Here is a 52,268-nt window from a genome sequence, read left to right as displayed (position 1 = left end):
AATCTCTGATTTTCTAATTTTATTTTTATAAATATAATCAAAGACGATAATTTATGTATCTCAGAATGAACACCTCCATTTATTTTCTTCTCTCTCTCTCTATATATATATATATATTTTTTTTTATATATCTATACATATATTTTTCAGAAGAGTGTTGCTATTCTGTCCGACTAGAAAACAACCGACAAAAACCGACTCATAAAATTTAGTTTATGTTCTTTTCTTTTTTTTTTTCCATCGGCTTCAATTATTTTCCACCACCAAAGCAATCGATGACGGAGATTCACCGAGAGTGGAAGAGATTGTCGGAATGTCAGCCACGGATCCGAGCTAGTTTCTGGTTGGAATCCGATTACGAATCCGACGATGTCACAGGAGTTTAGTTCGTCGTCAGCCTTGTCATAGTTTAGTAGTGTCGTTTCAGTCCACTGCCATTTTAGTCCACTGCCGTTTCAATTTGATCTAACGGCCAATTATTTCAATAATACCATTTCAACGCCTCTAAACAGACTTTCATCACTCAAGACTCTAAATCTAAGTAGAAACAGCTTGAATGGGACAATTTATATCCAAGGTGACTGTAATATTGTAACCTCTCACCATTCAAAGCTCAGTTCTAGATCCAAGACAAAACATAAATGCTCATGTTTATAATATTATCCTCATGTTAATTTAGTTAATATATAGTGAGCAATGTATTATAGCTAATTATTACTATTTTTTTTTCCTAATTTTTCATTTCCTACTAGATTTGGATGGTTTGAACAACTTAGAAGAGCTGAATATTGCTGGAAACAATATCAATAATATCATATCCAACCAAGGTATTTACCAAGAAGAAAACATAGTTTTAACGTCTTATGTCAATTAATCATATATTCAATGGTACTCTTAAAAACCTCAATATCGATTATCCACTGTAGGAGACAGATACTACTTAGCAACGTAATTAGCTAACCTTTCTTCAAAATGAAAAAAAAACACAAAAAGTGTTAGTTTCTCTTCATTGTAGCAAAAAGAGTTAGGTTGGCGCATGTATATTTTAACACAATCAATGTTGAAAAATAAGACTCCATTTGGATTAAAGGAATATTTGACATGAATTGCATTGGATAAACTTAAGAAGCATGCATGATTTAAATTTGTATCTAATCATTTTGATTGAAACATTATGCATGCATGCATGCATCAATTTTAAATAATTAATAATTACGGTGGAAGGAGTTTTTTTTGTCATTTACAACACATGACAAGAAGGATTTTAGTACGCAAACTAGTTGAATATTCCCTTGGGCTCCTAAAACCAACCTCAATAGTCAATTTTTTTTAATTCAATTTCTTTCTTTTTTTCGATAGGTAAATCCCTCTCACATCTGTACCATAACTTGAGACTTTAATCTTTCAATTTCAGAGGAGCATACCACTTTGGCTACTCTTTGTGATAATTTTTTTTTATTCAAATTCAAATCTAGTCATTTCAAAAAAAATTATTTACTAAAACGTACCATCAGTGAATTAAATATGAATATGAAAGATGAAAGAGAAAATAAATTATTATAATTAAAGATGAAAAACGAAACGTTGGAGACCACCCTTATTGTAAATATTCACCTACCATAATTGACATTTTTAAGCAGAATTTTATATTTAAGTTATAATTTATTTTTATTTTTATTTTTTTTAACCCAAGGATCATGCATGCACACACACTGTGTTTGATAGAGAAACGTGTAAGGTATTGGCATGATGATCCTAAAAGGCTTAAGATGAAGACACAATAATTTTTTTAACCCAATGATCATGCACACACATGTTATGAGTCGCTTTTTTTTTTTTTTTCTTTGTTTTTTAGATTGGGTCATATTGTGAGTTGGTAGTTTTACAGGTTTTAAAAGTACTTCAAGATTGAACAATCTGGAGATCCTTGATTTGAGTTATAATGCATTCAACAATAATATCTGGTCGTTTTTGCGGGACTGTCATCACTCAAGACTCTATTTCTAAGAGAAAACATATTAAATGCAGCAAGTCTCATTGAAGGTAGGCATTTTTTTTTTAAAAGCTCTTAATTAATACATTTAAATCCTTTTACCATCTTTATTAAACGTACAAACAGTAAATTAAAGATGGTAAACGAAAGGTTGGAGGTCACCCGTATTGTGAATATTCACCTACCATATTCACATGTTCTATTTATAATTTTTTTTTATTTTTTTTTTAACCCAGTGATCATGCAGACACATTTTATTGTGTTTGATAGAGAATCGTGTAAGCTAGAGACTAAAAGCCTCGTGGATGACTTTTGACTTTGTTGTCCTCAAACGTTCAGGTTCAAGTTGTGAGTTATTAATTTTACAGGTTTTAAGAATGTTACAGGATTGAACAATCTGGAGGTCATTGATTTAAGTGATAATGCATTTAACAATAACATCTGGTCGTTTCTATGGGAACTGTCATCACTCAAGACTCTATATGTAGGAGGGAACATATTAAATGGAACAATTCACATTGGAGGTAGGCATTTTTTTTTAAAGCTCTTAATTAATAGATTTAAATCTCTCATCAATGTCGACTTTCACTCCTATATATGCATCTTCTTATATTTTATTACATTCTGTTGCTCCATGTTTACAGACTTGCAAAACCTTAGGAGTGTGGAAAATTTGTTCTTAGATAATGCTGTTCTCAATAATGATTTCCTTTCAAGCATTCAAGTAATGACTTCCCTTAAAGTATTGTCGCTGCAAGATTGTAGACTTACCGGCACCTTACCTGTTCCAGGTAAAAACAATATAAAAGTTCAATTCCATCCTCAGACATAAAAATCAACTTCTACTGCATGGTCGATCATTTAAGTTATTATATCCATCTATATTAATTAGGATAATGCTTAGCTACTCATCAATGAGTAACTTCACCCTACTCACTTCTCATGTGTTCCAATAACAACATACCACATCAGCTTCAATAACCAAATAACTCACGTTCTCCAGTATTTTCTCGGATCAACCATTAAATAACATTTTTATTAAAGTTGATGTGGTATGCTGTTATTGGAACACATGAGGGGTGAGTAGGGTGAAGCTACTCACCGGTGAGTAGCTAAGTATTATCCTATTAAATATTAGATGAAATTTAATTACACTGATTTCGTCAATTTAATGGTGTTTAAGGCTTTGTGAATTGAGGACTCTTCAACATCTTGTTCTTTCCCATAACAAACTGGACGGTAACTTGCCCGGGTGCTTGGCAAAGTTGACATCCCTTCGTCCCATAATTTCTTCATCTTTGGACAGCCATAGTCTCTGTGCAACTGCCAGCGCTGCAGAAGGGTCTGTAACAACCGAATCCCTGGAGTGAAAGATTAATTTATCCGCCTTATAAAATGTAGGCCTCCAAGGCTCACCTTTCTCGACCAAGACAAAAGCCCTCATCTCCTCCTCAGGGTCAGCCTCTCCAGTTTTCTTACCCTTACTTTTTGAAGGAGTAACTCCTTTGGTTTTTGCTACTGGAGGAGGGTTCAACTTCGCCTTTTTGTGCAAAGGAGCTTCCTCAATCTCTTTCTCTTGCTCAATAGAGCGAACAATAGTAAGAGGCTCATTTTCTGCAGCTCTTTTTTTAAGGGCTTCAACCCTTTTCTTCTCCTCCTCAGTTAATGGAAAGTTATCAAATGAGGGGAGTGCTAAATCCATCAAGCCAGCAGCTGCAGCACTGAGGGTGATTTCCTTAAGATTGGTTAAAGAAAGTAACTCCTCAACTGAAGGAGGATCATTCCAGACTTGTTTCTCGAGAAACACAAGTCTCTTCTTCGCTGCGTAGGAGGGGAATGGTGCTGAAAAAACACCAAGAAATTCGTAAGTGGCGAAAAAGTTAAACTTGATATAAGAAGCAACCAGAGCACTTTTTATGAATGAAGGGAAGATATTTTATACCTAACTTCCCAAATTTGCGAGGGATTGGGAGTTTATTCGACTGAGGCACGGACTAGTTCCCCTTAACAATTATCATCCTCTCTTTCCATCTCTTCTTAGAGGAAGGGAGGTTCGTGCATATCCTTTGCTGAAGAGTGGAAGTGAAATAAAAATGGCCAGGCTCGGTCCCATGCCTGGAGATGGTGTAAGTGATCAATAGGTTGACGAGAGTCAAATCAAGACTCTTTAGTCTTCAACGAACAAGAAGAACCGAGACTATTCGAAGAAAGTTAGGATTTACTTGAAGAGGGGAAAGACCTAACTTGTTAAAGACCAAGTGGTGGAAATGGGTGAAGAGGAAAACAAAGGGCATTAAGGTGCCCGACCGATAGAAGCAATTCATTCCCTTCAACGCCTTCGCCTGAACTGAAATCAGCTTTCCTGGGGTATTCGATAATTTCTACCCCCTCAGGGATTTCAAATTCCTCCATTACAGAATCAATGATGAACTTGAGACGCCGAATAGATAGAATCATTTTTCTCTCCTCTTTGGTGAAAATGATATCTGACTTAAAGGTGGATACGTCAATTTGAGGTAACAAGTCACCCATTTGGTTAGCCGAATCATTCGTAGATTCAAGAGGGTTAGAAACCCTAGGAGGAGGAACCCTAATGAGATTAGGAGAAGACGAGGGTGTGGACTTAGAATCTACAATTTCTATATGGTCGTGAGTGGGTGAGGTGCTCATGATGCGAGATCAAAGAAGTAGATGAAAAGCAAATCTGGTGTCACAACGAAGCAAAGAATGTAGGGAACGTAATGAACGCAGTGAAGACAAAAGCAAGTCTTAAATAAGCTCTTGAGTAAGAATGGCAATAGACACTCCTTGAATCGCCTCTTACAAAATTGGCAACCGTGTAACTTCAATTTCCTTTTAATTAGGAGCCGTAGTCAAATTAAAGAGGGAATTGGGGGCAAAGTGTGGAGGGAAAAACCCCCCTCCAGTGAGAATCGTCCACGTCACCACAGTATAAAATTATACCTTTAATCATTTGATGGACTGAAAAAACCCAATTATAGTCAAGCCCAAAGTAAAGTCGCCATCAACCCAAGGTCGCTAATACCAAGTTTTCAGCCTATTAGCAAGCTTAGTCAATCCAAGTTATATCCGGCCCACTTCCATTAAAGATGGAACAAGTCCTATTACAAAAAGGATCCTACATGAAATGGAAGTTCTACAAAAGGAAAAATCTAACATAGAGATAATGGCAAAAGGAAATAACTTAATTGGTAAAGAGTTGTATATGGAATGAATTAGAGGACAAGAAAGTCGAGTCCTACCATAATTCCACCACCTTCTTGTATATAAATAGAGGTTTAGTTCTCCAATAAAGATCATCGAGCAATATACGCTTTTCTCTAAGTAATGCTTGTGTATTATTGAGTGAGTTGTATTATTTCTTTTAATTTCTTTTATGGAGAGAAATTTTGCACCTACAGTGTTTGATTCCTGACAATTTTTAAAAATAAAATTTTGAATATTAGATACGGCTAGGTTATGTCTCTATACCGTATACGTTTAGAGATACTTTTTGGATACATCATTGGTAATTTTGTAATTTTTGATTTTATAAAGCAGGGTCAGATTGTAAATTTGTAATACTAAAAACTTTATAGCTTAAAAAATAGGGTCAAATTGTAATAAAACAAAAATGCTTTTAAAAGCCCCAAAGAGTCAAAGACCCCAACAACATCCAGTCCTTCACATTTTAGATCCAGACCTCCAGCCCGACTTCGTTCCTGGGGCATGAACTAGTCTGAAAGCAACGATTCTCTCTCTCACTTCTTATATTAAGCCAAATCAGGAAGAGAGAAAGTTAGAAGAAGAGGAAGAAGAAGAAAAGGTGGAGATCTCTGCAACCATCAACCAGGTATTTTTCATTTCAACTTCTAGGGTTAGGGTTTTCATGTTGAATCTCTCCGCCCTAGTCAGGTTATAGTTACGGTTTTTCGTCATTCTACCCTCTGTTTCTCATTAGTCCATTTTCTTTTTTGTTTTGTTAGAAAAATTTTGGTTGTTTATTTAAATTTCGGTGATTGTTTGTGAATGGCATGCTCTGATTCGATTCTTTTAGTCAGTAATATGCTTTTTTATTCCCTTCCTTTTTTTGAGGTTGTTGAAGAGTTTACTAGCTTATAAATTGCATTTTTGTGGTTGTTTCTGTCAGGACTCAGGACTATATTAGAAAGAGATTTAGTTCTGTTAATAATTTGGATATCTTTATGTGTTTATTTTGTTGGATTTTTGAATTGATTTAGTTTATATATTCAATTTAGATTGTACTGTTAATCAGTAAGATATATATATATATATACACACACACACACACACACACACACACAATTTATTGTTGTTTATTATTTACATTGTTATGTTTGTTATTTAGGAAGACTAGTGTTCCGGAGGGCTCTAGTGATTTGAGTGAGCAAGATGACCATATAATTGCTTTATTTACATTTATTGTATGGTTTTGTAATAGTCCTTGAATGCTGCTAATAGATGGGTAATGTAGATGCCCTAGGATAAATGGATGGATGTCTATGAAGTAAAGATGTTTTTTGTAGTAAACTTGCAAATTAGCATTGCTTGATTGCCTAAATAAAAAAGAATTTTTGTATATTTGCATAATTGCTTTAAGTACAATTATTGTATGGTTGAAGAATAAAAGATAATTTTTTATGTATAATATTATATTTTTATTTATTTCTTTATTTGGCGTATCATTGCCGTGTCCGTTTCGTGTTGTACCCGTGTCTTGTATCCGTCTCCGTGCTGCCTAGAATTGCCACACTAACCCCCCAATGTTGCCGCTGCACCACCGCCGGCCCTCTACTAGCGCCCATCATAATCTCTCTCAATCATCGCAAACCCTATCTATCGTCTCAACCACACCATCCATTCCAAACCCTAAAAACTCGAAGTCTCAAATGGGTCCTGTTGGAATCCATTTTAGGGCAATTTTGATAATCAGCACAAGCATTTCTCAACCACTCAGTGTCAGCATTTCTTGAATTGAAAAGTTTTTGGATGCAAAAATCTGAAACAATTGTTTCATTGACAAGGTTGGTCTCAGAAGATTCCCTTCAACATGAGATGCTGTTGAGATCAATCCATCTCTATGGTTTAATTTGACATTGTAGAATTGATACAAGATCTGGAGGAGGGAGGACTCGGATGTCGGCATAGGAGACGACGGCGAGGCATGTGAGCTCGAGGGTGGTCTTGGTGCAGACGACGACGTCAAAGGTGGTAGAGGAGATGGAGGCGTCGCAACCCTTGATGAGGTGGAAGAAGAGGTAGAAGGCGCTGCCGGTGGTGGTGGGGGAGGTGATCTGCTTGTTGGTGACGGTGTCTTGCAAGACCTGTTCAGATATTGGGCATGTTTTTTTGGTAATAGTTGAGGGTGAGTCTATTGGATAGTCCACGGGATTGTGTGGGAGTTAGCAGTGAGAAAGTGGTAGTGACTGTGGTGGTGGTGGAGTGGTGACCACATTGGGGGCAGTAGCGGTGGTGCTAGCGTGAGACTGTGGAGGAAAGTATATATATAAATTATATATTTATTAGTGGCCTACATCAGCAAGAAGCATTATTTAAGGTCTATTTTGTAATTATACAGTGGTTATTAGTTTACTAAATGGAACTGATAGTCTGACAGTGGCTCTGTTTACTTTGCAATAATTTTGATTTGAGGGTAATAATAGTAAACCTCAGGGGAGGTCAGGGTAATTTACCCAAATTAAATACAAAAGAAAAACTTTGGGCTTTTCCGTCCATTGAGGCTCAACAAGTGTTCTACTATAAAACTCCAAATTGAGCTCCCAGACCCCTCCCTCAACAACGCCCTATGTAAATGCTTTAGCCCTCATTTCATCTCAACCCTAGCCCATCATCTCATCCCAACCCTAGCAGCAGCTGCAGTTTCTCAATCCTTCTGTGGTATACAAACTCTAACCTTAATCTACATATCTTCGGCCTCCTTCCTAATCTGACTGCCACCACAAAGCTATTTTTCTACGAGCGTCTCTCTTTGTAATAATTGCCAGGAAGTAAAGACGAATTGCACATGATTTCACACCCACCAAAATTACTCACTTGTAAGTAGTTAATTGTCATAGAAAGCTAAATTTTGGGAGATATATAGAATAATTTATTTTTTATTTTTTCTTCAACATAAACATATGCATATCATGTGTTATGTGTATCTTTTATTGTATTTTTTAACGAGCTAAGGCCTTCTGGTTCTTATGTCACTTAAATGTACTAATTTTCTCAACTTCATTGCCATGATTTTATGGATCTATTTTATTTCTTTTAATTTGTTAAATATGTGTACATATCTCTATTTGTCTATTCTTGTGCTATGTAACTTGTGTTAGTCTATAATTCTAGATCTATGTTATTTTTGACAGCTTAGATTAAAGTTTTGGCTCTAACAACTTCAAATCAAAGCGCCATCGAGCAACATGCCTCCTTGGTCTTCAGGTAGTTAATTTCATATTCTTTAATTGGCATTTTAAGTTTTATAATGACATTGTTGTTTTTTCTATTTCATGTACTATTTGAAATCATCTTAAGCAAGTTCTTTAGTTGTATCGTTCTTGCTATTTCTATGCTATGTATCCTTGTGATTGCATAGTTGTTAAAGGCTCAAGGCGCACAAAAGCGCAAAGGCCTCTTGGAGCCTGAGGCGCAAGGCGAGGTGCGCGCCCGACTGAAGCAAGGCACACGTTGGAAAAAAATAAAATAAACCACCCAATAAAGATGCAATAGTATATATAAAGATACAAAAAATCAACTAAATCAATTATCTTTACATGTTTGACTGTGAGAGTCCACCCATCATCCCAAAAACAAAGGTAAAAAGGGAGACATTGAAAAGGAACCCCATCCATGGCAAGAGGATTGAAAATGTTAGCAGCTATATTTGGAGCAAAATCCAATTACTAAAAGAATTGCACTGACCAACACAAAAAGCAAACATACCCACATGCTTTAGTGGAACATCAGTACCCTTATATCAGCAACAAAATGTGCACCACATTTCATGGCAACAAAATGTGCACCGCAGATTTCATAAAAAAAAGAAAACATAATAATCAGGAAGAAGAAGAAGAAGAAGAAGAATAAAAAAAAAAAAGATATCTGCCATAGAAGAAGAAGAAGGAGGAGAGAAAAAAAGAAAGAGAAAAGAAGAGAGAAAAGAAGGGAGGAGAAGAATTCTGCCGAAGAAGGAGGAGGAGGAGGGAGAGAGATTTTTGCCGAAGGAGGAGAGAGAAAAGAAGAGAGAAGAATCTGCCGAAGAAGAAGAAGAAGGAGAGAGAAAAAAAGAGAGAAAAGAAGAGAGAAGATCGAAGAAGAGAACTTACCTGGATCGCGATTCGTGAGAGAGCAGTCGCAGATTCACTTTGAGTCTTTGAGTCGATCGCAAGACCTAGCCCTTCTTTGAGTCTTCTGTCTTCCTTTTTTGTTACTTTCCTTTTATTTTTATTATTTTTCTTTTTTGTTTTGTTTTGTCAACTAAAACAATAATATAAGTTATAAATGGTAATAAATATAGTATAGCATAAGTTAATAAGTTATAAAAGTTAATAAAAATAATAAACAAATCATTTAAAAGAGGCAACTTAAATGAGGCGCGCCTTATTAACGCCTGGAGCCCCTCGCCTTTGCATCAGAGGCGCGTGACTGTTCTAAGGGTCACGCCTGAGTCCTTGGCAGGCGCAGCTCAAGCGCCTGTAGGCGCCTTCGGCGCTTTTAACAACTATGTGTGATTGTAATTCTAGTTTAAGTCGTGAATAAAAATACTTCAACTACTAATGTTCAACCCGATAAAACGGATTTGATAAACACTTGCCCCTAGGCGGCTAGGGGTGCAAGTTGGGTGTGTTCAACCCTGCCCAGCCCGAAGTTGGGTTAGACTCGGGCTGAAAGTTTTAATTTGGGCCTATTTCGGGTTGGGCTCCCGAGCACAACCTGAAACCCGAATTGCACATTAATATATATATATATATATATATATATATATATATATATTATTTTACAATTTTAGATTAAATCTTACCTGTTGGTTAATTTGAACCTACGGTTGTTGAAAGAGTATATTATTAATGAACACCATTACGCCGTTCCAAGAATCCTACAAAATAGGTCATTCAATAGAGAATCTCTCCCATAGTCGGCATCGCCTCTGTAGGTCCCTGTCGTCGCCTCTTTAGGTCATCGTTGTCTTGCCGCCGCCTCCGGACGTCGCCATCGTCTCATTCACTACCGTCATCACCATCTTCTTGCCACTGATCATCTCCTATTTGAGAAATAACATGACTTACATAAGTATGGTGAGCCTGGTGTCTTGTTCTGGGATGGTGGTGTTTATGAAGCCTTAAATGATGAATCTGTAATTGTTGCATAAACATCTAGACTGGATTTTGGTAGGTTTCTCTGTTGATGTTTTGGGTCTGCTTTTAAATTTTCCATGTTGCAGAGAGTGTGTAAGGGCCTAAGGGGTTGTTTGGCATTAACTGTTTTTTAGGGTGGGTGGGTGTTGAAGAAGGGGAGAAAAAAATATTGGAGGCCAATCCGATTTGTTTCCAGCAATCAGGCAAGTTTCAAACAAGAGGTGAAAAAAGAAAATAAAAAAATAAAAATAATAAAATCGGGTCAGCCCAACATCCCGCCAGAACTGAAAATTATTGGGTTCGGATCGACGGGCTGAGCCCGAGTTTTGATGGTGCTCGGGTTGGGCTTATACAACCCAAATTCGGGTTGGGACCACCCAACTTGCACCCCTAGCTGCTGCCTCGAATGTATATTACTATTACCCATATACCCTTACGCTTGTATAGGTATTGCTACAAATATATCTCAACTCTTAGTCTTAACCTAACCTAAATCAGCTGAGTGGCTGCGCCTACCAGTTTCTTGCCTCTCACTCTCTTTGCCAACCTGCCATTCTCTTAGTGCCCATCTCCTTCCGACGAATATGGCTCACCTATCCATTTCTCCTATCGCACCCTCTTCACCAACCGGCCGCTCCCTCTGTGTGTCGATCTCTTTCAGCCCGTTCTCCTTTCGACGATTCTCTCACATTCTCGTTGGTCTATACTTCTAGACCTATGTTATTTTTGACAGCATAGATTAAAGTTTTGGCTATGCTTCCTCAGTCTTCATGTAGTAATTTCACTTATTTAATTAGTATTTTAAGGACTATAATAATGACATGTTTGTTTTTTTTGATTTTATGTACTAGGTTATGCATCTTTATGATTGGGATGCAGTAATTTCACTTCTTTAATTAGCATTTTAAGGACTATAATAATGACATATTTGTTTTTCTGATTTTATGTACTAGGTTATGCATTCTTATGATTGGGATGCTCAAGAAAAAAAAAAAAAAAAAAAAATACTTCAATACTAATGTCCATATTTCAAAAATATTAATTTTTTCCCCTTCAAATTGTAGGTTTACTTGTTTGGAAGAGAAAAAATTCCTGTGGATTGAGTAGATTCGGAAAAAGGTATGTTTTTCGGACTGTTTTGTTAGTTACGGATGCTACTTTGTATTTGTCATTTTCTTATTTATTTGCAAATATTCCTTAAAAACATCATTTGCATTTATTAATCAAGCTTTCTTATTGATTTATTTATTTTGACAAATTAAACTATTACCCTTACTTGAAAAACTTTTGAATCAAAAGTATCATATGTGAGTTTGTTCTGTAAATCATGATATTTGTCTCTGCTTTGTATGAATAGAATTTGGGTTTTCTGATTTGACCTTTTGATACTTGTAAATCATGGTATTTGGCCTGTTTCGTATGATTAGAATTTGAATTTCTTGATTTGACTATTTACACACGTAAATCATTATATTTGGGTCTCTGTTTTTGTATTTTTAGAATTTAGGTTTCTTGATTTGACTGTTCGACAATTGTATAAATCATGATATTTGGGTCTCTGTTTTGTATTATTAGAATTTGGGTGTCTTGATTTGACCCTCCGACATTTGTAAATTGTAATATTTGGATTATGTCTTGAATTTTACAATATGCTATTTGACACTTGTAAATCATAATATTTGGGTCTCTGTTTCTTATGATTATAATTTTGATATGTTGGATGTATACTTTTAATTTTTTATAATTAGAAATTGGGTAAAATTTGGGTCTCTGTTTTGGGTCTAATTGGAACAATGTAACACACACACACATATAGAAATTGGGTAAAATTTGTAGCTTGTTTGAAAATTGAAGACATAAGTCCATAATGAAGGCATATTGTTCAGAGCTTGAAATGGTGTCAAAGATGTTCGAAAATTTGCATTGTGTTGTGTTCCGCTATAGCTTTTCGCCCTTCTGGGAATTTTATTATCGTTTCCATTTTTGTAACGGATACTTGAAAGATTTTGGCTTCATGTGATTAAAAGGATGCAGTAGTTTTTTCAGTTTTATATATCAGATTTATTAAACAAATATATTGTTTGATTTGCGGACATACTGTTTTTTATGAGCAGAAGTTCAACGAAAAATTACTAAAGATTAAGCGGTTGAGGAAAGATAAAAGTGTAATCGATTCTGATGGGGTTAGGGATACCAAGCCGATGAAGTATATCACAATCGAAGACTTTTATGTGGTGGCGCCTTAGGATTCCTAAGGTCCATACTGTATATTCTTCTGTTCAACGAAAAAAGTTGGAGCATGGTGGGAGATACATTCGGGGATCTTGGAATACCCTCCAATTAGATCTTACGAAGAAATCACGTTACTTCTCTATTTTTTATTTTATGAACCTTCTTTGGTCTTATCCTCATTCTCTGTCGGAGGAATGCTTCTACGACAACATCGAAGAGAACAATATTTTTGTGTTGGACCAGTCCCCAATAACACTGCTGAATTGTCCTGCTAAAGCAATATGCTATGCTGATGTCAACTCTGATTGGTTGAATGTGGCTGTGGATGGGCCACTTAAGCGCCTGAGGGTGGGCAGTTGGATGGGTCACTTAAGCGTAGACCTGAGCTTGAGGGTATGCTTGCCCATCTTCTTTAACAGTTTTAACCGACTTCAACTCATTTAGTATGTGATTTAAAAAAGACATACGGCGTTTCTTCTTAACAAGTTGATTTCGTCTTATCTTCACCTCATCTCTTTCAACATTCTTACAATCTATCCCAATAAACGCTTTTGTGACACCCTCCAAGAAAGGAAATACAGTTGTGGGAGGTGTTATGGGGTTGAAAATTCCGATGACGTGAATGGGTATTAGGGTGATAAAGAATGTGATTCCTTTCTTGGAGGGTGTCACAAAAGCGTTTTATTGGGATAGGTTGTAAGAATGTTGTTGAGTTACTTCCGGGTCTTAAAAAAGAGATGAGGTGAAGATAAGACGAAATCATCTTCTTAAGAAGAGACGTCGTATGTCTAAAAAAATCACATACTAAATGAGTTGAAGTCGGTTAAAATTGTTAAAGAAGATGGGCAAGAATTTCATTAGTCAGTTTATTTTGGACATTGCCCTCGGGAGAAGAATGGCGTAGCAAACTACCTTGCAGGGGCGGCGGCCAGCTGCGAACCCATAAGTCATTCTCACGTGGTTTCTTTGGGAGAAAAGGAAGTAAACAAAATCCTTTTTTTAATCAATCAAGATTTTGACTTGTTGAGGAAGGGATGGGCTGAAGTACACTGTCAATGGTGAATATGTTATTGTTTTGTAAAAAAGTTGTGCAAACTCATTTTTTAGTGCGAGACACTTGATGCCAAGCTTGCTCTCATTTTCCAGCTCGATTTTTCTGAATGCTCTTTACTTTCATAGTGCGATGATTTTGTTTTTCAGTTTATTTTGGACATTGCCCGCGGGAGAAGAATGTCCTAGCAAACTACCTTGCAGGGGCGGCGGCCAGCGATGAACCCATAAGTCATTCTCGTGTGGTTTCTTTGGGAGAAAAGGATGTAAACAAAATCCTTTCTGTTGTAATCAATCGAGATTTTGACTTGTTGAGGAAGGGATGGCCTGAAGTACAGTGTCAATGGTGAATATGTTATTACTTGTTTTGTAAAAAAATTGTGCACACTCATTTTTGAGTGCAAGACACTTGATGCCATGCTTGCTCTCATTTTCCAGCTTGATTTTTCTGAATGCTCTCACTTTCATAATGCCATGATTTGGTTTGTGTGTGAGCATGTTAATTACATGCTTGAACTGCCTCCTTTGTTTTGTTCAATTGTATAATCTTCTCATTCAATTGAACACAGTTTTGCTATTCTCGAAGTCATTCGTTGGCTTCATTAGATAAAAACCCTTTTGCTTGTTGTGCGAACCCAACAATATTCACACACACTTTTATTGAATATTTTTGAACTTGTTCTTTAGGGCTAGTTTGGTGTGGTGGAATAAATTGGAATGGAATGAGAATGAAGGTGGGAATAGAATAGAATGGAATGGAATGGAATGAGAATGGTCATTTCTTTTATTTGGAAGTGAAATGATTTTGATGGATTGATCATTCTCCAATAATAGTGGGAAATGATGATTCTAATTTTAAAATTGGCACCAAACATGAGAATGAAATAAAAATCATTCCATTTTACTTTCTTTTATTTCCTTCTATCACACCAAACTAGCTCATGGTATGTGCATATAATTATTTCATACACTACATTTGGGAATCCATACTTCAAGGGAGAATAGTCTAATTTATCAGAGAGCTAAAAGTATAATATTGAAAAATCTCAATAGAGGCATTATTCTTTCAGTAACAGCACATAAAATATCATTTCCATTCTTGAAAGTAAGATGATCCGAAAATGAGACTATTAGGGGTAGTTCATTTTTGAGTTCCACTTTAGAACTTGACAAGTTCATAAGGCTGTTTGGCTTAAATCATTTTGAAAAGATCAACCTCAGTTTAGCTGTACACTCAACTCGTTCAATAAAAAAAATAACTTGGATAACAAGATCATGTTTGAATTCGATTTGATCTAGTGTCCAAAATCATTTTGATTTGTACAGAAACTTATACAAACTTACACAAATCTTTACTGTATTAATGAACTTATATTTATGAGCTTGAACTTATACAAGTTTATGTTAATGATCGTCTTCAATAGTTTTCGTTCATCCACACATACGAATCCACTTGAGTTTGGTGCATACAAACTTACACCAGGCGAGATTAACAATGTTTAAAATGGACTCATCTAAAAATCAAAGTCTAGCTTAGCTACCTTATTTAGTTAATAATATAAAACAAGTAAAAAAAAAATGTAAAATCGCACTCACTTTTTGCCGTAAAATTATAGTGCTACTATTAATGAAAACGGCGTAAATTACCCCAAAAGCAGTTGCCAGTAGCGTTGATGAATTTCTAGTGAAGAACGAAATTAGTGTACTAACCTAAAAAAATGAATAGTTTTTTTAATGAATGTACAGTATTACCCCCGTGTTTTGAATTGATTTACTTGGATGCCACCATGAAAACACAGAAAAACCAGTTGGGATATCTCAGAACTGTAAGGGTAGAATGACGATAAAGGATGAATATAGTCATCTTAACTACTCTAAATTTGATCAAATAGTCAAAAGTCAAAACCGCTATCCTCACCCCCCACAAACACTATTGTTCGGATAGCCAAACCCCACAACTAGCAGCTTTGGCCCCAAAGTACTCTCTTTCCACTCTCTCTCTCTCTTTATACTATGATGCGTTTAGGTTTTAGGGTTTGTGGACTTTTGGTACCTTGAGTGCTAGTGGTCTCTTACGAGGAACATCTCGAATTTTGTGGAATAATAACAATCTTGAATTGATTCCATTCTAATGGTTTCTTTTATTTATTGTTTGAATTCATGTGAGCAGAGTTGGAATTGGCCTAAGGCTGAAAGATGTTGGGTTCTCTATATATTCTTTATGAGCCCTTCAATGATCTTATGTGAGAACTTTATCTTTTCAAATCGAAGCAATTGTCACAAGTCGTTGTTATATCCACATAATTTGTCGAATATTGTTGTTTAATTGAGTGGGGGAAGAAGGAGGTTTGGTGGGTTGATTCCATATGCAAAGAAAAGCCAGTCAAGGAAGAGAAGTTGGTGGAAGAAGTTCTTTTTCGATGAGGATGGAGATTGGCTTGGTTTGAGGGATGAGGATATGCTTGAAGTGGAAGAGGAGGTACTGGAGAGCTCCGGCGAAGACGGGTTATCTGAGGGTGGGAAGTTTGAAGTGTGGAAGAGGAGAGCAGAGGCAATCATTGAATTGAGAGAAGCACAGGAAGATATGAGCAATGAAGAGAATAGGAGGTGGGAAGATTGGCTTGCGGACAAAACAAAGGATGTCAATGGTTCATCATGTGCTCAAGATTCGAGCTAGATGAACTTGGGAAATCTAGAAAAGGTGTCCGGGCAGGTTCTAGTGAGATGATTCCGGAGAGAGGGTTGGTCGAGTCTGTGAGGGATTTGGTCCTCAGAACGGAGGATGATGGTATGCTATATGAGGATTGTGTTTTTCTATATGCTTCCTTTAACTCAGTAAGTCCATTTTCAAGTTTTACAATCCAGCAAGAATATAAACATTTTTATTGTCATAATTCAGCTTTAAAAAGCCGATTTCTAAGTATTTGGGGTTAGTTAACATTTTACTTCGAAGAGATTTATAGTTCTGTTGTAGTCAAGTTCCTTTCCTGTTATAGAGTTTGTTTGGGGCTGATTAGTGTATGTTATGTTAATATGCAATTCGAGATAGTTTTCTGAAAATGTGATACACATTTATCTTTATACCTTAGCATCGTAAATTTGTAATTGGATTACCAAACTCGATTTAAATGCCTTTTTTCACCTGTAATCTTTTTCTTTCACATAAATTGAAGCAAGAATATGTCTTTCACATGAGCGGTGGTGCTAAAACTGGAAATGATGGTGTCTGGGAGCACCTGAGGGGCCCTTTGACTTGTCATACGTGACAAACCGCCATGCTTGTATCTCAACTTCACTAACAATTTCTAGTTTTTGTTTATTTTATATAGAAAACAAATCTTCATGCATCACATATGAAAAATAATAAAAGCATTAAGCTATAGAATGGAGATGAGAAAGGAAAAAGTTTCTAGTTGCATAATGCATATATAGAGTATTGGAGCCGCACCCCCTGAGCTGGCTCTATAATTTTTAAAAATTACTTTAATTTTGAAATATTACTAAATGTCCTCCTTAAAATTCCTCTTTTCTAAACATCTCTCTTGTTCTTCTTTTATTTTCTCTTTTACTGTTTTTCTTCTTCAAATTTCTTTGGTCCCTTCAAAAAATGTTTTATTCCCCTTAATCAGACCTTAATTTTGTCTCTTCCAAAGTTCTCTCCTTTTTATTTTTCTTCTTCCTTTTTTTCTCTTAAATTTTTTTCTTCTTTCACTTATGTGTGATATATGTGCAATAACATTTTTTTCTCTCTTCTTATTCTTTTTTTTTTTTTTCTTTTTTCTCTCTCTCTTCTTCTTCTTCTCCTTTAAATTAATTTCTGCAATTTTATGAATTTAATGTCAGTATTTTATGTTTTTAATTTTTTTTTTTTTTTTACCGCAATTTTTGTGAATAATGACATACTTATTGAATCTTGATTACTGTTAGTTGTCATGTTAATTAGAAGGGAAAAAAAAAAAATTATTTAATCATGTTTAATGTGCCCCCTGGAATAAATTCCTGGCTCCTTCATTGGGTTAGACAATAGGTTACCTTCTTGTTCTTTGCTATCTCAACTTATAATTCCCTTGTAGCATTACTCTCAGTGTGAATCATCTTACTTTTCCTCACTAGTGCAATTATTCGTTTTCATTGTCTATGGCCAAACCATCTTACTTAGGTTCCTCTCATTTATAATCAATGAGGATTCTTCCACATATTTTGAATGTACTCATTTATAAATTCATCTCAATATATGCATTTTAGGTACTTCCACCTAATGAACATGTTTCTTAGTCAACCAATATTTTGTCCATAAAGCATGGTCGGTCTAATAGCTAGTAAGAAATCTTCTTTCAACCTGCATGCCGACTGTCCCGGGCTTTAGTCACATCCCCTTTCTCAATGGATACAAAACACCGATGCTTTAGCACCTGGTTCAACAGCTCCTGATGCAGCCGCCGACTCCAACTACTATCCATGTACGATCAGCCCGTGCCAGCAGATTTAGAAATGCCTTGCGGTATTCTCTCCTTAGTTTTTCACCCGAACACTTGCAAAATCAGGCCTGGACCAAACAATCGGCCTTGATGGCCTTATTTACTTATGTTGATCACAAATAATATGCTTGAAGCATTCTTCCTGCGAACCCATCTACCATTAATGGTACAAGAAACACTATTGCTAATCTGTCATTCACAATGAATAATTAACCATAAACTTTCAACGCGTTCACTCTTGTTCTCTTGACCTTCTAACTTCACTATTTTTCTATTCATATTTCCAGTTTTATTAAAAATAATATATCCTTTTTCTTTTTGGGATAAATAGTTTTGTCACAGTTATATTTCATACATTCAATTCTAGCCATACTTGTTTTAAACCCACTTGATTCTAAAGTTTCTACTTAAAAGTCTATATCATCTGAAAAGAAGATATAACTTGGAACCTCATCTTTTAATCGGTGATTTTAAAATTGCATAGGAGCATCAACAATAAGTCTGTTGGCTCACTGATCATGTGGTGCAACGAAAAAAGGAATTTAATACAAAAACTAGAGAATAAATAATTTGTGGCCAAAAAAAAAAAAAAAGGAAAAAGAAAAAGAAATTATAGTAATACAATTTATAAATTCTTGAATTAATGAAGTTTGTATGATCCTTCTTCTTTTTTCAAATACTATGTACTAAGGACTAGATTTAAACTCTTCATCCATTTGTCTTGGTGCAACATTTTTTGACGTTACTTCTAGAAAAAGAATTCAAGGTTTTATTGTCATTTGACTGCAATATGAATGGAGAAGAGTACTAAATAGTGACAGGAATTCAGAGCGATGACATTAATTTCAGTATAGGTTTTGATACGATTACATTCTTATTATGATTCGTTACATTCTTGACCCCATGCCACAGAATTATTATAAGCAGTCTAGGTTGAAAAAGAACATCATCTTGGCACCTAAGAGGTCACTTTTCACTCATAAAAAGTGCTATAATTCATGTTCTATATAGTTCAGCCCATCTTAATGCGTCATGCAAGGAGACTTTCATCCCTTTTTTATGGATCAAAGGGTATTAAAGTTCATCCTTCACTTTGTCATCTTCTGATTCTTCTTCATCCTTCTTCTCATACCTTTTCCGTTTTCATATATTTACAGTGGAACATTTGTTAATGCTCTGTCTCTCCCCTTCCCTCGCCTCCGCTTTCTCTCCCACACACGAACAAATGCACACACAGACGCACACGTGCAGAGAGAGTCCCAGAACATTCTTTATCTCTCTTTTGCTTTTGGCTTGTGGAATCAAGTCCAAAGCCACTTAAGCACCGACTTTTTGGGCCCTTATACCTAATATAAATGTTAGTATTTCTGGTTTTTTTGCATTTTTTCAAGTATCAGTACAAAATTTGCCCTTTTATAAGGCAAAAATTTTAAGCAAAGCAACCATTATTTAGTATTCTATGCTACCTTACCACTGCTTGCGCTTCTCATGTACTCTTTATGATGGATACACTACTCTGGTTTCTTATCTTTTACTTAATTTAATTCAATGCCTGAATTATTGAAATGATTTGGTTTATTTATGAGGTCAAATGACCAAAAGATTGTATGGTATAAATTTCTAATTGTATATCATTTAAATAACTGACTAGTAACAAAACTATTAATTGTGTTTTTGTTTTTTTTAGTAACTGACTACTAACTTTTCATTACGTTGGAGTTTCTTTGAAGTTCATTACATTCTGAATCATTACAAAATTTACAACACATATTTTGACTTCTAATTATTTAAATATTCTGCCAACTGGTTAAATCATCTTCATTCTTATTCTTGCAGGCTAAATTTTTGGCAGTGTTGGTAATACCATGGGCCTTGGACTTTTTGGTTCATGATTACGTTCTCATGTCTTTTTTGGACAAGTAATCATTGGAACCTAATATTTTTTTCTCAAGTAAGTTCTCTTACTTCTATGGGGCAAATATATATACATATACATATATATATATTTTTTGGGGTGGGGGGTGAACAATTTTATTGCCTGGTCCTAATGTATATGCTTTTTGGTGGGACAATACTTTCTTTCTTTTTTAATCGAATTCCTTTGTCATGTGAACAGCATAGTTAAAATAAATAAAATTACCTTGTAGTTGAGGATTTATTTTATCTGTCAATACTAATAGGTGTCCTTTTTTTTTTTCCCATACATTTGTTGATTTCCGTTCAGTACAATGGAAAAAGTGGAGGCATACCCCCACAGATTACAACTCAGAAAAGAAGACTGGAAAGGACCATTTCCAATACACTTGGAAACAAAGAAAAACAAGACAAAAAATGAGTCTTAAACTAAGACAAAACAGCATTAAGAAGTAATAAGTGTCCTTTAAACTCTATGTTCACAACAATTGTTCAACTTGCCTCTCTTTGCTGAACAGGTATGTACCACTTGCAGCAGAGATGCTTGACGTGAGAAAACAGCAAAAACTTGAGATGGTTAAGGAGTTAAAACTTGAGAAGCATGAATTAAGCTTGAGGTAGAGATTGGTAAATCTCCACCTCTTTCTGACGAGGAGTTTTGATTGGAGTTACAGCATAAAGCGTAAGATTAATGATCTCTGGTGCTTGTTGACAGTTGTATATTATATGTTTCATCAATATTTTGTTCCCATGTGGTCAATGTTCAAATGGTAATGTAGAGAGGAAATTAAAAAGGAAAAGCAAATGAGTAATTATATACAGATGATCGTCTCTTTCTTACCAACGTTGTGAAAGAGTTCCATATGACCACATGCAAGTCTCAAACTAGTAAAATTCTCTTAAAATATCTCAATTCTAAGTAGCTAGTCCCAACATATTATTCGCTATCAAAGAATAAGAAATCTTTATACCCTTTCTAACTGCCTAAGCTTATAGTATACTTGGTTGGTTAACCTGGTATCAAAGTGAATGCCTTAGGTTCGAATCTCACTGCCATTCTGATAGCACAATTGATGCACATTTTGGCCCACTCTGATTATATAAAGTACTTAAATGTTGGCTGAAATATTACTGAATTACATTTTTTTTTCAAATCGGCATGCTAAATTTAGAATGTTTCTTGTGCTCTGTTCTCACAGACCTAAATTTTGAATCTGTATTTAATTTACTGAATGATCAAATGCTAATTTATCACACTCCTTGCCATTTCAGGATAGAATTGCACGACGAATGGAGGTTAGAGAACCGCAGAGAATTTGCCAGTATATGGTTGGATATAGTATTTGGGATATCATCGTTCATTCTTTTATACTTCCATCAGAGTAAAGTGAGTTGCCATTTTCTATTTCTGCCATACTCTTCCATATGGTAGCATTTTTTCATTTGAATGTCTTGATATTGTTTCACATTGAGGTGCCATCATTGGCACCAACCACAACAATAATCAACCAATTAATTAGTTGAAAGCTAGTAGTGAAAACATTTGCAGTAGCATTAACTGTGGTTAGTTTCACTATAGATATCAACAGAATATACTGTGGACCAAAGGGAGGGGGGGGGGGGGGGGGGGGGGATTTGGTCAAGTTAAACTTTTTCCAGACAATCAATGCAAACCAATCAAACACATATCAAGCACACAACACAAGATATACAAGGAAACCCTCTCAATAGGGAAAAACTTGGTTCTTGGCCTCAACCAATATAAGCCTCCACTAGTTGTATGAACCTTGTTACACACTCAGCTGTCTCACTCTTTGCATACACCCTTGTACAAGAATAGACACTAGTTTTCACAACCAATTCACACACACTAGCTCACCAATGTGCACACATGCACTCCCCCAGTCCTAAGCAACCGTGCTTGGACTCCAAAGCTCTTAATAGCTTAATCAACAATGGGATGAGGTATCAATGCCCCACTACCATTTACAATGAAGTGTCAATACACCAAGTAAAATATACTTAAGCTGCAACACAAGATAGGATTGAACACACAGCCTTAAGTAGAAAACCACAACATGAAACCCTACCTTTTACTTCTCTGCAATCAAGGGGTACATCTGTCAAAGTACAATGCAGCTTCAATGGTAGCTCAAACTAGGTTTCCACAGCCTTTTCTTCAACAATACAAACTTGCTTGAATGGATTACACAACTAGAAAAGCAAGGTTGATCAAAAACAGCTCCCAAAGGCTAAAACCCTAAATTCAAGGGTATAAAGGTAACTTCACAATGCAGCTTCAGTACAGGCCTGTAAATGGCTCCCACAACTGTGTATCACCAAAGTACACTTGCTCAAATGATAAGAACAATTTAAAAAACAAGGTAACTCAACATAATCACCCAACAGCCTTAGGACCAATAAACCCTAGCTTTCTAGCTCTCAAGGGTAATTTTGTAATGTAGCCTCAATTACTGCTCAACCTTCACTCCCCCAGTCTTCAATAGGCCAAATACTCATGCTCAGTTGTTAAGAACACCACAGATAGCAAGATATAAGCAAATGCAAGGACACAGCAGCACCTTCAGTGTTAAAATACTGATTTTCAGATTTACCAAACACTGCCTTGAGATATTCCAGATTCTCAACAAAGACCTCTCACAGCTTGGAATAAATGAAATATACTTGGTCTAAAACTTGGACAATGTAAACACACAAGGGCACAACAAAGTAGCTCAAACAGCAGCACAAAAGGGCACAACAAAGTAGCTCAAACAGCAGCACAACAATAGCTTACAGCAGGCTTTTCTGCTGCTGCTACAATATTCTGGTTTGAGGGGTACAACAGTAAATTCGTGACTGGTCCTTGTTGTATCTAGGTCTCACAGTTGTATTTCATCATATGGCACTTGCTTCAATCACTACTTCTCAATTTATAACAAGATACTATCAAATTAAAGTCCAATATTAGTGTATAAAACTGTATTTTGCTGCAGCACTGTATTTAGGGACTTAGATGTAATTTTACAGCAGCATGGTCTTGATTATGGTTCTCTCAGTCATATAAAATCAAATTACACTTGCTCAGTTCAATACCACAGTAAATAAGCCAAGATATCTCAGTTCACAGTTCAGCTATCAAGCTTGTAAATTCGGCAAAACAAGGTCTGTGAGGTCTACTAGTTCTTAAACTGTAATAGTCATTTTCTTGACCATAAATCAACTTCTTCAGCTCGAAATTACCAAATCACACATGCTTAGATGATTGAAACTCAGTGTGCAGTATGATTATAACTTGTTAAGGTCAGTTTCATAAGCTTAAACCAGAAAAACAAGCTAAAGTGGAGGTTTGAGTTGTGAAAGATTGTACCAGCAGCAATATGTAATCTCAGCAACCTTCTGCAGTTGTAAATCAACTAAATACCCTTATTTAACACATGTTCCAGCACCAGAAGTGACTACATCAACAATGGACCTCTTGAACCTCCCCTTTGCACCAGAATTTCAGCATCAATGAACCCTTCCCTTCATCTTCAAAGTGTGTACTCAGGTTAGAGCAATTCTCAGGTCCAGTTCAGCCTCCTTGACAGATTAATATCTCAGAAAAGTATATTCATTTTGGTCTCTCGAGAGTTCTATATTTTTGCTCACTTTTCAGCCCTTTTGATATTACATAGAAGAGGCTACTTTTTCAAGAAGGCTATAATAGCCTCTTTATAGTCCTCACTCAAAACCCTAGTGTAGATAAGACCCTATACCATTAGCCAATGAATTTCAGTGTACAAATTTCTCTCTGCAGGACCACAATGCCACGTGGCAGCAAGCTGTTCACAGTGCTGAATTGTCAATGCTGCCCTTGAGGACTCCACATGTCACACACTATTTTGCTGCCACTGTTAAGTCCTTAGAAGTGTAAATCTTGGCTCTAATGCACTATCTCAGGCAAATATAGGCTGACCATATACATGTGTAGAATGACATAAATGCCCCTTGTGTCCTTGTGGTTACCAAACAGCCCCTAGAAGGTAGCACTTCAACCAACATCTTCTTTTGACATTAAAAGAGCAAAACAATAGAACAAACATATATCTAGGTCATGGGTGGTCCAACTATTTAGTAGATTAACCAACCTAGAATCCTAAGTCTATTAAGGTCTTTCTATTGATTTTTTCTATCATGTGATTGAGCTTACTGAATTTTTCACAAAGTCTTCAATATAACTCCGCTTTCATCATCTTCAGCTGACTCATAGTCATTTTGTTCTCCTGCAACCAAATTTTTGTGGAGGCATTTGCCTATACAAGACTTTTCATTGCCTCTACTCTCTAGATAGAGTTGAATGACAATGAAGGATACATGCAGCTGATATAAGTATTTGAGATTAAGGCTTTGTTGAGTTGAATTGATTTTTATCTAATCCATGGGCAATTTGTTTTTATATATTTTCCCTGAAATATATCTGTTTATTGGATTAATGACTAAATCACAACTACTTGGCTGTATATTCCTCTAATTCTTGAGCTAAGATAGCAAGATCCACATTGTCAATTTTTGCTACGTTCTTAAATTAGACAGAGTTTCAGTTCTTCTCTGATATTTCTGTAATTTAGTAATCAATTTGCATAAAAACTATTAGTACTTTGTTCTTGCCTCGTCAATCTGTAATGCTTCAAGTACACTTTTATCCTTTAGAGTCCTGTATTATTCAGCTGTCCATTAGACTAGGAGTGGGGGGAAATTGTGTTTTTAGGTGAGAATTCTTATTTTAATCTGGAGTGGTTTGGTAAAGTTAAAAATTGTAAAAGATCAAGTAGTAGACATTGAAATCTGTAAGAAACTGTCAAATTGATATTGTGTTCTTGTTGCTTACTCATCTATTTGCTCAGTTGTGCTTGAGCATTTATGTGTTTCAGTTCTTCTCTGATATTTCTGTAATTTAGTCTTACTCATCTATTTGCTCAGTTGTGCTTGAGCATTTATGTGTATGGCAAACCTATAAATTTATTTTGCATATAACAAACATGTCTTTCCATTTGACCTTTTTTTTTCTTTTTCCTCGGTCTTTTGCAGGTTGCTTTGCTAAAATTTACAGGGTATAAAATAATAAATAATATTTCAAACACTGGGAAGGCATTTCTAATTATTCTTATTACAGATATTTTTTTAGGGTAATATTTTCTGCTCTTTCATGGAAGTACTGATTAGCACATTCTTCCCATTAAATGAATTTATTTTTAAAGAGAAGTTCACACAAGTAGGCTAAAATCAAGTTTTTGTACAAGTTAAATCTGTATGGAATGTAATTGATGTTAACCAGAACTGTAGTGGTGAATGGTGATATGAGGTGGACAACCTGCCTTTTTTTCTTGACATAAAATATTAAGTTTATTGATAGCGTTTTTATTGTTGTATAGAATATTTAGAAGTAAGGTACAAACGTATTTTATCCGACCAAGTCTTTTCCATGCAACTAACACTCTAGACTCTTCTCTGATTTTCCCCCCCTCCTGATAACCCTTTTTTTCTGAACATACTGACATCATATTTGCTGGTTTTTCTGTTCCTCTTTTTCCTTGCAATTTAAGTTATACTACTTGTGACCCTATATCTGAATTTTATGTTCCTGGACTCTAGAACAGTAGATTGTGAAATTTCAAACTTGCTGGTATCATTCTGAAAATGGTTGGCAGACTTTACTAGAGATCATTGTGGAGCATTATGGGCTCGAGGTTGATCAGTCTGCCATAACTATATTTATCTGCCTAGTTCCAGTTATCATTGATGCATGCTTGAAGCTTTGAGTATGTCTATATCTGAAATATTTTGACATGACAATGTATTATTGCTTACTAGAAGTGTGAATAAAAATTTCAAGGTGGATGGCGGTTATTTGGGTCTTCTTGATAGTTTGTTATTTACCCCTTCCGTGTGTTCAAAATTGCAAAAACATCCCCCGAATCTACCAATTTCCATCAAGAACCTCAACGTTAATCCCTGTCCAATTTGGATCTGACCTGAAGGTTTTAGGAACTATATTTGTTCCCCAAATTAATATTCCCATTTTTGGCCATAATTAAAATATGCAAAATACCCTGTAGTTGATGATGATAATGGTGTATGATATAATAGAATGGAAAATGAGAATTTATGTGGCCGACCCCATTCTTTTGGAAAAAGGCAAGAAATGATGATGATGATCACGGCCCTATAATCGATGCTTCATTCTACCTAGCAATATCTAGCCTCAACACTAATAGTTTATAGAGACCTAAAATCAACCCTAATAGGATCTAAGGGAATCTAATTGACTCTAATGCTATAAAGGTTCCCAAAACAAGCCTATTGGAATCTAGGTTGCCTAATAGAAATTTAGTAGTATATAGGTCGTTCAACTCATGGCGTCTAGCGGTGTCTAATAAACCTTAACAGTAACTAGGTTCCCAAATAAAAACCTAATAGTATCTAAGTTGCCCAATTCATGGTCTTAAGGTTGTTCATTCCAGACTTAATAGTATCTAGGTTTGTAGCATCATACCTCATAGTATCTAGGGTCTTAAAATTTAAACCTAATAGTATCTAAGGTAATCTGAACCTAACAATATGTAGCGAAATCCTATTCAGACATCAATAGGACTTCGGAGCTGCTTCACTCCTACTCAGTAACAACAGGAGTAGCTCCTGCTTTAGAGCTCTCGTACTTGATGACGAGTTCGATCCTTAGAAGCATGCATAGGAATAGGTCTGGAATAAATCTTGTATGAGTCCTTTTATCAAGTCCCTCATCTTTAATAGGCACAGAATCATCCAGACCTTGCAATGGCGAAGGACCTCATTAGAAAACTATGATTAACCTCCAACAGGATGCATGGGAATCTTAGAAATTATCCCAGGATCATTTGCATGAACTTCAGCCTAACTTCATTTTGTGCCTTTATAAGGTATTTATGGGGGTAACATCTCTTTATCTGAGAATTGCAAAGTGAACCTGACCAAGAGGTTGCCTATCTAAAATGGAAGGTTTTAAAGTAAAATTCACAAACCAAGATAGCAATTACTTTATTATCATAGTGGGTTAGGAGCAATGCAAAAAACGAGAGTCAATTCTCCGTTTTGGATACACCAAAATATATATTGAAAAAAATATATATATATATATATATGAATACATCCCTTCAATCTTATTAGGGTTTGTTTTTTTCTCTTCAAGCAAACATATACGTTTATATGTATTTTTCCCTTTAATTTTATGAACCAACAGAGACTTCTCAATGCTTTGTTTTCCCTTCAATTTTGCAAAGTGGTGTAGAGAAAGAAGCGGCGCTGCCATGAGCAAAAGAGGACGGTGGAGGCGGTAGTAAGTGCGAGGAGTGGTTGCATGTATATATGTATATATAGATTAGAAAGCAATGGACTAATATGTTTATTTTTTTTATTTATTTTTTGTTCAAGGGTATTTTTGTACTTTCAATACGAAAGTTAAGGACAAGGGGGTGTCATAGCTAGTAACTTTGCCAAAAGTTTCATCTATGGGTAATGTAGCTAAACCTTAGGGAGGTCTGAGTAATTTACCCTTTTATTTTTGTTCAGAACAAACAAACACAAAATAGTCATTTTATTTTTACTTATTAAGGCTGAAATAAGGTATTTTAAGCTTTTTCTTTCTCCAATTTCAATCACCAAATTCTCTTTGGCAGTCTTATTTAATTCAGGGACCTTAAGACTCACTCACAATCTTGTGATGTACCGAAAGACAGGAATGCTTAAAATAGCAGATCTTCTGATCGTCAAATACTCCAAATGAAGAAGTTTGGTCAGGAGTAGGAGTAAGCAAGCAAGCAAACAAACTGGCACGAATATTATCCACAATGGAGCCCTCGGAAGTTGTCATCGGCTGTTCCTAATCTGGACGAAGACAAGCTAGACTTGCTATTGGTAAAGTTTGAACCACCCTTGTTGTTCGGTTATTTTGGAACAATATCTCAATTTACACTTCCAAATTTGTGTGTTTACAGCAGATGTTGCGGTATGAGCCCTCAAATAGAATTTCAGCAAAGAAAGCTATGGGAAACCCTTAATTAATTTGATGGCGTGAACAAGAAGGTCGGCCCTTTGAAAGAAATACATTAGACCCTTAAGCTGAATCAAGTAGTGGGACTAGGTTTAACTCAAATTTTCTGTGTTCCTTAACTTGAGCGCTTTCAGTGATGTTAAAAAATGTTGTTCAGCCTTTCATCTAAAACTACTGTCTTGGTCTTACATCTTCTGTAATGAAGGTTAACACAATATCTTCAATGAATTGTTACCCGTAAAAGAAGGTGAGATTAGCATTTTACTCTACCATCCTTTACATTGTTATGAAGAAAAGATCTTAATTTTGGTTCCATCATTTTTTTATTCGTCAGCTTTTGGTTGTTTCTAATATTATTCTATATTTTTAAAAAAAAATTATAAAAAATGGTAATTATTTTAAATATATATATATATATAAAAGTTGTGAACTGGAATTATAAACTCTCTTATAATTTAGAAGATGTTTAAGGATATGTGTGATATGGTAGGAGATAATAGGATTAACCCAGTTGGAAAAATTTTAATATTAAAAATCAAACTAAAAAAACATACTAGTATTACAATAGGAAGAATTTTATTGTGGAAATCTAAGTCAAGGTCTCCTCATATAATTGAAGTCAATGTCTTTCATAATACCTAACACAATCAGTCTCTTTCGTAATGAATTGAGAGAGATTTTTTCTGTGTTTAGTTCATTGTGCTTTGAAATATTAAGACATCAAGAATTTCTCTAGATTAATGATTATAAAAATAAATATGAAAATAATTTAGATCTATGTTTATAAATTTAAAATCTTTAAACTATATTTAATATTTTTTACCGTAATAAAATTCCTTTTTTTTATATATATAAAAAATATGTTTTATCTTAATGTGCGGTTCAGTGAATTATTGTATTGTATATTATCTTTAGTGTGTTATTATATATATATAGTATACATCGTTTTCTTTTCAATCTGGTATCCTATCTTATATTTTTGGCAAAAGAAAATTATGTCTTGTGTTTTTTAAACGTGTTAATCACTAGAGTAAAAGTCACATGTGGTGGGACCATTTCACCGGAGTATATACATTTGATAATTAATTTTTATTTCGTATTGAAAATATTTATTTAGTTATTTATTTATTTTTGTGATGAAAGATAATTGAGATATCAAAATATGAATATTTTTTGTTATTAAAGATCAAATTCTTGTTTATTTTGTTTTAACAATGTTACGCAGACTTACACGTCAGAAGTTTCCTTTGATTTTTGACAATGTTCTCGGGTAAAACATTCCATGTGTCTCAGACCTTGACTTCCTATTCATGCTTAGGAAAAGAAAGGCAATGATTAGGCATTCACTTTGTTTAGGTAGGCCTACTTAAACACAAATCCGTTCAATTACCAGGCATTCAGTAATGGAGTTGTCAGGAGGAGTATTGAGTTCATCAATATTGTTGATGTTGGTTTTGGTGAATGGGTGTTGGGAGCAAGAGAGAATCGCTCTTTTGGAGCTCAAAGCTTCCATCAACCACCCAAATGGCTCTTCCTTGCCATCATGGGAGGGTGAAGGAACTACTGATGATTGCTGTGAATGCGAAGGTGTTGAGTGCAATACCACCACACTTCGCGTCATCAAACTTTCCCTTAATTTTACAAGGGAATATGGGTTACGAGATTGGTATTTAAACACTTCATCTCATTTGGGTTCGCGTCATCAGTGTTTCTTTTCTTTAAATTGCTCATAAGCCTAGACTTGGCTTACAATTATATTCAAGGTTGTATTGAGAACGAATGTTTGTCTAGCTTCCCTCTTCATCTATATATATATATATATGAGATGAGATACATATTCATCCTAAGGATTGCATTTGAAGATTGATTGGTTCCTTTATTTTTTTCAATTTCTTTATTATTATTATTTATTTTATTTTATTTTTAGAACAAAGTTGTGTGTTATTGCTAAGAAACTTGCAAATTACTTTTTTATTGTGGCCTTTGCAGGTTTTGAAAAACTATCAGGTTGAGCAATTTACAGATTCTTGATCTAACGGACAATTATTTCAATAATAGCATCCTAACATCTCTAAATGGACTTTCATCGCTCAAAACTCTAAATCTAAGTAGAAACAGCTTGAACGGAATGATTTATATCCAAGGTGACTGTAATATTGTAACAACCTCCAATCATTGAAAACTCAGTTCTAGCTCCAAGACAAGACATAAATGCTCAAGTTTATAATATTATCCTCATGTTAATTTGGTTAATAGTGAGCAATGTATTATAGCTAATTATTACTATTTTTTTTTTCTGATTTCTCATTCCCTACTTAGATTTGGATGGTTTGAACAACTTAGAAGAGCTGAACATTACTGGAAACAACTTCGATAATATCATATCCAACCAAGGTGTTTACCAAGAAGAAAACACAGTTTTAACATTTTATGTCAATTAATTGTATATTCAACAGTACTTTCAAAAACCTCAATATCGATTATCCACTGACTTAGGTAGACAATAATACTTAGCAACAAAATAAAAAACTAAAAAAAGTGTTAGTTTCTCTTTATTGTAGCAAAAAGAGTTAGGGTTGGCGCATGTATATTTTAACACAATCAATGTTGAAAAGTAAAAGTCTCTATTTGGATTAAAGCAATGTTTGACATGAATTGAATTGGATAAACTTAAGAAGCACGCATGATTTAAATTTATATCTAATCATGTAGATTGAAACAGTATGCATGTATGCATCAATTTCAAATAATTAATAATTAAGATGGAAGGAGTTTTTTGTTATTTAAAACACATGACAACAAGTATTTTAGTAAGCAAACTAGTTCAATATTTCCCTTGGTGGGCTCCTAAATCCAACCTCAATAGTCAAATTTTATTTATTTAATTTCTTTCTTTTTTCGGATAGGTAAATCTCTCTCTCACACTAGTGTACCATTGATAACTTGAAACTTTTGCCTTTCAATTTCAAAGGAGCATACCACTTTGCCTACTCTTTGTGATAAATTTTTTTATTCAAATACAAATCTAGTCATTTCAAAAAAATTCATTTACTCAAACATATCATCAGTGAATTAAATATGAATATCAAAGATGGAAATCAAAATAAATTATTATAATTAAAGATGATAAACAAAATGTTGGAGGCCACCTTATTGTGAATATTCACGTTTCAGAATTGACATATTTAAGCATGAATTTATATTTAAGTTACAATTTTTTTTTATTTTTTTTAACCCAAGGATCATGCACACACACTTTATTGTGTGTTTGATAGAGAAATAAGGTAGTGACTTGATGATCCTGGAAGGCTCAAGATGAAGACACAATAATTTTTTAACCCAATGATCATGCACACACATGTCGTGAGTTTTCCAACTAACTGTTATTCGTTGATCTCACAGTGCATCTAGCAATATCAGTAGCACTACAGACTTTCCCAACTTCCTCTACTACCAAAAGGACCTTCAAATAGTTGAGCTTTCTCAAATTAACTTTGATGGGAAGTTTCCAAATTGGTTGTTGGAGAACAATACAGGATTGGTACAACTTTTTCTACCAAATAATTCATTCAGTTGATATCTTCAGTTGCCTTTCTATCCCAGAGCACAGCTTCTAGAACTAGATATCTCTTGCAATAACTTCCAGGGCCATATTCCGAGAAACATTGGTACAGCTTTTCCAGGTTTAATGTCGTTAACCATGTCCGGAAATAGATTTGCCGGTAATATTCCCTCTTCATTTGGTTATATGTCTTCTCTACAAACTCTTGACTTGTCCAATAATCAACTATCTGGTGGAATACCGGAGCAATTGGCCAGGGGTTGCGTCGCCTCGACATTTTTGAAACTGTTCCATAACAATTTGCAAGGCCCCATTTTGCCAACAAAAAATATCGTGACTGTGTTGGAAATTTTATTCCTAGACCACAATCTCTTCGCGGAGATCTCGGATAGCTTGTCCAACTCTCCTTCTTTGGAAGTTCAGGCGTGAGTTGGATTGCAATGTCCAGTAATCATCTGGAAGGTCCAATTCCAATTGAATTTTGTAAACTTGATTTTCTTAATATTTTTGACCTCTGAGAATAAAATAACAGGGACCACCATACCATCTTGCTTCAACCCCCCAGATATTAAGCATGTTCATCTGTCTAAAAATAGGTTGCAAGGAGCATTGTCACGTGCGTTATACAATAGCAGCTCATTAGTGATCTTAGATCTTTCCCTTAACAACTTAACTGGTCATATTCCAAATTGGATTGGTACCCTTTCGAGTCTCAACATTCTTGTCTTGCACAACAACCATTTCGATGGTGAGATCTCACTCAGTTTATGCCATTGGTCCAATATACGCTTGATTGATCTTTCTTACAATCACTTTTCTGGCCACATTCCTCCTTGCTTGAATAACATCACTTTTGAGGGACAAATGGAAATTTACAGCACTACAGGTTATCAATCCAAATCAGTAACATTGGGTCCAGAAGCACAAGTAACATTCACTAATAAAGGAATGTCACTCTCTTACAAGGGAATCAATCTTGATCTATTCTCAGCTATTGATCTCTCCTGTAACAGATTGACGGGCCACATTCCAAATGAAATTGGAAACATAGGCCAAATCAGAGCGTTGAACTTGTCTCACAATGGCCTAAGCGGGACGATACCAACAACGTTTTCAAACCTATACAATGTAGAGAGATTAGATCTCTCCTTCAACAACTTGAGTGGGAAAATCCCTTTACAACTTAACGAGTTGTATTCTCTGGCCATGTTCAATGTATCGTACAATAACCTGTCCGACAGCATACCACAAAGTAAAAGATATGTTCAATTTGATACATTTGATAGTAGTACCTACATTGGCAATCCACTTCTTTGTGGACCACCACTTTCAAGACCTTGCACCGCCATTGAGCCACCTCCAACAACCCCAACAGTCGTGAATAGCAATGAAGTGGATGATGGCTTCTTGGACATGGAATCATTTTATGTGACCTTTTACAGTGTCCTACATAACTATGTTATTAGGGATTGTACCTGTTTTCTACATCAACCCCTACTGGAGGCGAGTCTGGATTCACTTGGTTGAGATGTGCATTACCTCTTGCTACTACTTTGTTGCGGACTGTTTTCGAAAGATATTTTGGCTGGAAAATATTTAGACGTGTGTTAGATGGTGGTTAGATATTGTAACCCTTTTCATTTCTTTTCCCTGTGCTGCTTTGGAGTTCAAATTAAATAACATCTTGTCATTATTACCAATTATATTTGGGTTCATTATAAAATTGATGTTTGGCAATTCAAAATCCTAATGTTTCAGTAAATTATTTATTGTTATGTTTAAAAGCACTGAGATATGAATTTAGAATTAAAGAAAATTTAGTAAAAAATTTGATTTAAATTTCTTTCAATTCTAAATTCAAAATGCATTTTATTTTTGTCAAAAGTTTTAGGGATGCAAAGAACACAGAGAATAAAACTTTTAGGAATGCAAAGAACAGTGAGAATAAAACACCAGCAGTCACCGGTAGTTATTGTTTGATGCCAGCAACCTTTTTCAAGTGTCGATCATTTTACCGAAGCCTTTGGGATTAATGAGAGATGGGCAAGACGAAGCGAGAGGGTAAGGAAAGAGACACCTAGGATGATGACAAGTTTTTTTTTTTTTTTAATAGGTAAAGATATATTAGAAAAACGTTCAAAAGGGGAACGTGTCCCTAATACAAAAAAAAAGGACTATGGACCAATGGAATCCAAGAGATCAAAGAAATTATCAATCGAGGAGCATGCACTTCCTCTTACATAAGAGAACAAAGAACGAAGAATATGAATTTTTAAATTAGCTAAAGACAATTCTTTTCCTTCAAAGGATCTATTATTCCTCTCACGCCAGAGACACCACCAGACACAATGTGGAACAATCCTCCAATAATCCCGAGCTTGTTCTTTGACAGGACACATTTTCCAAGCGTTAATCAATTGAAAGGAGTGCTTAGGCATTACCCAAAGAACGCCAAACATGCTAAAAATAAAACTCCAACAATCAAATGCCACAGGACAATGCAAAAAAATGTAATCCACGGATTCAGTAATAGCTTTACATAAACAACACCAATTAACAATGATGTTGCCTCTCTTTCTCAAATTATCCAATGTCAAAATCTTCCCTCAAATTGTCCAATGTCAAAATCTTCCCTAATGTAGCAGTCCAAACGAAGAATGCGATTCGAAGAGGAGCTTTAGAGTGCCAAATAGACTTCTAATGGAACACAGAACCAACAAAATTGGACAAACAGATGAACATAGAGCGGACACCATACCGACCATGAGCCAAAGGAACCCATAAAATATCATCACACCCACTGCCAATATCCTTCTGTCTATATAACGTATCCAAAAAAAACCCAAGCTTCCTCCATTTCCCAATCCTGAAAGGGCCGCCTAAACCGCACATCCCATGTAACTCCATTGTTATCAAGATGATAACAATCAATCACGAAAACATGCTTATTGGCTGCAATACTATAGAGCCTAGGAAAATAAAGAGACAGCAACTGATAACCGCACCAAAGGTCCTTCGAAAAACGAACATGTTTGCCATCCCGAACTTTGAATCTAATATGAGTGGAAAAAACATCCTAACCCTTCCGAATGAATTTTCACACACCAACACCTCCCATAATAGTGACAGGAAGAGATGACCAGCCCCCACTCTCCTCACCAAAACAACACGAGACAACTCTTCTCCACTGTCAATGGCGTTCCCTTCCAAATCTCCATAACCACTTACCCAAGAGAGCACGATTAAAAGGAATGATTTTTCGAATGCCTAACCCGCCTAACCTCAAGGTTGGCAGACTTGATCCCAATTAATAAGATGATACTTAAACTCCTCACCCTTTCCACCCCAGAGAAAATCCCTCTGAATTTTTTCAATCCTATCAGCAACAGAACATGGAATTTGAAACAGAGATAAAAAATAGGTAGAAAGGGATAAGAGAGTACTCTTAATGAGTGTGACTTTCCCCCCCTTAGAAAGATGGTGCTTTTTCCATCCTGCTAATCTTTTCTCATATCTACTAATCACTGGATCCCAATTCCCAACTCGTGTAGAAGAAACTCCCAAAGGCAATCCTAAGTAAGGAAGTGGAAAAGAACCAACTCCACATCCTAAGACAGCAACTAAGGAGGATGTGTCTGGAATTTCCCCCACTGGGACAAGCACACTCTTTCCGACATTAATCTTTAGCCCAAAAACCGCTTAGAAGCAAGCGAAAGTACACCTCAAATATTTGAGTTGAGAAACTTCAGCATCATAAAATACTAAAGTATCATCAGCGAGTAATAAATGGGAAATCTGCATCTGATGTTTAACATCTCTGCCAACTCCGAACCCCTTGATGTATCCTAAATCCTCCGCTCGTCTCATTAACCCAGGGATGAGATTTTACAACAACAAATGAGCGTTGATGACCTGCTCTTTCTTGCTCCTAAATCTATAATGGAGATAAATTCTTCTGATTTCTCATTTTCTTTTCTTGTTGCTTATCTTTTTGATGACATTCTGCTATTCTTCTGCAGAGCTCTTTCTTGATGTTCGCTTTTATGAAGAAGCTGTCAGTTGAATCTCTTCAAGCGAATCAGTCTACCACCTTGCAGAAGAGGGTAGATCTTTTGGAGGCTTCTCTTACTGAAGAGAAGAAGGAGAAGATCCAACAGCTCAAATCAATTGAGTACTTCAATAAGAGGGCCAAAGAACTTGAGAATAAAGCTGTTGATCTCCACTTTCAGCTTGGGAAGGCAAACTCTTTGATCCAGTCCTGCAAGGAAGGGGGTTTGGATATGTTCAACCGTCTCTCTCAAATCGCCAATCTTCGTTATGCCAAGGGTTTTAGTCTTAGATTTGCTTAAAGGCAGCTTCCGTCTGAGGAGAGGAATTATGGGGATGCTAATGAGCATGATGTCGAGCAGGGGCTCTTGGTTACCGACGAGTATGCTGAGCCTTCTGTTAGCCCTAGAAAGGTTGAGTTTGCTACCTTACTGAAGGGCGAGGTGGACCCTGAGGTTTTACCCCCTCTCCAGTATCCCTCGAGTTCTCAATGGTTGCCTTCCTCGACACCTGTTGCGCCTTCTATTCCAACTAGGGTGGAACTAGTTGATGCTTTTACTCGGAGGTTCAATGTAGAACGTGGGGATGAATAGCGTTTTTTTTTTTTTTTTTTCTTTTGAGGTGTCCTACCTCCCTTGTAGAAACTCCGATCCATTTATAAAAATTTCCTTTTGCAATCTCTGAGATCGTTTTTGCTTGAGCTCTTGCTCATAACTTTATCTTGATGTACTTGTCTGTTTTAGCGATCGGTTCTTGTGGCCGTTCGATTTTTTGGCTTGATCAACTTCCTGATCAAATCTGGTCAGGCGTTCGAATCTTGAGGTCTTCGCCCATTTTACCGATCTGTTCTTGTGTCCATTCGGCTTTTTGGACTTGATCAACTTTTCGATCAAATTTGGTTGGACGTTCGGCTCTTGAGGCCTTCGCCTTTTTTTACGATCGGTTTTTGTGACCGTTTGGTTTTTTGGATTTGATCAACTTTCTGATCAAATTTGGTCGGGCGTTCGGCTCTTGAGGCTGGTTTTGCGATCAGTTCTTGTGACTTTTCAGCTTTTTTTGGACTTCATCAACTTTCTGATCAAATTTGGTCGGGCGTTCGGCTCTTGAGGCCTTCGCCTGTTTTTGCGATCGGTTCTTGTGACCGTTTGGCTTTTTGAACTTGATCAACTTTCTGATCAAATCTAGTCGGGTATTCGGCTTTTGAGACCTTCGCCTGTTTTTGCGATCGGTTCTTGTGACCGTTCGGCTTTTTGGACTTGATCAACTTTTTGATTAAATCTGGTTGGGAGTTCGGTTCTTGAGGCATTCGCCTGTTTTTGCGATCGGTTCTTGTAACTGTTCGACTTTTGGACTTGATCAACTTTCTGATCAAATCTGGTCGGGCGTTCGGTTCTTGAAGCCTTCGTCCGTTTTTGTGATCGGTTCTTGTGACCATTCGACTTTTTGAACTTGATCAACTTTCTGATCAAATCTAGTCGGGCGTTCGGCTCTTGAGGCCTTCTCCCGTTTTTTCGATCGGTTCTTGTGACCATTTGGCTTTTTGGACTTGATCAACTTTCTGCCTAAATTTTGGTCGGACGTTCTGCTCTTGAATCCTTCGCCTTTTTTTTTTTATTTTTTTATTGAGCCTTTTTGAAGTTCCAATCATAGAAGCGTCTGATGTGGGGCGATCCTTTTTTACTGGGTTTTTGTAATAAAATCGGATTTGTCACTTAATAATAGGGCCTCCATTTTCAAGGGAGTTGAGCCGCCGATACTAAAAACAAGTGATTTTGTTTTATCAATAAAGAAAACATTTTTTTTTTTTTCTAGTCAATGCGGGGCATTGATTCGAATGGAAACTTTCTCTCCCAAAAAAAAACAGGGAAGGCTCTAAATTACGGACCTTCTGATGATGGGCTGTGAATCTCCATAGGTCCCATAATTCAGGCCCCCACCCGCTGATCTTATACCCAATAGGTCATATTTTAATAATGAGGGAATCTTTCCCTTTTTAGTCGATGTGGGATCCTAAGTTCTAAGAACTGGGAAACATTTTTGTTTTGAAAAAAATATGGGGAGTGTGTAGAGACATCTGACAATGGGACATTTCAATGTCGTAAATGGGTTCCCATTGCCAATAGGTCCCACACACTGATATGTAAGTAAGTAGAGCAGCCTTATAAGAAAGGCTTAGAAATACATCTCTTAAACGATGTGGGACATCGTTTTTTATGAGTGAAAAGTTTCTCTTTATAATAAGATAAAAAAAAAAAAAAAAAATGTGAAGTGGATACCCCTGATGGTGGGTCCCATTATGGGTTGCCTACCATCAAGGGGTCCACTCTACTGTTTAGATTTTGTATTATTTTATCTTAAATAACAACTAAAAGTTTTGTTTTTATTCGATGTGGGATTTCTGAAAAAGACAAAGGGCCACTTTATTCATTCGCAAAAATAAAGTACTGGAAAACATTGTACGATTACTTTATTAAAAGTACCTTTTTAAATTCATTGCATTCCTTGGCTTGGCTATCTCAGTGCCATCCAAGTGTTGGAGTCTGTAAGCTCTTTTTCCGATCACATCTGAGATTCGGTATGGGCCTTCCCAGTTGGGTTCCAATTTGCCAACATGCTTTTCTGATTTTAGGAGCACCAGGTCTCCTGAATTGAAATTTCTTCCTCTGACTCTTTTGTTGTAGTTATTTGCTATTTTCTGTTGATAGGCTGCTAGTCGGATGGCAGCAGCTTCTCTTTTCTCTTCCAAAAGGTCCAGATTGTGCTCCAGAAGTTGATTATTTGATTTATGCTCCCAAGCTAGGCTTCATATGGTAGGTGCTACCATTTCAGTGGGGATTACGGCTTCAGTACCGTAAGCTAAAGAGAAAGGAGTTTCGCCGGTGGGGGGTTTCGGAGTAATTCTGCATGCCCATAAGACATTTGGCAATTCGTTCAACCCCCTTCCTTTCTTATCTTTGAGCTTCTTTTTTATGCAAGCAAAGATTGTCCTGTTAGTTATTTCTGTTTGTCCATTGTCTTGAGGGTGGTACACAACCGACATCTTTTTGTTGATTCTGTACTTGTCAAAGAAACGCTGAGTGTACTGATTATCCAGATTTGAACCATTATCCATGATGATGGATTTTTGGATTCTGAATCTGCATATTAGATTGTTCCAAATGAACTTTTTCACTTGGACGTTAGTCACATTTGCGTATGCTTCTGCCTCTACCCATTTGGTGAAATAATCAGTGGCCAATAGAGCGTACCTTTTTTGCAACGCAACTGGCGGTAGAGGTCCTACTACGTCCATTCCCCATTAGGCGAATGGCCATGGGCTGCTCATGGTGTGTATTTCTTCTGGGGGCAGATGGACAAGGGGGGAATACCTTTGGCACTTGTCGCATCTTCGGGAGTATTCTTCTGCTTCCCTTGCCATATAGGGCCAGAAATAGCCTTGAGTCAGAGCTTTGTGAGCTAGTGATCTGCCCCCAGAGTGATTCCTGCATTCCCCTTCGTGCAGCTGTTTTAAATCTTCTCTGGACTCCGTAAGGGTCAGACATTTGAGGTAGGGCCCGGAATGCGATCGTCTAAAGAGCTGTCCTCCTACAACTGAGTATTTGGCAGCTTTAATCCTTAACTGCCTGGGTGCTTCCTTAGAATTGGGGAGTTTTCTTCTTTCAAGGTAAGCTAGTATTGGATCTATCCAACTTGGTTCCCATGGAATAACCAGTATCTGTACTCCCCTTGTGATGCTCGGTGTTCCCAGGACATCAATGGGGATGACCCTGGTTAGTGACTCATCTGCTATGGATATTGCGCAAGCCAGGCGATCGGCTGTCGGGTTTTCTTCCCTCGGGATTTACCGAAACTCGACTGTATCAAAGTACTTTGTTAGCCTTTCAACCTCTTCTCGGTATGCACACATTCTTTCCTCTCTGGAGGTGTACTCTCCTGTCACCTGTCTGGTGATGAGTTGTGAATCACTGTGAACTCTGAGATGCTTTACTTGGAGTTATTTAGCCAGTCTGAGCCCTGCCAGCAGTGCCTCGTATTCTGTTTCATTATTCGTGACCGGGAATTCTAGTCGGATTGATTGCTGGAATTTGGTCCCCTCGAGAGTTCTTATTTCTAACCCTGCTCCGGCTTCGCTCTGGCTCGAGGATCCATCGACGTACAACTCCCAGTAAGGGCTTTCTGTGATTTGTTGCTCTTCCCCTAGACCAGCATCCAAGAGAAAATCTACAATCACTTGCCCCTTCTTCACAGTACGTGATTCGTACTGAATATCAAAAGAATTTAACTCAATTACCCATTTGGTGATCCAACCTGAAATATCCGATTTACTGAGAATCGCTCTGAATGGGTGTGTTGGGGGGACTATTATCCGATGAGACTCGCAGTAGTGCCGAAGTTTCCTTTTTGCCTGAACTAGAGTAAGGATGATTTTTTCTGCCATTGAGTACCTACTTTCAGCATCGGTCATGGCCTTGCTGGAGTAAAAGACCGGCTATTGCTTTTTTCCCACTTCTCTTACTAGAGCCGAGCTAGTTGCTGACCAAGATACTGCTAAGTAGAGGTATAATGGTTCTTCAGGCTCTGGGGCAGATAAAATTGGGGGGTTTGTCATGTACTCCTTGAGTTTTGTGAGAGTTTCTTTTTGCTCTGCTCCCTAAATATCTCATTTTCTTACTTTGATTGTATCGAAGAATTGTTTGTATTTGTCTGATAACCTGAATATAAAATGATTGAGAACTGCTATTCTCTCGGTGAGGATTTAGACTTCCTTCATTATTCGTGGCTCCTTGCTTTGTAGCAATTTTCCCAACTGAGTGCGACTTGCCTCTATACCCCTATTGTTCACCAGGTGACCGAGGAACTAGCCCGAGGATACTCCAAACGAACACTTTGCTGGATTTAACATCATTCTATGTTTTCTGAGAGTATCAAATACATCTTGTAGATGTTTCAGATGATCTTCCTTGTCCTTGTTTTTTACAACCATATCGTCTATGTAAGCTTCGACTGTTCGGCCGATCTGCTTTTCGAACATTTTGTTGATTAGCCTTTGATAAGTTGCCCTTACATTTTTTAATCCGAAGGGCATCACTTTGTAACAGTAGGTCCCACGTTCGGTGATGAAAGAAGTTTTCTCTTCATCCAAAGGGCTCATCGGGATCGGGTTGTAACCTGAATAAGCATCAAGGAAAGTTAGTTTCTCATACCCGGTTGTAGCGTCTACCATCTGATCAATTTTGGGAAGTGAAAAGCTATCTTTCGGACAAGCTTTGGACAACCACTACGTTCGACAACCATTGAGGGTACTGGACTTCTCTGATGAATCCTGCTTTTAGAAGTCGATTGACTTCCTCAGTAATGATTTTGTTCCTTTCGGGGGCAAACCTTCTCTGCTTTTGCTTTACTAGATGGTGGTTAGGGTCCACGTTTAGGCTATGACAGGCTATCCGTGGGTCAATTCCCGGAATGTCCAGTGATTTCAAGCGAAGATATCAGCATTATCTTAAGATTTCTGTCAGCTCCTCCTTTTCCTGGGCTGACAGAAATGTCCCTATGTAGGTTAGTTTATGCTCGTCCCCTGCGACTATCTGCACGGCCTCTAGGGGCTCCTCAGTTGGATGCTCCTCTTCTGGCTCTTCTTTCTCTCCAGAAGAGGAAGAGCCCGGTAATTGTTATTTCAGCAATTTCTGGCCTTTATCAGTCTGATAAACCGTTGTGTGGTACCACTCTTTTGCCGTCATTTAATCTCCCCAAATATCGATGACCTCTTGACCGTTCGGGCTAACGCACCTCATGACTTGATGTAGAAACGATGGGACTCCTTCCATGCGGTGGATCCACCCTCGGCCCATTAACAATTATAGGTTGGATGAATATCCACAATCACAAAGTTCTCTTTCAGAAATCTTTTAGCAGCAGTGACTGATATTGTGATTACGCCTATGGGCTCCACTCTTCTTCCATTGAACCCTACCAAAGGGCTTCTGGTTAGGCGAATTTGATCTGTGGCTTATTTTAGCTTATCGAAAGTCCACTTTGTTATGATGTTGGCACTACTACCAATCAATCAGTACTCGTTTGACCAAGTAATTGGCCACTAGAAGGCTGACTACTAATGGGTCTTCATATGGGTGTTGTACCCTTCTGAGATCTCTTTTATGAAAAGAAACCTGTACAGGATTGGGTTTGCAGTCAACAGCATTGATTTCGCCAATCCTTCACAACTTATGGACTTGTTTGAGCTGAATCCTATAAGAGTTTTCTGGTTGCTCGTCCTCCTCTAGACGGCCATAAATTGTATTGATTACCCGAACATGATGGTTTTCTGCCAGAGTCTTTGGAGTTGTCCAGGTTCGCTCGTGTTGCATTTGCTGTCCCGGGTTAATCAGGTAGTCAGCTAACTCGCCTTTGGCTATCAGTGCCTCCACTTGCTTTCTCAAGCTTCTGCAATTATTGGTTAAGTGACCAAAATCACTATGGAATGCATAGTGCTTACTTTAGTCCCTCTGTTCCATTGGTTGTCTAATTGGTAGTGGAATCTGAAAGATGTTCCTAGCCTTAGTCTCTTGATACAGTCTGGCTAACGTCACTTTAAGTGGAGTGACCTTCTCGGCCGTTCGAGATTTCTTCTCGGGGGTTATTCCTTCGATGCTCGAGGGTTCGCGCTGGACCCTTGATATGCTCGGTCGCTTTTTTGGTCGACTCTCTACAGTGACCAGAGTTGCCCTTTGCTGCCGGGGTTACCTTATTCTCTTCAAGTCTGATATAGTTTTGCGCTTGTGAATTCAATTCTGACATATTAGTCGGAATTTAGAGAAGAGTGAAAACGTGAGCCCTGCACCATGGCTATCTTAAATGCTTCTATGGCTGTATCCTGATTACAGTCTAAAATGCCAGAGGATTCCAGGTTGAACTAAGTGAGGAAGGCTTGCAGGCACTCTTCTTTCATCTGCCGAATCGTGAAGAGACTAGCAATAGTTTTTTTTCTGCTTCTTGTTGCCGCAGTACTGGGTAAGAAATGTGACGCACAATGATTCAAAGTTTGGGATTGACTTACATGGGCGATTTTTGAACCACTCGAGGGCCACCCCAGTCGGACTGGATAGGAATATTTTGCACATGAACGGATCGTTGTGCGCCTCCAGTGTCATTTCCTGAGTGTAATGGTTTAGGTGCTAGAGAGGATCTCCGGTTCCATTGAATTTGGTGAATTTTAGCATTGTGAATTTCTTGGGTCTCACTACCCGTTCTATCTCATCTGTGAAAATAGTTTTCACTATTGATGCAGTGAATTCCCTCACCATGTCTTCGGGTGTTTAGGATTTTAGCCTTTTGATTTGCTCGTCCATTTTCTTTCGAAGCCTAGCGATGAAGTCATTCCTTGAAGACGGTTGGTCAGCTGCTGGGATCCACGCTTCTCTCCTACTTGAATCAGCATCATCTAATGGATGGCCCTTGGTGGTTCGAGGTCCTCCCACAGTAGAGTTCCCTATAATGCGGGATTGGCTTGTTGTATCGTTGGCCTCATCCAATGTTCTGTTAAGCTGTTGCCGTGGAACCCTCCGCTGGAGAAGAGGGTCGTCGGGACCTGGCTCCAGAGGGGGATTTTCGTTCTGTTGTTTGGGCTCAGGGTTGTTCGGTGGATCATTCCGCCGAGCGTCACCTCGAAATCTTTCATTTTCTTCACGCAGAGCGTTGATTTGCACCACGTTGGCTTCTTGAGTTTGTCTCAGCGTGTTGATCTACTCAATGTTGGCCTTATTGGCTTGTCGAAGGACGTTAAGTTGTACTTGCATCTCTTCACGTATTTTCTGTATGGTTTCTTATTGTCGCGGTTGTGCAACGTCTGATCCTGTCGCCATTTGGAGCACTGTTGTATGTAAGCGGTAGAGAACGGATTTTTGGTATCGAATTCCCACGGACGGCGCCAAAGTGTAGGTGCAATTTCTCACACTCGAGCACTAAAAGAAATAAATCAGAGAAGATACACAAAACTTAACAAGGAAACAAATAGGTTTTAAAGAGAGTAACAATATTGGGAATTCGATGTCTCTTCATTCTCATTCGTGCTCTATTTATAGGCTCTGTTTAGATAATTACATGGAGCCGTTTTCTGGCTTTATTCCCAGACGTGGGTATTTATGCTTACTGATCATGTGTATATTTCTTTTATGCCGAGCGTTATGGACTTATGGGCTTGCCGAGATTGGGTTATCCATTGGCCTATATGCCAAGTGGAGCTTCTTTTGTCTAATCGGGCCAAGTTGACATGTGTGTATGTTTTTGGTTGTTGGGCATTCGACTGATGATGGGCTTCTGGGTGTTAATGGGCTGCTCTTTTGCTGCCATGTGGTATATTGTGATTAGTGGAGATTTTTCCCTCCACAATGTTTAAATTATGTAATTATTATATAGACATGATAAAGTCTTGTTAAAAAAAAAAAAAAAAAAAAAAAAAAAAAAAAAAAGCCACTTATTATTAATTAAAATTATATATAAGGATTAGATAGAGATAGAAAAAGGTGTAAAAATTAATCTCGTTCGTTCAGTCACTGTCCATACAATTCAAAGAATTGTGTAAGGATATTATGGTAAATTTGTGCCATTTTGTTTTCAAAAGTAAAATGACTTTTACAAATAGAAGAACTTTTTAAAGGTTATGTTCTATGAAGTAAGGACGCGGATACGCCGACACGGGTACGACACGGATACGACGACACGACAAATTTCAAAAAAATAGGACATAGACAAATTTTACAGGTTATGTTCTATGAAGTAAGGACATGGATACGTCTATAAAATTTTATATATATATATTCATAATTCACAATACCATAAATCTAACCTCCCAAAAAAAATACTGCAATAAAAGAAATACTTCAATTAATTAAGAACAAAGCAATTTATCAACAACTTTATAGTTTACATTTTACACACATCCACAAATATAATTGTTCTGATTTCTCTCTGTTTTTCTTGCTACGGTCTAAAAGTTTATTTAATTCCAGTAATGAGATGAATGAATCAAATAAAAAAATAAATATAATGAAATCATAAAATTTAATAAAAGTAAAAGTTCAGAATCTCAGACAAAAGAGTTAAACTTCTAAAATTAAATTAGGTACCCCATTTTTCTTTAAAAAAATTACAAAATATACCCCACCGTGTCCACTTGGTGTCCCCCGCGTGTCCAAGCTGTGTCCACCCCGTGTTCAATAAAAAATAATTTATGGACACTTCACAGAAGTGTCCACTTCACAGAAGTGTCGGACACGTGTCCAAGCCTCAGACACGTGTCCGACACTGATACGGAACCCTGAGAAGGGTGCCCGTGCTTCATAATGTTCACCAAACACCTTTTTCACCTCAAATTCATTTCAATGAAAGCATTCTTGTAAGTCCTTTACAGTGAAATGACTTTTTGATTTTGGAAGCTCCCTTCAAACCCTCTTTTCCTTACAAGGGTTATAATAATTTCCTAACTGACAGAGTTACTAAAACTTTGTGATGCAATTAAATTAGTTACCCAAGATTGTGACCAAAGTGAAAGTGAAATTACTTTACCATTTTAATTAATTTTTAGAGTAAATTACATTGACATTCCCGAAAGTTTATCACATTGACAGTTATACACAAATTGGGTCTTTTTTTTTTAAATAATGACACTCTCCCAAAGTTTGATAAAGTTAACAAAAAAACCCCTCAGTTTTAATAAAGTTAACAAAGACACCACAATAGTCACATGCCACATCTTTAACTAATGAATTGACCCATTTTGGATAACAAAATTACCTTTTTAACCTTGTATAATATTTATAAAAATAAAATGAAAAATCAGACATCACCCATTTGTATCTCTCACCCAATGCCTTTTTAGTTCTGAACCAGGTGGTTCAACATTAAACGAAGGACCTCTTAATTTTTTGTTTTTTTATGATCACAATCAGTACCTCCAGATCAAATACTAAACCTCATCCCAACTTCTACTTCCGGTGAGTTCTACTCAGTTTAGTCAAATAAAAAAAGTTGAAACTAAAAGAAATGTCAAGATAGACGCATACACATTTACGAATGGATTTCATGGTGGGTTCGTGATTTCCATTATGATTGAAATCATAGTGGAGTGGTGGTAGGGGTGGTGGAAGTGATGGTGGTAGAAGTGTAAAATTGGTTTCTGGGCAAGCAAGCGTCTTGTTGTTGGATTCGAACCTTGATCAATCTCTACCCTTACAAATGTCTACAGGCTCAGCTCCGAAATCCCAATTGGTTTTCCTCGGTTTCAACAACATCCCTTCAATTTTCCGGACGCTGATATTACCATCACCATCGTCATCTAACCCACCCTCATCCACCTCATCTATATAAGGGTGATAGAGTATTGGGTTTTATTGTCAACAATTAGGGCTTTAATAACAAAGGAGAGAGAGAAATAGTTTGCAATTATTGTGGATTTGGGGCTTCATTAATAGAGGAGAGTGAAAAAGATGTTGCACTGGGTGCATTAAGAGAGAGAAAGTTAGGGCGGTGGTGGTAGAGAGAGATTGGGGCGGTGGTGTAGAGAGAGAAGCGGCGCCGCCATGAGCAAAAGAGGATGGAGGCGGTAGTAGGTGCGAGGAGTGACCCATGGCGGGGATATATACATATACACATATATAATTGAGGCATGTATATATATGTGTGTGTGTATATAGATTGGAAAGTTATGGTATGTTTATATATATATATATATTTTGTGTTCAAGGGTATTTTTGCATTTTCAATACAAAAGTTAAGGACAAGGGGTGTCATGATAATTTTGTCAAAAGTTTTATCCCTGAGTAATTTAGCTAAACCTTAGGTAGGCTAGAGTAATTAACCCTTTTATTTTTGTTCAAAACAAACAAACACGATAGTCATTTTAAGCTTTTTCTTTCTCCAATTTCAATCACCAAATTCTCTTTGGCAAGGGTTTTTTTTTATTATTATTATTATTTTTTTTTAGGGACCTTAACACTCACAATCTTGTGATCGACCGAAAGACAAGAATGCTTAAAATAGCAGATCTTCTGATCGTCATATACTCCAAATGAAGAAGTTTGGTCAGGAGTAGGAGTAAGCAAGCAAACAAACTGGCATGAATATTATTATCACCAACGGAGCCCTCGGAAGTTGTCATTAGCTGTCGACGAAGACTAGCTAGACTTGCTATTGGTAAGTTTGAGCGTCAGTTATTTTGGTATAAACAATATCTCAAAGTACACAATTTTAGTTAATTTTCCTTCTTTTTTTGTTTGTATTTACACTTCCAAATTTGTGTGTTTACAGAAGATGTTGCAGTATGAGCCCTCAAAAAGAGAATTTCAGCAAAGAAAGCTATGGTACAAGAAGGCCGACCCTTTGAAAGAAATACATTGACCCTTAAGCTGAATCAAGTAGTGGGACTAGGTTTAACTCAAATTTTCTGTGTTCCTTAACTTGAGCGCTTTTCAGTGATGTAAAAAAATGTTGTTCAGCCTTTAGTCTAAAACTACTGTCTTGGTCTTAAATTTTCTCTAATGAAATGAAAAAAAGAAGACCAAACAATTCAATCAGGTAAAAAAGCAGCAAGAAAACCAATTGCAAGTTGATCATCAAGTAACTCCAACAAAGATAGAATCAAACTCATGAGAAATTTGAACCTGTTTCCAAAAGAAGAAGTGGAAAGTAATTCTCCAAATACAAATTCAAACACTAAAAAATTCAAGTCTTTAGCAAAAAACTCAACTGCTGAAATAAAACACTTACAGAATTAAACTCAGCAATCAAACATTTAACAAAATCTGCAAGTAGATCTTCTTTTGCAAGTGGTTTGGCCTCCTCCTCATCAAAGTGAACGGTCGTCATTTGCAGAATTCAAATGAATCCATCATAGCCTTCACAAATCCCATGACCCTCTGCCTCATGACCTGCTTTACCATAATACATGCCCCATTCACTTATTTCTAGGCGCTCTATTTTAATCTCAACCTCATACTCCCTAAACATAGCAGCCCATGTTGCCTTTCCCCTCACATATGATCCGTCAAAATTCATAGCAAAGCAACCAAAACGGGGACATTCCCATTTGAAGGACTGAATTGGAGTTATCAACAAGCTTTCAATGTAGCCATCACCAACTTAAGTGTTAGAATATTTAACACCGTAAATACGATGCTCTTCCAATATCTTTTGGTAGTCACTAGCAAAGAAGAGCTTGTTATCATCCTTGAAAACATTAGGATCTAAATTTACCAGTTCTTAACAGGGCTAGGCTTTGTCATATCATTAGCCTAGCCCTGTTAATTGTAACGACTCAAAACTACTACTTTTTAAATAATAAAAAATTCGGCATGACCTCCCCTAAAAATAGGCCTATCACAACCTGTTTAATTGCATTTTAACCTGTCATGGCTCAAATTCCGAATTCACGGCAACAAAAGATAATGATACAACCAACTAATCTAGACAATGCTTCAAACTAGGATTATCCATCCATTCATCAACAAGTTGCATACTATCAAATCCCCATCCAAAACATCATCAATACTTTAGTTATATTACATGACAAAGTTCCACAAAATAATTATACACCTTTGCACTTCTAGTGTTTTACAAAATAATGGGGAATATACAAAGATACAAAAGTGGACTTCTAACGCCGTTCAAGCTTGAGGTGGGTTGTCATCCACCAGTTCCTTTCCAAGACCTGAAAAAAAATATATATAGATATAGGGGTGAGTATATAGCTCAGCAGGTGACACTTAAGACACAATTCTTGTGTCCTAGTGAATCCAAATAAAGCATAGGCCAATGGGAGATTGGGGACATGCATTGAAGGGGAAAAATAATTACAAGTACAAGTCAAATTCAATCACACACAAATGCAAATGGAGTGAGATGCAATGCATGTTAAAGTCACTCCCCGTTTTCATTCTCAAAACCATCACGTTCAAAGTTAATGTAACCCCCTTTGGTAACCCCGCCGCGACGAGAGGAGGATTGGCTACCGTCCCTAGGCCCTTGGTGACCCCGTGGCGCCGTCGAGGGGCCCGAATAGCTCAACCACGCTAGGGTACTCTCCCTAGTCCTCCCTAGGCTACATTAACCTCCGGCCCGTTGGTAACCCTGCAGCGACCGGGTTTGTCAAAACCAAATTTTTTTTTTTCCAAAACATTCATTCCCAAATCCCCATTTTCATTTCAAGACAACCACTTCCCTTTTTCATGCAACCCAATGAGATGTAGGCTCATGTCATGATCTCAATATAATGACAAATGGGAACTTAGCACAATAATAAATAAGCATGTTCTCATGGCATCATTATAGCATGTTAGTAACCTCAAAAAAAAATGTAAACAACCATCACATAGACATACTTTTCATTCTACCATGTTATACACATTTACATAACTAGCATGTTGTCAATTAAATCATTTTAATCAAAATCAACAACAATTAAACATGCTATAACACACATAGAGGAGCATGATTCATTATAGAGCAAGATTCCATGGCTTAAGATGTCCCTACCTCACAATCCAAGCCGAAATCCCTAGAATAGGTCCTCCAAATTCGAGCTCCAAGGAAGACTCAAATCTGGAAATTGATAGTATGGATACTTAGAGCTCGCTACAAGCTTTGTTTCGCCTCAAACGGCACCTCAATCCGACAAAAGATGAAGGAGCAATCAACAATGGAAGTTGAAGTGAAAAGAAAAGAAAAAAGAAAAAAAGGAGAAGCTGAGAGCAGTCAGGAGAGAGAGAGAGCAGCAGAGACCAATTTTGGTCTCACAAATCACTTAAAAAGTGATGTGGGTCCCACTTTATTTTATATTTCTTTTCTCTTTTTCTTTTTCATTTAAATCACACACCACACACACACAATTATGTACACAGACTTCACATAGCCTTCACAAATCCCATGACCCTCTGCCTCATGACCTGCTTTACCATAATACATGCCCCATTCACTTATTTCTAGGCGCTCTATTTTAATCTCAACCTCATACTCCCTAAACATAGCAGCCCATGTTGCCTTTCCCCTCAAATATGATCCATCAAAATTCATAGCAAAGCAACCAAAACGGGGACATTCCCATTTGAAGGACTGAATTGGAGTTATCAACAAGCTTTCAATGTAGCCATCACCAACTTAAGTGTTAGAATATTTAACACCGTAAATACGATGCTCTTCCAATATCTTTTGGTAGTCACTAGCAAAGAAGAGCTTGTTATCATCCTTGAAAACATTAGGATCTAAATTTACCGGTTCTTAACAGGGCTAGGCTTTGTCATATCATTAGCCTAGCCCTGTTAATATCCGGTAAATTCAGATCTAATGTTTTGGATAAGTAACACTACAAATCTCAATCGTCCTTATTTCAAGGATGACAACAAATTTTTGGGAAGAGCATCGTATTTACGTTGTTAAATATTCTAACACTTAGGTTGGTGATGGCTACATTGAAAACTTGCTTATAACTCCAATTCAGCACTTCAAATGGGAATTTCCCCCTTTTGGTTGCTTTGCTATGAACTTTGACGGATCATATTTGAGGAGAAAGGCAACATGGGCTGCTATGTTTAGGGAGTATGAGGGTGAGATTAAAACTGAGTGCCTAGAAACAAGTGAATGGGGAATGTATTATGGTGGTCATGGGATCACGTTGATAAGATCCCCATAATCATGGAATCACGTAAATTTTGGCATATTTTCTGTTTTTCTTTGATTTGGTTTCCTTTTTTTGTACCCTATTCTTGTATATAAATATAGCTCTTGGCTCTCGATTTGTGCAAGCCAAAACCCAAAACTTCTTTTGGATTACTAATCAAAATAGAGTCAATCAACGTTATGACAAAGTCTTGTTTGCTCCAAGTAACAACCAATCTGCTTCAACCTAGATCAGTCCTTTCCATGGAGGAGGCTAATTCTCTTAAGATGACTTGCACATTTCAGAAAGTGAAGGATGTTGCGATGGCTATGGCTGCAGATAAAACTCCTGGACCTGATAGCATCCCAGTACGATTTTTTCAGCAGCATTTTAACACGGTTGGCATGAATTTAACTAATGCAGTGAATCGTTTTTAATCTGCTGCTAACTTGCTCAAGTACTTTTATTACATTGATACCAAAGAAGGATCATGCTGCCAGAACACCAGATTTTTTTTTGATAAGTCAGAACACCAGATTTTATACCTATTACTTTATGTAATGTCACTTACAAGGTGATTACAAAACCTTTGGCTACTAAGACACTCTAATCTTCTTCCAAAGCTGATTGGAAAGGAGCAGGCTACTTTTACTAAGGAAGACTAATACAAGATAATATTATTATTTCCCATGAATTGCTTAGAGGCTTCCCAAATAAAAGATGTCCTAAGAAATTGACTTTGAAAGTAGATCTTACCAACGCTTATTACTCAGTTATGTGGGACCTTTTAGAAGAGGTTATAAGAGTAATGGGGTTTGGTCAGAAATGGATACAATGGGTTATGCAGTCTATTCATTCTACTTGGTATTCTATATTGATAAATGGTTCTCATTATGGATTTTTCCAACCTAGAAAGGGTTAAAGGCAGCGCTGCTCATTATCCCCCTTTTCTTTTCACAATTGTTACAGAATATTTTCTCTAATATGACTGCTCATAAAGTAAATGCAGGTCTAATTAAGATTTCTAAGCTTGCCGAGAGAATTGGCTTGAAGATTTATCACCTGCTCTATGCAGATGATCTCCTCATTACCTCTCAATGTGAATATAGAACAGCTATTCATATTTCACAAGCCTTGAGGAAGTTTTCAACCTTATCTCGGCTCTTCATAAATTAAAATAAGAGTACTTTATCCTTCTCCAACTCTATTAGACGGAGGAGGAGAATTGAAGGACTCTTTCAATACAAACAAGGTTGTTTTCCAGTTATTTAGGCATGCCTTTGATGTGTCATGGCCTAAATAAAATTTCATGCAAAACTTCGGTGGACAAAATGACCTCTAAACTGTTTTCTTGGAATGGAGCCAACCTATGTCTTGTAGGAAGATTAGAACTTAGCAAAGCAGTTCTATATTCATATTCTTTGTATCGGTGTTCTGTTTTCAAGCTTCCATCCTCTATTATAAAGGTGATTTGAGAGGGAAATTTCTTATGGGGAACAAATGCTGAAAAAGAAGGAAACTTCAGCATCCGAATTGGAATTGGGTTACCTCACCAAAGAAAGAGGGTAGTTTGGGACTGAGGAAATAGTTTATATTAATGCAGCCCTTACTTGTAAATTGCTGCGGGACTTTCTCAGATCCAAAGACTGCTTATGGGTGGCCTGGTTTAAGAAAAGGTATTCTGATGACTTCTGGTCATCAAATTCTTCTCTTTCTCATTCTATTATATGGAGAAACATGCTTAAAACTTTAATCCGCTTATTGAGTAGAAGGTCCCTGACCTCATCTTAGGGGCGTGAATAAAGAAGAGGCACCTTAAAAAGAGAAGAGGATAAGGATTGTCCTAAAAGCTTTACTCGTGTGAGATATCAAAAAGATCAACAAATTAAAACTAGTTTAGAC

The 52,268-nt window shown here is 36.8% G+C and overlaps 1 protein-coding gene, 2 long non-coding RNA genes and 1 pseudogene across 4 annotated transcripts; 3 read left to right on the top strand and 1 right to left on the bottom strand.

Annotated features, from left to right (window-relative positions):
• Positions 1–5,654: 5,654 nt before the first annotated feature.
• On the top strand, positions 5,655–14,207 carry LOC132278855 (uncharacterized). Of its 2 annotated transcripts, none has more exons than XR_009471150.1 (4): positions 5,655–5,846; positions 8,386–8,458; positions 11,436–11,490; positions 13,469–14,207. It is a non-coding gene; the product is annotated as an uncharacterized LOC132278855 (long non-coding RNA). The 2 variants fall into 2 exon arrangements; XR_009471149.1 differs by having other exon boundaries at positions 5,656–5,846; positions 12,486–14,207.
• A 1,642-nt stretch (positions 14,208–15,849) lies between these two features.
• On the top strand, positions 15,850–28,459 carry LOC132277939 (uncharacterized; annotated as a pseudogene).
• Positions 28,460–29,516: 1,057 nt separating this feature from the next.
• Positions 29,517–32,104, top strand: LOC132277938 (receptor-like protein 15). Its single transcript, XM_059779778.1, has 3 exons — positions 29,517–29,779; positions 31,516–31,654; positions 31,760–32,104. Exons 1-3 carry the CDS (start codon positions 29,517–29,519, stop codon positions 32,102–32,104), a joined length of 747 nt encoding a protein of 248 aa, XP_059635761.1.
• A 16,124-nt stretch (positions 32,105–48,228) lies between these two features.
• On the bottom strand, positions 48,229–49,461 carry LOC132278678 (uncharacterized). Its single transcript, XR_009471102.1, has 2 exons — positions 49,247–49,461; positions 48,229–48,422 (listed from the first exon to the last, which is right to left on the bottom strand). It is a non-coding gene; the product is annotated as an uncharacterized LOC132278678 (long non-coding RNA).
• Between the last annotated feature and the right edge of the window lie 2,807 nt (positions 49,462–52,268).

The sequence above is a fragment of the Cornus florida genome, unplaced genomic scaffold (genome assembly GCF_030987335.1).
Source record: "Cornus florida cultivar Cherokee Brave unplaced genomic scaffold, ASM3098733v1 CherokeeBrave_3.0.0_Hap2_Chr10, whole genome shotgun sequence".
In the NCBI taxonomy this organism is placed as follows: domain Eukaryota; kingdom Viridiplantae; phylum Streptophyta; class Magnoliopsida; order Cornales; family Cornaceae; genus Cornus; species Cornus florida.
The sequence above is the reverse complement of the archived record's forward strand: the minus strand, read 5'-3'. Positions and strand labels throughout refer to the sequence as shown.

What these genes read in the sequence shown, in the direction of transcription:
- LOC132277938 (XM_059779778.1), top strand. Translation starts at nt 29,517, where the DNA reads ATGGAGTTGTCAGGAGGAGTATTGAGTTCATCAATATTGTTGATGTTG. An exon ending in GAATATGGGTTACGAGATTG is followed by an intron (nt 29,780 to 31,515) that starts GTATTTAAACAC and finishes TTGATCTCACAG; the next exon opens with TGCATCTAGCAATATCAGTA. An exon ending in TGGAGAACAATACAGGATTG is followed by an intron (nt 31,655 to 31,759) that starts GTACAACTTTTT and finishes AATAACTTCCAG; the next exon opens with GGCCATATTCCGAGAAACAT.